A 72,089-nucleotide genomic window follows, 5' to 3' on the forward strand; every position below is an offset into this window, starting at 1 on the left:
GAAACTATCACAAATAGAGTGCTGGCTGAAGAGCCCCAAAGACATGTTTTCAAATCTTGCTTTTGGCATTATTCCCTGTGATCTAAACGAGTGCTATTGAGTTCAGATAGAAATAGGAGATACTAAACCATATATAAGATACCTGCCAGACACATATATTCACTTAGAAAAACCACATATTAGCATTATTTATATTCTATTTTATTTTTACTTATTTTGTTAATGTTTCTCAATCACATTTTAATCTGATTCAGACCTCACTTGGAAGTGTTGGGGGTTACAGGAAGTATTTTACCCTTCTGCTCTAGGAAACAATGTAAATTGCAAAGGAGGGCCTAATTTGTGGTGGTAAAGAGCTCTCTACATGGATAAACGCAGGGGACTATTCTTGATCTCAGTGTATTTTATATAAATACACAAACATTTGTATACACAAATATGACTGATTTTTCCCCCTTTGTTTTGTCTTTCTTTGTATCTTCATGCTTAGACAAGATCCTGGCACATAGTAGGAATTAATTAATGCTTGACATGACTTGTTAGTCAATTCCATTTCACTTTTTCAGGGTCTTATTCAGAATTTATTATGTGTTTAGCACTTTCCTGGATACTATATAAATTATTAAAGAAGTAATAATAATTACAAGATCACAGATTTAAAATTACAAAAGATCTTAGAGGTAATTTAATTTAACCTCCTCATTTAAGAAATGAGGAATCAGATAAAGGTTTAGTAGTTTGCCCATGATCATGAAGATAATAAATAGCTGAGCCAGTATTCAAACCTGGGTCTGCTTTCCAAATTCATCATTCTTTCTATCATTTCATTCGGTATAGATGATTTGGATAATTTACAGATCTTTTTACATAAAGAATCTTATTTGGTCCTTGCAAAAGTCTAGTAAAATATATACTCCACGCATTCTTTTATAATCTTGATTTTACAGATGAAGAAAAGGTAGAATCCAATAACAGTTAAATGAAACACTAACACTAGACTAAAATTTATCACATTGCTTCCAAATCATGAAAAGTGGAGGGGGCATTCATGATAGTGGATAAAGCAAATAGTATGCACTTAATAAATGTTCATTCCTTTTCCTTCCATCTTCCAATTGAACAATAAAAATAAATAAATAAAATCCTTACATAATCTGGTCTTCAAAAAACCAAACAAACAAGAACTCACATCTATATATTTTGCTTTAAGGTTTTCCAAGTACTTTCCCTTAGTTAAAAGCTCAAGAGATTTGTTGCTGGACACATTTGCATGTAAAAAGCAGGGATGTTTGCCAGAAGGGTAGAGGATAATGACCTTGCCTCTTAGCTTTGTTTTTTTCTTGTTCTCATTTGCATACCAATCATAAGAGGCTCTTGGGAGATAAGTGGGCTTCTCAGTTCAGCTTCAAAACAGTTCCTTAGTTGTTTTTTAAAAGCATAGTCCCAGAAATGGTGTTGGGGGACTTAGAAGCTGTATAAAAAGCTAAATAGGAGTTATAAAACCTTCCAATCTTCAGTCAAATAGTGGCTTGGGACAAGAATGAGGATCCTGCCAAAAAAGAAGGAAAGCAGTTCAAAAGATAAAACAAATCCCTATTGGCTTTATCTATCTGAGTGACCATTTTAGGTTCCAAAAAATCTTACTCTTTGGAGGCTACAACTTAAGTAGCTTTTTATAGAGAGAAAGCTGCTTTTCATTAGTCCAATAATTGGGCATGTGAAAGCTCTGCCTTTCTTTGGGGGGGAAAAAAAAACAAAGCAAAAAACTGAAGCTTAACCTCTGGGATCCAAGCTAAAAGAAAGATGGTAAAGTTCTCTCTTCCTATTGTGGGAAAGAGAGAGAACTTTGAGAACTTCAAGTGGAGCCTAACCCTCTCAGAGAGGGATAAAGAGTAGAAGAAAATAGAAATGTGATACCTAGGGAGGTATGGATTTAGAAAAGAGCATCAAAATGACATCCACAAGAGATTCTAGGAGTCCTGAACTGTCCAGAGGTATGAGTCGTTTTTCTAGTAGTGCACTCTGGCTTTGTGTATTCTCTACATGTATATTCCATGCATGATGATTATGTATTTTCATTTTACCCGTAGATGGTGTTTGTTTATAAAAGTATACATTCCAGGTTTATTGAGGGAAGAGGGGGAAGAAGAGAGAAGACCAGCTATTCTTTTACTATTTTTCTTACTTTGTTGTTCCTTGAAATGCCTTTGATTTGAATTAACCATGTCCTCTGGGTATCTAGTAGAATAAACACATGGTGGGGTAGGTTTATTAACTATGGTTTCACATGGATCACCGATGCACAAACTACCTTGAATTTGAAGTATCTTTTGTGTGTGTGTGTGTGTGTGTGTGTGGTGGATTGGGTTCCTGTTGCCATATTCAAAATAACTATGTCAGGTAGTTAGATCAAATATTATTACCCCTTTTTTAGAAGAGTTATTTGCTTTTGATCACATTGTTAGTAAGCATGTAAGATAGGATTCAAACCCATTGCTTTTCAAGGGCAGATCAGTATGTATTATGTGAAGCTATCTTCTCAGAATAATCATGAATGAATATTTATGATGATATAAAAGGAATTTTGATAGATGGTATGGGACATTCAAAGTATTATAAGGGAAAGGGCCTGTCTTCTAAAGTTTATGACCCACCTAGGGAGATAAATGCATAAAAGTTTAGTAAATGGTAAATATTGGAATATTCTAAGTCCTATGGGAACATTGTAGGATACTACTGGCTTAAATGGAATATATTGGAATGAGCAGATTGCCTCTTGCACAGATGAACCTAGGTTGAAAAGGCATTGTGAGGGACAGCTCAGTTGTGAAAACTGACAGTAATAATAGAAGGAAGGATCATCTGAACTTAAAGTGATATAGCTCTCCAGGTCTGATAGGTTAGGGATAGACCATGATACCGTTTGATGGGACAGCTGATGGAAGGAATGAGCTTATCTAGTGAACAATAAATAATGACTGAAATTTGTCACTTTATATATAGGAGCAGGCATGAGAATGTATTAAATAGGATATGATAGATGATTAATTGGACCCCCATTTTATTTCCAATCAGTTGTATTTGGTTTGATATAATTCCATAGGGTTAGTGATTATAAGTTTTGTATATTAGACCTGGGAACTATGAACAGTGGATCTTAAGTTCACTTTCTTAGTTGTAAGAAGCTAACTAGAGGACCTCCACCCTCTGCCAGCTCAGTGTAGTGGAGGTGACTCAATGATGTAGAAAGTTCCCTTGCTTTTTTTGTGGTCCCTTTGTCCCCCATCATTCCTCTACTGCCCAGATGGTCATGAGCACTGGATTGATAAGTGGGCATATTTGCTGGCCTGTGGCATGCATGGCCCATTGGCCGTTTGACATCTGTTTATCAGCCTAGCTCATAGGTCTGTTCACTGGCTTGATAGGACCAACTGAAAGGTCAAGATAGGTCTGTCAAGGTGTGCTCATCAGTTTATCATCCAGTGAGATTTTATGTATTGTGTAGACTTTCCTGGGAGATCAAGGTCAAGATCTCTCTAACAATGGCATTGCCTCTTCTGTATTATTTGGGTATCAAGCACTAAAACTAAAGCCATAGAGGAAGGGATTATTCTCAGAGTTTGAGGAAGATCAGAGGTCCATTTCATTAGAAGGGTCCATGGCTCCTTTAATAAATATTTTTGACTCAAGAGCTCTGCCTCAGTGTTTTTTATTATATGTTGGGCAATTTTGTACCTCACAGGGCTGTTCTGTGAGAAATAGATATTGGTTTCCTATGTTATATATTCATACTTGATTGTAATTTAATGCAAATAATAATATGATGAGGCAACATAGCTGACAATTGATAGAGAACTGTCTGAGATTCAAAAAAAGACTCAGACACATATTGGTTGTGTAACTTGGGCAGCTCATTTATTCTCTTAGTGACACTGGAAGTACTCTAAACCCATAAAATGCAAAAAAAGTATATCTCCATAGTTAGAATTTCCTCATTGGGAATTCTATGCATCAATGAACTCATAGTCCCAATTAAAAAAAAAAGATTATGAAAAAGCATAGGAAAAGGAAGAGAGCTTTGTTCAGGAGTCACTCCCTCTTCACAGGTTGAAGCATTGAGTATAGTGTAATGAAAGATTTTTTTCTCCATTTTTAGATATAGCATTTTAATTTGAATCCTCTGCTATTTATTATCCCTGTGATCTTGGATTATTTTTTTTTTTTGGCATCTATTGGTCTTTATAGCTGATTAGGGTGTTAAATAAGTATAAAGTGATAGTGAGGGCATTTAAGGCAGGGGAGAATGGTTAAAGGCTCAGAGACATTAACATGAATGACAGATTTCTCCATCAATTAATATATAAGCAAGGCTGAACTAACAGGTTTGTGTGGAGCAGTAGCCTCCATTAAAGGTCTTACAGACGGTCTTGACAGACTTAAAATATTGACTTTTATTCTTAAGTTAACAGGAAGTAATTTAAGGTTTTAAGAATGGTAGAGACATATCAAAGATATGATACAATGGAAAAGATGATGGATTTGGAGCCAGAAGATCAGGGTTCTAGTAAAGGTCTAGTCATAGTCATATATGTGTCCCTGAACAGACCATTAGCTTTATTCACATATAGATAGTTCATTTCTTGTTCTATTACCTGCCTCTGTCTATGTTAAAATCAATTCCCAGTATTATTTAAAATTGTTTTTTTTTATTGATTCCCCCCAAAAAAAACCCATAGTAGCTTCTTGAAAAGCTGAATGCCATAATAAATATGATAACTGAGTAATATCCTAACTATGGTTTATAGGATGGTTTGGTAGGTAGAAAGTTGGAGACAAAAAAAAAAGTTTTTAACATATTGAAACATAGTGTTATAGAAAAACTATTGAGGTGATCTTAGAATAGAAGTCTTAGGTTTGTTTATGAGTTCTGAATTTTTAAAATGTAAAATGGAATAATAATAATACCTACTCTACCTGTCAGTGTTAAATATGCTATTGAAAAGCAGCTTGGCATAGTGTAGTAATTAATTTTTTTTCTCAATTTTTCCAACATTTTTATTTAAAGATTTGAATTCCAAATTCCATATTTCCCTCCCTCCTGCCCTCTTCTCCTCCTCCCAGAGGCAATAAAGAATCAAACATAGGTTATACATGTGCAATTATGTAAAACATTTCCCTATTAGTCATTTTTACCAGAAGACATGAATAAAAGAAAAAAAGAAAGTGAAAAACAGCAAGCTTCAGTGTGTATCCAAAAATATCAGTTCTTTCTCTAGATGCAGATGGTATGCTTCATCATTTGTCCTTTGGGATTGTCTTGAATCATTGTATTGCTGAGAATAGCTAAGTCATTTACAATTCTTCATCAAACAATATTGCTGTTACAACATTCTCCTGGTTCTGTTCACTTTAATATGCATCAGTTCACTTAAGTCTTTCCAGATTTTTCTGGAATCATCTTCCTTGTCATTTCTCATAAGATATTACTACAGTTCAGTTAGCCATTCCCATTTGAGGAGCATCCCTTTGATTTCCAATTCTTAGCCACCACAAAAAGAGTTGCTATAAATAGTTTTGTACAAATGAGTTTTTTTTTAATTTTTTGGGGGATTTCTTTGGGATATAGATGTAGCAGTGGTATTACTAGATCAGCTTTATAAGCCCTTTGGACATAGTTCCAAATTGCTCTGCAGAATGATAGAATCAGCTCACAACTTCACCAACAATGCATTAATGTTCCAGTTTTCCCACATCCTCTCCCAACATCAAACATTTTTCTTTGTTGTTATATTGGTCTGATAGGTGAGGTAGTGACTCTTTAAAACTTTTTCTTCTCAGGACCATCAAAGAATTTTTGTTTATGTGGGATATAGGTATATCCCACTTATTAGAATTGAAAACTGATAACATTTTAATATATTTATTAATTCATTGAAATAATATACCAATTACATGCTAGGCAAATATCATTTTTAATTTTTAAAAAATCCCTATTTTCCAAAAAGAAGAGTGACATCGTTCCCTTTCTTGAATGTTCTGGTTTCTTCAGAAATAGATTCATTCTTATATCTGCTTTTGTATTCAATCTGTTGTGATATGTTTGTTGCTTTGGTTGAAGTATATGAAAAAATTTTGGTTTTACATAGATATATAAGTGGAAAGGGGGAAAGTATTTTAATAATGACAGTATTATTATGACCTCAAGGACCACTTGAAAGAGTCTTGAAGATCCCAAAGGTCTTTGGACCACATTTTGACAAGTTCTGCAGTAATGGATAGAGAGATAGCTTCAGAGACAAGAAGATTTGAATTCAAGTACTACCACTGAGATGCACAGGTTGTTACTCTGGGCAAATCCCTCAAATCCTTAGTACTTCAGGCAAGTTGTAATATACATTTCAAAGAAGGTACTGTTTTTTCTTGGGGCAGAAAGTTCCTCACTGGAGCTCAGTATATTGATAGAATGATATCTGTTTTTATAAACTACTACTGTATGAATTCAGGGAATGGTATAGTTTGAGTCCATATCAAGTCTACCACAGTGAAAATGGAGAAGAGTAAATTTGAGAAACAAGAACAAGGACTAGACCAAGGTTATTAAACGGATGTGGCCATGAAAGATAGTATCAAAGTATTTGAGCTTGGGCAATTAGGAGAATGAAGCTACCTCTCTGGTTTGGAGAAGAGGTTGGGGCTAGAAAATGACAGGTATAACAGTTACAAAGTAAAGATATCTTTGTAGGTAACTTTGAAGGTATCATTATGGAGAGAAAGAAAATTAGAGCTAGAGGTATTAATTTGAGTACTATATGCTAGTATGATATCAAAGAGTTTTATTATTTTATAAATGAGGAAATTAAGGCTCAGAAAGGCTAATTATTTGCTCAGATTAATGCATCTAGTTTGATAAAATTGGGTAGAATCTGTTGCATCCTATAAGCCTTGGAAAATATATTTAGGCAGGAAACATGCTAATAATGGATGCATTAGAGAAATTCAGACAAATGAAGTTTACTACTTGTATCACCTTGGCAAGTGATTTGACCTCCCTAGACCTCAGTTTCCATATCTGTAAAATGATAGGGTTGGAATAGCTGGCTTTTGGGGAACCTTTTAGCTATAAGTCTATGATTTGATTATCTGATGATTTGGATTCAATTAGGAGGTTGGTAAAGAATTTGTAGTTAAGTGTACCAGTGAGATGATAAAAAATGAAAGCTGGATTATACAGGAGGCTCTAGGAGGTAAGAGACTGTTTATTATACTAAGTAGCCAGTGTAATACAGTTTGACACTCAAAAGATAACTTCAAAGATGAGAAAATGATAAAAAACTGGAAATAAAACCAGTGTTCCAGATTCAACCCATGGAATCCATAGTTCTTCTGCCTTGTATTTATTTACTCACCTCCATGTTGCTCCATGACTGGGTTGCCCTTCAGATGAACGTAATCTATTTTTGCAGATGCTGTTTCAAAATTGATTAGATCTGTGACCCGCCTCCTGAAATCATCCAACCTATTGAAGCAACAGAATGGGATGTGGATTATAGGGTTTCAGATAACACCCAGTCCCTTGTGAAAGGTATGTTATTTCGTTGCTTTGTTCTGCTTTTGGAAACGTGTAGCTATGTTTTCTTTTTTCCTCACTGTATAGGTCACAGCAATTTTTTTTTCCGCTGGGAATTACACACTTCCAGAGCCGAATCACAGTTTCAAATGAATACTGAATACAACTAATCAGTAACTGGATGGTACACAGAGGGTAATTAGTGGGTTATATTTGGGTCAGCACTAAGGTCATTTTCAGAGATGCCACAAGAAAAACCTGACCTTTGGATTACCAATGTGGAATAATTGAAAGATAAACATTTAGGGCATTATCCATTCTGTGTCTTAAGACACACTATGCATTATAATGAACTAAAGGCATTTGTGGTGAAATGAAAATATCTATTTGATGTGGTTGTGTATCTGTGTAAATGAGATGGTTTACACAACAAAATAAAGCATGGCATTAGTAATAATGATAATAATACCTTGGACTTGTAGTGCTTTTAACTTTGCAAAGCACTTGCATACCCATTATCTCAGGGAAGCATCACAACAATACTAAAGTAGGTAGCACGGGCTTGTTATCCTTTTGGAGGTGAGTAAACTGAGGGGAAGAAGTCATGCCTGCAGACTCTCTGCTTATTTTCGCCCTGTTCTATTAATATATGCTTGGAACTTTTATTTCTCTACAATGGTTATTACTTAGCTCATGATAAAAAGGATTTATTCCTGAGCTTATGTGAGGACTGGGGTTCTTAATTAACAACCAAAAGAGATCTGCATCAATAATCAGGTCCCACTCTTTATGATTTAATTTGGGGTTTTCTTGGCAAAGATACTGGAGCAAATTGCCATTTTCTTCTCCAGCTCATTTTACAGATGAGGAAACTGAGGCAAACAGGGTTAAATGACTTGCCCAGGGTCAAACAGCCAGTCTGAAACTGAACTTAGGTGAAAGGACTCTTACTGACTCCAGCCCTACTACCTTTTCTACTTTACCACCAGGTTATATGTAAGAAAGGCATTTTAGAGAGTGAGGGTTGTTAAATATAGGAAGAGATTGATATGAACTGTTCCTTTGGGGAAAGGGGGAAGACTTTGCTGCAAGTGGGAAAGATGAACTAATTTTACTTTCAAAATTCTTTTAAGTCCCTATGTCCTATAATGAAGAGAGAAAATAAAAATTTATCAAGCTCATTATGTGCCAGGTACAGTGATAAGTGCTAGAAACAGTAAAAAAAAAAAAAAAAAAAAGAGAAAGAAAAAGAAAAAGAAAAAACAGTACTTCACCTCAATCTTAAATTCTAGTGAGAGGAAGGACTTTAAAAAAAAGAGCTAAAAAGTGTGTTTGTTTATGTATGTGTGGGTGGGGAGTTCAATTATTTTGAATAAAATTTTAGAATATTATTGATAATTTTTATTTCTAGTTGTTCAGGCCTATGATTTCATCTGTCTAGGCAACTCTCTAATGTTGGAAATTTCCTCCATCAAAGAAATGCTTAGGTCATTGAGAAGTTATATGACTTGCCCATATCACAGATTTATTTATTTCAAGAATGATTCAAGAATCAAGAATGATTCTCTCTCTCTCTCTCTCTCTCTCTCTCTCTCTCTCTCTCTCTCTCTCTCTCTCTCTCTCTCTCTGTCTCTCTGTCTCTCTCTCTCTCTGTCTCTCTCTCTCTCTCTCTCTCTCTGTCTCTCTCTCTCTCTCTGTCTCTCTCTCAGCATTATTTATTGAATATCAATTACAACAGCTCTGTAGTAAGTAAAGCAGCTACTCTTCCCATTTTACAGATGAGGAACCTGAGACTCCAGAAAAAGTTGTGACTTACCCAATGTCATATGACTCATTAAATGGCAAAGACAGGACTTAGGACTATGTCTCAAATTTTAAGACTAGTGCTCTTTCCATTAGCCAAACCTGAAGAACTACTCCATTCAATTAAAATATTCAGGAGCAGCTAGTACATGCAGTGGATAGAATACCTGAGTTCAAATCTGACTTCAGACACTTAACACTTCCTGGCTGTGTGACCCTGGGCAAGTCAGGTAACCCCAATTGCCTCAGTAAAAAAAAAAAAAAAAAAAAAAAAAAAAAAAAAAAAGGGAAAAGAAAATATCCAAACCACAAAGACATATGACACTTTGTCCTGTTAACTGGAAGATTCTGACGAGGGAATTGGTAGAACACTAACACTAACAAAACTGATAGTTTACAAATAAGACAAAGCTGAGGACTGCAAACATTTATGAGTTAGAGTCATCAATGATTTTGAGTTTCATGCACCTTGCATTATTTGATGGAAACTGACATCTTTCAGATATGATCATCTTTTTTATTAAAGCTTTCTATTTTCAAAACATATGCATGGATAATTTTTAAATATTGATCCTTGTAAAAAAAAGAAAAAAACCTTGCGTTCCAATAACCCCTTTTCCCCTCATCCCCTTCCCTAGATGGCGAGTAATCCAATATATGTTAAACATGGTAAAATATATGTTAAATCCAATATATGCAACATATTTACCCATTATCATGCTGCACAAGAAAAATCAGTTCAAAAAGGAAAAAATGAGAAAAAATGCAAATAAATAACAACAACAAAGAGTGAAAATGCTACGTTGTAATACACACTCAGTTCCTGCAGTTTTCTCTCTGGGTGCAGATGGTTCTCTTCATCACGAGATCATTGGAACTGGCCTTGGTCATGTCATTGTTAGAGTCATGTCCATCAGAATTGATCATCGTATAATCTTGTTGCTGCCATGTATAATGACCTCCTGGTCCTGCTCATTGCACTCAGCATTAGTTCATGTAAGTCTCTTCAAGACTCTCTGAAATCATCCTGCTGGTCATTTCTTACAGAACAATAATATTCCATAACATTCACATACCTTAACTTATTCATCCATTCTCCAACTGATGGGCATCCACTCAGTTTCCAGTTTCTTGCCACTACAAAAAGGGCTGCCACAAACATTTTTACACATGTGGATCCCTTTCCCTCCTTTAAGATCTCTTTGGGATATAAGCCCAGTAGAAACACTGCTGGGTCAAAGGATGTACACATTTTGATGGCTCTTTGGGCTAATTCCAAATTGCTCTCCAGAATAGTTGGATCAGTTTACAACTCTACCAACAATGTATCAGTGTCTGTTTTCCCACATCTCCTCCCACATTCATCATTATCATTTCCTGTCATTTTAGCCAATCTGAGAGGGGTGTAGTGGTATTTCAGAATTGTCTTAATTTGCATTTCTCTGATCAATAGTTATTTAGAGCATCAGGTATGATCATCTTTAAAAGCAAGCTGTCCCATTATTAAGACAGGCTCTTAACTGAATAATGAAAGTGAAAATTATTTCACATAATGATGGTGTGAAACTGTAGAAAAATTATCTGAATAAAATTGAGTTGACATTATACATTAGCTTAAAACATAAATGTATCTCAGCATAAAACACATATGCTTTTATGAGAAACTATAAAAGTATAACATAAATAAAATAAAGAAAATTGCTTGATATTATAATTATAATTATTTGTAATTATTAATACAGTTCCAATAAGATTTTTCCTAACCCCAAGAATTAATTTTACTTCAATTCAATATAACACAAATTCAACTCAAGAAACATTTAAGTACTTACTATTTATTGGCAAAAAGGTCAAGCTCTGGGTACCCAAGCAAATTTTTATTTAATTAAAAAAATTTTTGAACTAAAATATTAAAAACAACAATAGACTAAGCATGTCCAAGTACCCAGCAGAACACAAGAGGATTGTACATAAAACTGTGAATCTCCATTTTTATATGCCTTGCTTTTAAAATAATAAATACTACACGTTACTTTCAAAACTACCTTGTTTATCTCTTCTTTTTGCAATTTCTACTGTTCTTTTTTGTGTATTTTTATGTTCCAGTTCTTTTTTTCCTTTGGCATCAATATTTCTAACCCTTCTTCTCTTTATCACACCCTTCAATTTAAAAAAGGGGAAAAAAACCTCTTGGAACAAATAGGCATAATCAAGCAAAGTTAATTCATACAGTAATCATATTTAGAAATGGATTTCTCTTTTTGTACCTATTATGTACTAGAGCTTTACAAATATTATCTCATTTTATCCTACTTCTGAGAAGTAGGTATATAGACTACTCTGGGTAAGAAAGAATTCTATCAAAGTCCTGATTTTGGCACATATTACCTGTGTAACCCTAGGCAAGGGCTTTACCTCTCAGTGCCACAGGCAATTCTGAGAATTTTAAGTTGCAAAGTAGCAGACTTAAGGACAATGACTGCAGGGACTATCTTTTGCTTCATTTTGTATGAAATTAGCACAGGGACTGGCACATAGTAGCAAATTAATAAATGATTGTTGACTGCCTGATTGATAGCATTAGTGGAAGCTCATTTACCAATGAAATCTCAGATTGAGACTTTAACAAAAGACTAACAACACACAGATAACATGCATATATGTAGATGTAGAATGTATATAGGTATTATGATTGTACCTCTAATATGGCTGAAAGTATCCTATAGTCTACCATCTAGGCTCCCACAGTGTTTAAAACTCCTAGGATGATTTGATAAGTCATGCCTTTGGAGAGTTGATAATTATGAGAAATACTTAACAGAGAGGGTGCCCCTTGATTATCATCACACTGAGTTAATTAAAAAAACAGTAAAATGATATAAGTAATAAGAATGCAAAGTAAACAATTGCACTGATACCAATAAATATAAACCTATAAATCCTTATGCCATGTATAGAAACTAAAAGATGTCAGAAGCTCCTGTTATAAATATATATTATATTTGAATTGCATAAAAATTCCATATTTTGTCCTTAATAAGAAGAACTTAGGCTCCTGTATCAAACTTATTCCTCTCTTTTCCAGCTCACCTGACTAAAAGGCCTTTATGCATTTTTTAATTTTTATTTTTTCCCCACTGAAGGCGCATATATTCTCTCCAATTCCACCTTTTATTTTTACTGCTTTAGAGGCTTCTTATACTGACCTAAACTATGTCAATTGTCTCTGGATCTGCTAACCTGACCATTGCTTTCATTTTGGTAAATCTTATATCCCTATAGAAATATGAGCTAGTGTGGCCTAAAAAATCAGTTTTCTTTTGGTAGGTGAGTAGAGAGTCCCTCAGAACCCAGGACTGTGAAATGTCTCACTCTGGGGGGGCAATTATTCATATCTGGATCACATTATAATCAGAAAATCATTATGCACTGAATCAACCATCACTCTATAGGAATGATTAATGATACATGGCCTTTCCCCCACTTCCCTTACAGGACAGCATATGTGTTAACTTAGAGAATCTCAGTTTAGCACTTTGAACTTGGCCATGTGGTTGAATCCAGCTTTCCTTTTCAGTTTGAATATCTATTTATTTCAATTAATTTTCACATCATTCACATAATCCACCAATTAGCGCTGGTGAAAAGCATCCTTAATTCCAAAATTGAGATCCCATTGGAATCTAGTGTTATCACAAAGAAGGTTTTTATTAGACAGCCATTAGAATGTGAGCACTTTGTGGTCAGGAATGTTTTTTTGTTTTTTGCCAACCCTTTAGCACATAATAAGCACTTAATAAATGATAATTGACTGACCTTGTTGCTGACTTTTTTCTTCAGACATTCCTGAACATTTTAAATCTGGGGCACCTCAAGCACAAACAAGAGTAGCAAACCAAGAGCTGATCCATGTGCATACATTTAAAGACAAGAACAAACCTGTAATGTTATCCCTTGTCAATCATTTTCTTATTATTTATTACATCTCTATAGTACTTATCCTTTGAAAGGCTCAATGTACCTTAAACACATGTTACAATATACTTTAAATAGGTGTTACCAAATTTGGCATTGCATGTTAGACATGCTGCTAAAACTGTGAATTTCAACTACAAATTATTGAACTAGTGAAAGAAAATTCCCAGAATCATTTTCAAATGATCCCTTTTCCCCTGTAGTAGGTCTGCTAAACCCTCCCCTCCCCAAATCAATTGTATGGTTAAGCTTGGAAACAGCAAGTTACCTCTAAGTATGGACACTTAACAACCAGCCTTCAAAATGTTTTGCTCTTTTCTCATTTGCAAAGATTCCAATATTTCTTTTGACTCCTGAAAGATACCAGAGCTACAAGTGTTGACAGAAATAGAATTGACAGACCCAACAGGTCTGTAATGTTGATTTGGTTTGGCTTATAGGGGACTCCTAAGTCTGTCTCCATTGAAAATCTGTGTATTTTTTTCTTTTCTTTACAACAGTTACAACTGAAACTAGAACTGAGATGAAGGGAGCTGTCAACAGGATTTGTCAGTCCCTTTGACAACAGAGGTGGGGGGTGAAGGGAGATGAGGATGATGGAAGAGCAGGAGCTGAAACCAGCTATCTTGCCCTCTAGATTGCTGTGCTCTCTTTGAGAACATATTCCAACCAGAATGAATTCCCCATGAGAAAGATCTCTGACAATCAGTATCTTCCCATTTCAAATCACCTCTTTACTTTCCCTAAGTCATTGCTATTACATACCTTGTTCAAAACAAAACAAAAACAAAACAACCCAACAAAAACAAAACAGTCTCAGTACCCTAAAGAAAAACCTGAATTCCTACAGCCCCTCATTTTAGGAACCTCAAATTTAGGGTTTGAGCTGTTTTCTATCCTTTCTTTTTTCCCTTTAAATACTGAGATGGATTGTTTTCAATTTTAGATGGACTGCATTCCACATGAGCTTTGAAATGATATCCGTCAACCTGTTTAGAGGCAGCAGCACTATTCAGGGTATTAGTAGCAGTCTTGCCGTGGTAATACTGTCACAAGATCATAGGGGTATTCTAAGGCTCTGCCTGTGAGCATGTTGGGTATTTTCAATTTGGAAATCAAATCCTAGTGATACCACAAAGCCACGCACTGGTCTCGCCCCTTCTTGCAATCCATTAGGATTGGCTGCACTACCTCAGTTTTGTGTTACTCAGCAATAAGTCCTACCGTGTTTCTTCACATAAGAACCCCTTGAATTTGTTTATAATGATCTGAATGATATTATTTGGTGAACAAAGGCACTCAGTGGTGATATTTATAAACTAGTCATATCATCCATGCTTAAATCCCGTGTTATATTTCAAGGAAATTGTGTATGAACTTAACTCCAACCTAACTTTTCCTTGGGGCCCATGGCTTTATACTGTATTAGAATTATAGATGAAAGACACAAAAGGCAGGCTTTCCTTTCCAAAGGCAGCATTTCACTTAAGAGGTTTAGACTGAGCTCCAGCTTAAGTTTGGAGGCACCTGTAGGGTTGATGCTGGGGCTAAGCATAGCACTGTTTGTACCTTGCAATTAGAATTCTTTCTACTTGAAGGAGCCAGAGAGGGTGATTAGCTTCAAGGAGGTCGAGGACTGTGATCTTGAGTTAGCAGTGTTATTGACCTGAGAATAAAGAAGTATTACATGCATGTATACAAAGGAAGAAGGTCCTATTCTTTGGATAGGGGCAATGGAGGTGATGTGACAGGATCAAAGCACAGTGAATGTCCATGGGTTGCTGTGTGGATGGTTGAGAGAAACTGTGCACATACGGGGGAAAGCTAGAACATTATTAGATGTAATAAAATCATAAAGTGATAGGATGTAAAATTAGGAAAGACTGAATGCTTGAAGAATGTGATTCCATGATGATGAAAGTTGAGAACACTGAATAGATTACATAATAAATATGATGGCTGTGTTTCAGAGCTAGTTAACAAAGAATTTTAAAAGATAAGGTCATTTTCTATAGTGATCTCATTTTCTTTTCCCATCACAGTCTTAACCCTATGGTTTATCAGTTCAGCAATTATTAATCTCTACTTTTTGCTTCCTTATCACCATTTGTTTCTTATCAATGTCCACCCTAAGGTTACTCTTACTGTAAGTGCTGCTAAATACTGCTAGAGAAATCATGAAATTGAAACTGAGTTCATTACCATTTTTTGTTCTCTAATCTCAGCTGTGCCTTGATATTTTTTTCTTCCTCTCTCAATGACTGCCTTATGCTCTCCACAGTGGGTATTAATAAACTTTTTCCTTTTATTTGCCTACATCAGCTCTTATTCACTCCCTGTGAGGAGAAGACATTGCCTCCTACCTTGCCAGGAATCTAAAGTCCATCCAACTTCAGCCCAGGTCTCCCAAATCCTTAAAAACTTTCCACTTCACCCTGGTTAAAGTTACCATCCCATATCTTTCTTCTCCTTTACAGCCCAATCCTAGAAAGGGTCCTCTATGTTCACTGCTTCTGTTTCCTTATATTCTACTCACTTGTAAGGCTTTTTATAATCTTGCTTATGGTCCCACCATCAGATTGAAATTTCCAAGGTTGTTATTGATGTCTTACCTGCCAATGCAAAGGTTTTATTTTTAGTCGTCAGTTTCTGACCATGTCAACCACCTCATCTTTCTGAATAACTTTCTATTTCTTTGTCTTACATAGTAGTGTTCTTTCTTGGTTCTCCTTCCTATCTGGCCCCTTGCTTTTCAGGCTCTATTATTGGTTAAACCTCCCCATCCCACTCACTAATTGTGGAAATTCCCAAAATTTTGTCCTGAGTCTTTTTCTCTTCTGGTATCTTTTCTTGGTAATCTGATCAACTCCTCTTTGTTCGCTGATCATTTATATAGAGAAGAAAGCAAATCTATATTTCATCATCTTCATATTCTATTCTTTAAAAAGCTCTAATTGTTAGGAGTTTTTCCTGATCAATTTCTATCCTTTCTTTATGGCCTAGTTCAAAAAGCTTTTTTTCCACAGAGCTTTTCCTAAATCCCCATCAGAAATTATCTCTCCCCTCTCCTAATTTACTATAACACTTTGTTTTTAATCTCTCAAATGCATTTAATTATGTATCCTTACATATTGGAGACATCTGCATTTGCGGCTTATTTTCCTACCAGATTGTGAGCTTTATAAAAGTAGGTACTCTGTGTTACATAAAATTTGCATATTCTTCATTATTTTTCATAATGCTTTGCACACAAAAGGTTTTCAATAAATGCTTCTCTTTTTATGTTGTTGTTGTTATTATTCCAAAAATTATCATTCTCTGCTCAGAAGGCTTATTTTTTGTCTGAACTTGTGACTTCTTTATGTAGGAAACGCTTAAGATGTGAAAATTCTCTTCAGTGCAACTTAAAGATCTGATCTAGGGCAATACTTAATGTAATATATCCCATGTTTGTCAAGGGGTACAATTTTTTTTCCCCTCTGAGGCTGGGGTTAAGTGACTTGCCCAGGGTCACACAGCTAGGAAGTGTTAAGTGTCTGACATTAGATTTGAACTCTGGTCCTCCTGAATTCTGGGCTGATGCTCTATCCACTGCACCACCTAGCTGCCCCCAAGGGGTATGATTTAAACCCAAGTCTTCTTTATTCCAAAGCAAGCCCTCCATCTACTAAACCTTGTTGCTTTTTTTTTTTTTTTTTTGTCCTATATACTTATTTAGATGAAATGTCTGGAATGATATCCTGAAACATTACTGCAGCAGTATTTACTATTGAGCAGAATTTAGTATATGTTAATTTTATCTTGAATCTCATTCAGGGAGTTTGAGTTATTGAAGAATAGAAAAAAAATTATTTAGGTGGCAGCTCCATGACACAGGAATAGAATATGGTATTTATTAAAGCTTTTAAAAACCTATGTCCTTTAAAAACTACTATGTCCTAGGTACTGTATTAAGTTCTAGTGATAATAAAGTAAAGTAAAATATATAGTCCTTGACCTCAAGGAGCTTATATTCTAATTTCAAAGAACTAGGTACATATAAGATGTCTGTGTATATATCTATTTCTTATAAATAAATATATATTCATATACCTATATATTAGATAGAAGATATGAAAAGGCATCAGTACTTGGGGGGACCAAGAAAGATCCCCTGCAGATGATGAAATTTAAGCTAAGTCTTGAAGGAAGCCAGAGACAAACAGAATTTTGTATTTGATCCTGAAGGCAATAAGGAGGCACTAAAACTCGCTGAGTAAGGGTGTAAAGGATATAAAGGGTATAAAACATATGTTTTTAGAAAAGTCAGCTAAGTGGAGGATAGACTGGAATGAGGCAATTAGTCCCTGTAGGAGGCTATTGTAAGTAGTCCAGGCATGAGGGTTTAAACTAAAGATGGTGGTAATTTCAGAGGAGACAGAATTCATACATAAAAGATATTATGAAGGTGAAAGACAAGCTCTGACAACAAATTGGATCTGTGAATGAGAGTGAGGAATTGAGTCTGACACCAAGATTGTGGACCTAGGTGACTATGAGGATGATGGTACCCTTGAGAACAAGAGAATTTCAGAAGAGGAAAGAATTTGAATTAGGATAATGAGTTCTGTACTGGATATGTTGAGTTTAAGTTGGCTAGGGGACACCCAGCTTAAAGCAAGCTGAGCTAACAGAACTTAGACAAACAGTAATAAAGCAAATAAGATAGTCATTTAAAATATTAATCAAAAAATGACTTACCTCTTGGTGGGCATGGCAGAGCAAAGGGACAATTGGCTAATTTAAAATTAAACACATATCTTGAGTCCTGCTATGAAGGTTTCTAATGATTGTTACCTTTTTTTATATTGTCAGCTGGTGTGATAGTCTAATAACAAATTACAATCACAACTTACTCTGTAAAATAACAACTTTATCTTTTAAACCCACAGAGTGTCACCTAATTAATTTTTTAATCATTAAAGTGATCCATGAATTTTCTCTCCACTTACCTTTCATCATTAAAATGGTTGGTGACTGTTAATTGACCATACACTGTCTTATCTTAATAATTTCCATCCATTTCTGGATGTTAATAGGCTCTTGGAGACTTACCACCATCTAGCACAAACTGTGCTAGGAGACCAAATTCACCTGAGGAAATGGTTCAAAAACACTGACAAGTAAACTAAATGAAAGCCCTCCTTTCCTCGCAATCGGATAGGGGCCCCTGGCTCCCAGCCTTGGTCCTGGATCAGAGTTACCACTGAGTGCAATTGTTTATGCCACATTACAGTGGGATCCAGACAATGCTACACAATCAAAGCCTTCATATTCAAACAGACATCACACTCTGTAATTATATTTGCCTGACAGATTATTATAATTGTACATGGCAGGTAGTGTAAAGCAGTTCCTTTTTAAAGCCCAAATAATGTGGCAGTTTTTGCATACTCTAAATCAACCTTGCAGAACGTGAATTATGAAAGCTAAATACACGTTGAGTGTTTTTGTTTACTCTTTCAGTTAGCATCTTCTATGGTGCTAGACAGCAAAAGAGCATTGCCTTATTTTGCTTGGTACTTAATGGTGTTTTGCTTAACACTTTGCTGTACAAAGTTCCTTTTTTGTTTGATGGCTTCTATCCATGTGAGATGCTTTGTTCATCTCCAGCAAAGAACAGTTACCATCATGGACTTTCTCAGGATCATGGCTAAAGGGTACTTCTGATAAGGCTGCTAGACTTGGAGAGGATTGTGGTTCATAATGTCCATTTCATTGCTAAAGCTACTAGATCCAACTTTGGTAATCTCTCTAGGGTAGTGGTCAGCAAAATTTGGACTATGGTCTGTCTCCAAGGGCACTATGGTTTGATCTGAAGGCAGTGTTACCAGTTGATCAGAGAGTGGGGAAGGTGAGTCAAAATCTTACCTTCCACAAAATTCTAATCCTTATTCCCCAAACCTCTTTTCACTGTGCAGTGTGCACTCTCCTACCTAAGCTTGGAATCAACATTTTAAGGGTATTTATAATCAAACTATTACTTGGATACCCACAATAGTATCTGCCATGAGAAAAATCTATCTTTCTCTATGTCTTACCACATCTTCTCCCCCAGATCACCCTAGGATGGTGTGCTTTCTGTGTTATGTGTACAATAAGCCATGAGTAAAAACCACATGACCCTCTTTTTCATTTTGGGCAGAAATGAACTAACATAAATGGTTGCTATGTTCTTTATCAAAAATCTCATTACATTTCGTTTTCTCCCAAACTCACTTCTTTTCTACTCTTTGTTATTTCCAGTTCTCCATCTTTCTAGCCATAAAGATTGTCAACATATGTATCATCATTGACTTCTTATTCTCACTCTTCCCACATTCATCCAGTTGCCAAGTCTTGCCACTTCAATCTCCACAGCATCTCTGATATTTATCTTCCCTCTGTTCAGTTATAAGCCTCATCCATTTCCTCATAACTTCTCACCTAGAAAACTGCAATAGCTCCTAATTGGTTACTCTTTCTCAAGTACCTCTTGAGAAAGGTAGGTGATGCAATGAGTAAAGCACTGGGCTCAAAATCAGGAGAACTTAATTCAAATCCAGCCTCAGACAGCCTTAGCCAGGACAAATCACTTAAGCTCTGTTTGCTTCAGTTTCCTCATTTGAAAAAAACGAGGATAATAATGACTTACCTCCCATGGTTATTCAGAGGATCAGATGAGATAATAATTGTAAAGCTTAGCACATGGTGAGCTCTATATAAATTGTTTGTTATTATTATTAATTGGGTTTAAAAAGACATATTTACTGAAGCATAGATACTTACACAAATTCCCCTTCCTTGCTCTCCCATTTCTTAACTGGTAGCTTCCATGTTGATCTCTGGGAAGAATTGACTTAAATTTACCCTTCCCATCACTGAGTTAATTTCTGGATGGAATATAAGCCAACTTTCTGCTTTACTTCTAGGACATGACTTGCCAGCTACTGGGTTGATCCACTATTGGTTTGGTCAAATAGGTTATACTTCAGAGCTCATTCCCTTCTAAAGCTTTGGCTATTGGATCATTGGTGACTCCTTAGAAGCTTGATCTTTCCTGTCTGGTCTTTCTGTCCTGATTCTCACTGAGATGTGAACTAGAAAGAAACTCAGAGACAGAAAGATAGAGATACCATAAGATGGACTGAATTGATGAGAGCAGGGACCATGGCTTCTCTCCTTACCAATAACTTACAGCATTTTTTTCCCAGAAAGAAAAAGATTTAGCCCATTTATGCTTTTTTGCATATACTCTGTTTAATAACATTCAGCAGCAAATTAAAAAAATTTTTTTCTTCACTATAGAGTAAGAGGTTAGGAGGAGTCACAGAGTACCTGTGATTGTGCTTACCAAACTTTTCACCTGGGTTGACAGAACCCAAGCAGCAGAACCACTTGCACATGTTCCATGGACTGGACCCTTGTTGGACAGTTTCTGTGTTGAATTACTTTAAAATTGTAGAATATCAGAAATTGCATCTGTATGAATACCCCTTTCCCCAGAACATATCATACCATTTCCATGTTTTAATAGATTGTTTTCATATGCAGCTGTGGTTTAAAAAGTTCATTATGATAAGCTTCTCCAAACTTAGTGCAATGCATGCTACATCATGGCATGGAACCGACTCTGAATTCTTGAAAGCTGGACCAGTGCAGCATAAGTTCTGACAGATCCTAGAAAACCCTTCAAATAAAATGACCAATTGATAGACTTGTGGCATCTTTCTGCTGAAGACTAACTTAGTTAAGTTTGGAAAGCCTTATCATTATGACCAGATTCATCTAAATTTTATATAAGACTTGTGGATATCACAATGTTTATTAACTGACAGCATGTAATTTGTTAAGCCAGCTTCACAGACAGCCCTGTACCAAAATTGGTCTATGTTGCTACTGAAACATGACCAATTAAAGTTGCTGTAGTAACATGTTTAGTGGGCTGTGCTGGATAAATTGAGAATGTTTGGGTATAATGTGTTTCTGTGATTATTCTTTGTGGGCTATTTGGCTTAAGATAGATTTAACGCTTTAAAATCCATTTACCCAAATAAGGATTTCTGTGGCTCTCAATATCTCTGTAAGCAAGTTGAGTTTTCTATTATCAGAGTATGTGCTTAGTTCTCCTGCATGATAATCAACATATATTCAGTATTCTCTAAGTATGGTTTGAGTATTAGTGAACTCCTTGGCAACGACTATGTGTAACATACTAATATTTGTAATTGGTGCCCTTTTCTTTGAGAATCATTTCAAATTTGAATTTTTTCCATTTGCCTCTTGATTGGTCTGCATCCTCAAGTCTCTCCCTTCTCTAAGTCATTCTTAGTATATCTGCCAAAGTGATTTTTCTGGAGCATAGGACTGACTATGTCACTCTCATTCTCAATAAACTTCAGTGGTTCCTGGTTATCTCTAGAGTCAAATGAAAAATCTTCTGTTTGACATTCAAGGTCATTTAGGATGTTATTTGAACATACTTTTCAAGCCTTATTAGACATTACTCCCTTTCATGCTTTCTAAGACCTTTTCAAACTGATCATCTTGCTGTTTCTTATATATAACACTTCATCTCCAATATCTATCTTGAACAAACTTATCTCTCATTTCTGGGGCATGCATTCCATCCTTACTCTATGTCTCAGAAGTCATTTCTTTTAAAACTCAGCTTACCATCTCTTTCTACATAAAGATTTTCATGATAACACCTATAATACTAGACTTTTGCCCAGTTATTTCCTAAAAGCCAGTCATAGTTTAGGAAGGAATTAGGACTTAGGTACACAAAATTAATATCCAACCTTGGTATTATTCTTAAGAAAGAGAGAGAACCAGGGAAACTATTGGGTAGAGCAGTGGTCCTGGAGTTAGAAGGACTGAGTTCAAATCTAACCTCATATACTTGCTAGCTGTGTGACACTGGGCAAGTCACTGAACTTCAATTATCTGCCCCCCCAAAGAAAGAACATTTTTCTCCTTCCCTTCCTCATGAATAGAAGATAAGAAATATATTGTTCCTTTGGTGTAAGAAAAATCAGAGGCAGGAATATTCACTTCTGAGCAAAGCTGGCCATGGCATGGTATTCAGGGAAGCAATGAGAGTAATGAGTTTGAACCTTGGCAAAATATGGTAGGATACAAAAATCACGGCTTTGAACTTGGAAGATTCAAGTTCAAATCCTATGTCTAATGTTTTCTACTTGTATAATCTTGGTGGAAAATTTTAGCTTCCCTGGGCCTCAGTTTATTCTCTTTAATAAGAATAAATTTCACCTGATGGCCTATGAGGTCCCTACCTGTTCTAGGCAAATTGATGGGATTTCTAATGCGATAGCATTTTTCCAGGCACATATATTATCATTTACTAATTCCTCTACAATTATGTCAGGAGACAAACATTTCTATTGAACTGGGAGGAAAAACAATAGAATTTGTCATTTTGGGTTTCAAAAGGTGTTCAGTAGAGAGAAAACTTCAGGATATAAAAGTTGAATTACATGAAGGATGTTAATGTCCCTAATAATTTTGCAAACTCTTTCCTAGCCACTAAAATCATTAAGATCTTGAGCAATGTAATCAATATCTAACATTATATATATAGTGCGTTAAGGTTTTCAAGGTGCTTTTACATATATCATCTCATTCGATTCCCCCAACAACTCTATTATTATTTCCATTTTCTATGTAAAAAACCTGAAGCAGTATGTCTGTTATCTTGCATGTCTCTTCTCTATGTTAATCTTGAAGTCATTTATAAAGTATGTTTCTGACAGGCAGGATGGTACTCCTCCATGTCTCCTGATATTTGTCCAAAATTAATACTGTATATTGTACTCTTCCTATACAACCAGCTCAACTTCTTTTCCAGTTATTAACACTTTTGATAATATTTCTGATGATATTAATAAATAACAGGTTGAATTGAATCTATGTTGCTTCCCCCAATTCTCATATTCAAATCATCCCTGGTGATGTTCTGTAACCTATCTATAACGAACTTAAACTAACAAAATTTACTCCTAATTATTGCCAGGATTATGGGCTCCTATGTGACCTTAATAAATTCATGGAAAACAACTTATTGGAAGAGAGCATTTAAAGGTACATTTTGCTACACTTAGTCAAAGGCTTTTTTTTTTTGGTAGGGGCAATGAATATTTGTTATTTGCTATTGATAATCATTAGTAGGTCAATATATGCTTTTCCATGTGGAAATGGATAATAGGAAGATCAACTTAAAGCTGAGATCTTTGACTTAGTTTCTGGAGATACTTTGCTTAATCAAGCTGGGCTTCCCTTGGTAGAGCTCTGAATGTCCTACATTACATCAGTGAAAAATGTAATGGTTGGCAGTGCTTCTGGGGTAAATGACAGAGGTGGGGGGAAAACCCAACAAACAAACAAACAAACAAAAAAACTTTACTCAGTTCTGGCCTGGATACAGCAGAGAACCAAACTTCAGGAATTGCTCTTATCTTAGAGTAGGAGATAAGAGAAAGACACTCCTCCTATGGACATTATACACAATTGTGAGAGAGTTAGCCCTATATATGGGAGGAAAATGATTGTAAATATTGTTTTTACTATGCCATTTTAATAAATGTCTTTGCTGAGATCTAAAAAAAGAGAAAGACATTTTATCCCTCAAAGAATTTCTGGCTTTAGTAGGGGCTAAGAACAGAAATGAAATAGTGTAAGTTGACTGGGTTACATACATTTATTTAATAGAATTAAATGCTTCCACATTAAATGCCAAAGGAAACTTTCTTTTGGTATCATCCCCATTGAGCTTCATTAAGCAGTGATAGGATGAAGGAAGGAACTTTTCTTAAATATAGATGGGGACTGAGTCATGAATTAGATTGATGAAAATAAGTTGTCAGAAAGCATTTATTAAGTACCTACTATGTACCAGGCACTATTCTAAAAGAAGGGGCTTGAAAAGAAAGGTAGAAAAACAGTCCCTATTCTCAAGACCCCACAATCTAATGAAAAAAAACCCACTATATCTTACATAGATAAAAACATTTATACACAAACTATCCACAAAGGGGTAAAACTTAGAGATGAATGGCAATCAATAATCAAATTAAAAGTTATAGGGAACTTAGTGATTACTCCAGAGCACCTTTTGGTACTGAGCAAAATGAATTGATGGCTTTGAACTCCTTATCAACATATGCCTTGGTACCCACATATTAAATAGGACTGGAAATTAATCACAATATCTTCACATGTAGAATTCTGAGAAAAATGGTTATTTCCTAATTATATTAATAACTAATAACTACTTTCCCCAAAGATCCCTTTTTATGCTTGAATATTCAAAGCCTGGTCTCTTAAGAACATTTCTGACCTTGCCTAAAGAATTCATCTTACCCAAGTAATTTTATTTAGGTAATATTCTTACTGTATTCCCACCATGGTCTAACTCACCATAGGACTGGGTATAAATGTATAGATTGCCAAAGGTAGAATGTTGATAGAGTGCTAAACATGAATGGAATCACCTTCTGTAGCCCCTCATCAGAATAAATAAGTTCACCTTTTATTATGATATTCATCCTCTTATTAATTTTTAACCAGTCAGGGTTGGTTAGAAATCAACTTGTCAGTGACAAAGATACTTAAATATTTAAGTGACTTCCAAGAAGTGTCTTTGGTTTCTGAATCACTGACCCCAATTTATTGATCATCTGTTAGCTTAATAAATTATTAATTACTCAGAAATTCTGTCTTTTGGACTTTTTATTCATTTAAATTCTATTGTATGTATGTCTGTAAAAATTCATCTTAAATAATGGTTACATGTTACTTAAAGTCCAATATTCAAAAGCAAAAGAATGTTTTAATAGATAATAGTATGTTTGTATATTTCTTACTTTGGAAAAGAAGGGGAAGTTGTTTTGATAAGTTCTTTCCTTTTGCTATCTAATAAGTTCAAGGTGAGAGGAGGAAAGAGAAGTAGATGAAATATGGATATTATTTTAACAATACCCTATGCTGGAAGTCATTGAGCTCTTTTCCACATATTCTTCATAGACTTTCTTCATAGTACAGGGACAATATCATTGATTTAGAGAATCAATAATATTGCATTAATTAAGAATCATGGTAATAGTAATATAGCATGACAAATGCTGTCTTATTTTTTTCCCTAGAAAATTCTTTCAGGACTCCATCCATGTATTATATATATATATATATTTTTTTTTCTTTTTAAATAATTAATTTATTTATTTACAAAGCATATGCATGGGTAATTTTTCCAACATTGACCCTTGCAAAACCTTTTGTTCCAAATTTTCCCCTCCTTCCCCCCATTCCTTCCCCTAGTTGGCCTTCCCCCCATTCCTTCCCCTAGTTGGCAGGTAGTCCAATACATGAATATGTTGAAATACATATTAGAACCAATATATATCTTTATACAGTTATCTTGCTGCACAAGAAAAATCAGATCAAGAAGGAAGAAAAAGAAAAACTGAGAAAGAAAACAAATTGTAAGCAAATAACAACAGAGTGAGAATGCTATGTTGTGTTCTACACTCTGTTCCTATGGTTCTCTCTGTGGGTGTAGATGGCTCTATTCATCACAGAACAATTGGAACTGGTTTGAATCCTCTCATTGTTGAATAGAGCCACATCCATCAGAATTGATCGAAGTATAGTCTTCTTGTTGCTGTGTACAATGATCTCCTGGTTCTGCTCATTTCACTTTTCATCAGTTCATGTATGTCTCTCCAGGCCTCTCTGAAATCATCCTGCTGGTCATTTCTTACAGAATATTAATATTCCATAACATTCATATGCCATAATTTACCCAACTATTCTCCAATTGATGGGCATCTATTCAGTTTCCAGTTTCATGCCACTACAAAAAGAGCAACCACAAACATTTTCAACCATGTGGTTCCCTTTCCCTCCGTTAAGATCTATTTGAGATATAACCCCAGTAGAAAGACTCCTGGATCAAAGGGTATGCAGAGTTTGATAACTTTTTGAGCATTGTTCCAAATTGCTCTCCAGAATGGTTGGATCCATTCACAGTTCCACCAAAATGTATCAGTGTCCCAGTTTTCCCACATCCCCTCCAACATTCGTCACTATCTTTTCCTGTCATCCTAGCCAATCTAAGAGGTGTGTAATGGTATCTCAGAGTTGTCTTAATTTTAATTTTTCTGATCAATAGTGATTTGGAGCACCTTTTCATGTGGCTACAAATAGTTTCAATTTATTTATCTAAAAATTGTCTGTTCATATCCTTTGACTATCAATTGGAGAATGGCTTGAACTGTTTTAAATTTGAGTAACTTCTCTATGTATTTTAGAAATGAGGCCTTTATCAGATCCTTTAAACAGTAGAATAAACCAAATGGAAAAAGAAATATAAAAGATAACTGAAGAAAATCACATATTAAAAACTACAACAGTGCAAATGGAAGCTAATGACTTTGTAAGATAGCAAGAATTACTCAAACAAACTAAAAAGAATGAAAAACTGAAAGAAAATGTGAAATTGGCAAGACAGCCAACTTGGAAAATAGATCCAGAAGAGACAACTTAAAAATTATTGGCTTACTGAAGGCCATGACCAAAAAAAGAGTCTGGATAGCATTTTATAAGAGGTCATTAAGTAAAACTTCCCCAATATTCTAGAAACAGAGGGAAAACCGCTCATTGAAAGACTCCATCAATCATGTCTGGAAAGAGATCCCACAAGGAAAATTTCAAGGAACATTGTTGCAAAACTCCAAAATTGTAATCTCAAGGAAAAAATACTGCAAGCTGCCAGGCAAAACAATTCAAATATCAAGGAATGACAGTCAGGATTACTTAGAATTTGGCAGCTTCTATAATAAAGGATCAGAGGGTCTGGAAAGCCATATTCAGGAAGGCAAAGGATCTAGAGTTACAACCAAGAATTAACTACCCAGTGGGATTTAGCATCATCTTTTAGAGGAGGAGATGGAGCTTCAATGAAGCAAGAGATTTTCAATCATTTCTATTGAAAAAACTAGAACTAAACAGAAAATTTAATCTAGAAACATAGGATTCAAGAGAACCATAGAAAGGTAAATGGGAAAAATACATATAAACATACATATACATACACACACACATATATAGTTAAACTGTTTACATCCTTAGATGGGAAAAATATCTATAACTATTGAGAACTGTATCTGACAATGGGACAGACAAAGGTAGACATCACATGGACTGAAGGTGTAGTTATGAATGGACTCTAGAGTGATGATATCAAAGAAAAAGACATTAAGAGGTGAAAAAAGGTCTGTACTGGAAAAAGAGGAAAGTAAAGGTATAATGGGATAGTTTGTTCACACCAAGATGTTTAAAAGACCTGTTACAATGGAGGGAAAAAAAGGAAGAGGATGAGTATTGTCTGAAGCTTGATATCATCAGTTTGTGCTCTAAGAGGGAATAATTTTGTTATTCAGTTGGGAATGGAAATTTATTTAATTCTATAAAGAAGTAGGAGGAGAAAGAGGAAAAGAAAAGGGAGGCACAGGATAGAAGAGAGGGCAGAAATACCAGGGGAAAAGGTAAGAGAAGGAGGGAAGGAGTGATAGAAGATGTTACTGGGTGGGATGGATAAAAAATACTATTAAGGACAGGGTAGAAAGAGAAAACAAAAGTATATACAGGGGAGAAAATAGGGTGGAGAGAAATACAGATCTGGTAATCATAACTGTTAATGTAAATAGGATAAACTCTCCCATAAAACAGAGCAAATAGCAGAGAGTATTACAAAACAGAATCCTACAATATGTTATTAACAGTAAACACATTTGATACAGAGAGATACAAAGGTAAAAGGTAAAAAGATAAAAGGCTGGAACAGAATTTATTATGCTTCAGCTGAAGCAAAAAAAAAAAAAAAAGGCAGGGGTAGCAATTCTGATCTCAGATAAAGCAAAAGTTAAAATAGGTCTTTTAAAAGAGATAAGGAGGTAAAGTACATCTTGATAAAAGGTACAGTAAATAATGAAGTAGTAATGATATTAAGTGTGTATGCATTAAGTGGTAGAGCAGGCAAATTCCTAAAGAAGGTTTTAAGACAGTTACTGGAAAAAATAGATAGCAAAACTGTTCTAGTGGGAACCTCAATCTTACCTTCTCAGAATCAGGCAAATTAACCACAAAATAAACAAGAAAGAAACTAGGGAAGTTAATAGAATCCTAAAAAACCTATATATAATAGACATCTGGAGAAAATTGCATGGGAACACAAAGAAATACACTTTTTTCTAGGCAGTACATGTCACCTACACAAAACTTAACCTCATAAATCAAATACAAAAATGCGGAAATAGTAAATGCTTCCTTTTCAGACTACGATGTAATAAAAAGTATATTCAATAAAGGTCCAGGAAAAGATGTACTAAAAAGCAATTGGAAATTAAATAATCTAATTCTAAAGAATGAGTAGGTCAAATAACAAATCACAGAAACAATCCATAATTTCATCCAAGAAAATAACAATAATGAGATAACATACCAAAACCTGTGGAATGCAGTCAGTCAAAGCAGTTCTTAGGTGAAATTTTATATCTCTAACTAGCTACATAAATAAAATAGAGAAAGAGGAGATCAATTAATTAGGCATGCAACTAAAAAAGCTAGAAAAAGAACAAATTAAAACCCCCCAATTAAATACTAAATTAGAAATTTTGAAACACAAAGCAGAGATTAATAAAATAGAGACTTAGAAAACTATTGAATTAATAAACAAAACTAAGAGTTGTTTTTAATGAAAAAACCAAGAAAATAGATAAACCTTTGGTTAATTTGATCATAAAAAGGAAAGAAAAAAACCAAATCACCACCATCAAAAATGAAAGGAGTGAGCTCACTACCAATGAAAAAGAAATTAAAGCAATAATTAGGAGCTATTTTGCCCTACTCTATAGTAGCAAGTCTGAAAATCTAATTGAAATGGATGAATATTTACAAAAATATAACTTTCCCAGGTTAACAGAAGAGGAAATAAAATACTTAAATAGTCCCATTCTAGAAAAATAAATTGAACAAGTCATTAATGAACTCCCTAAGAAAAAATCTCCAGGACCAGATGGATTCACAAGTGAATTCTACCAAACATTTAATTCCAATACTACACAAACTATTCCTATTAAAACACTAGAGAGTAGGAATAAAAGGGACTTTCTTAAAAAAAAAAAAAGCAGTATCTATCTAAAATTTACAGCAAATATTGTTTATAATGGAAAGAAGCTGGATGTATTTCCAATAAGATCAGGGGTGAAACAAGAATGCCCATTATCACTGTTATTATTCAATATTGTACTAGAAATGTTGGCTTTAGCAATAAGAAAAGAAAAAGAAGTTAAAGGAATTAGAATAGGTAATGAGGAAATAAAACTATCATTCGTTGCAGATGATAGAGAATCATAGAAAATCATCCAAAAACCTACTAGAAACAATTCACAACTTTATCAAAGTTGCAAGATACAAAATAAAACCACACAAATCATCAGCATTTCTATATATTACTGACAAAGCTTATCAGCAAGAGATAGAAATAGAAATTCCATTTAAAATTGCTGTAAACAAAATAAAATACTTGAGGGCCTACCTAGCAAGACAAACCCAAGAACAACATGAACACAATTACAAAACACTTCTCACACAAATAAAATCAGATCTAAGCAATTGGAGAAATATAATTTGCTAATGGCTAGACTGAGCTAATATGATAAAATGACAATTTTTTTATTATTATATATTTTTTATAATATTATTCCTTGTATTCATTTTTCCAAATTATCGCCCCCTCCCTCTACTCCCTCCCCCGATGACAGGCAATCCCATATATTTTACATGTGTTACAATATAACCTAGATACAATACATGTGTGTAAATACCATTTTCTTGTTGCACAATAAGCATTAGATTCCGAAGGTACATGTAACCTGGGCAGACAGATATTAGTGCTAACAATTTACATTCACTTCCCAGTGTTTCTTCTCTGGGTGTAGCTACCTCTGTCCATCATTGATCAACTGGAAGTGAATTGGATCTTCTTTATGTTGAAGATTTCCACTTCCATCAGAATACATCCTCATACAGTATTGTTGTTGAAGTGTACAGTGATCTGGTTCTGCTCATTTCACTCAGCATCAGTTGATGTAAGTCTCTCCAAGCCTCTCTGTATTCCTCCTGCTGGTCAAAAAATGACAATTTTACTACATTGGTCTACTTGTTCAGGGCCATACAAACTGCCAAAATATTATTTTATAGAACCAGAAAAAATAATAACAAAATTCATTTGGAAGAACAAAAAATAAAGAATAGTAAGGGAATTAATGAAAAAAAAAATACAAAGGAAGGTGGCTTGGAAGAACCAAACTCAAAAACCTATATTACAAAGTAGCAGTAATCAAAACCATTTGGTACTGGCTAAGAAATAGAGTGGAATAGATTAGATACACACTACACAATAATTAAGGCCTATAGCAATCTGATATCTGATAAACCCCCAAACTGCAGCTTCTGGAATAAGAACTCCTTATTTGACAAAAATTGCTAGAGAAACTGGAAAACAATATGTCAGAGAGTTGTCTGTCATACACCTATATCTTATACACCCCATGCCAAAATAAGTTCAAAATAGATACATGATTTGGACAAAGGATAATTTACCTATCAGATCTTTGGAGAAAGGAGGAATTTATGATCAAGGAAGAAGCAGAAAACATTATGAAAGACAATTTGGAGAACTTTGATTACATTAAATTAAAAAGTTTTTGCACAAACAAAAGCAACAGAAAGAAGATTAAAAGGGAAGTACAAAGCTGGGAAAAATATCTTTAAAGCCAGTATTTCTAAAGACCTCATTTCTAAAATATATAAACAACTGTGTCAAATTTATAAGAATACAAATCATTCCCCAAATGATAAATGGTCAAAGGATATGAACAATTTTCAGATGATGAAATTAAAGCCATCTATAGTTATATGAAAAAATGCTCTAAATCACTAATGATTAGAGAGATGCAAATTAAAACAACTCTGAGATACCATCTCATACCTCTCAGAGTGGTTAAGATGAGAGGAAAAGGTAATGATAAATGTTGGAAGGGATGGGGTTAAACTGGAACACTAATGCGTTGTTGGTGGAGCTGTGAAATGATCCAACCATTCTGAAGAGCAATCTGGAACTATACCCAAAGGGCTATAAAACCATGTATACGCTTTGACCCAGCAGTGCCATTGTGTATCCCAAGGAAATCATAAAGGAAGGAAAAGGACCTACATGAGCAAAAAATGTTTGTAGCAGCTCTTTTTGTGGTAGCAAAAATTGGAAAATGAATGGATGCCCATCAATTAAGGAATGGCTAAAGATGTGGTATATGAAGATAATGGAATATTATTGTTCTATAAAAATGATGAACAAGCTGATTAAGAAAGTCCTGAAAAGATTTACATGAACTGAAGGCAGGCAAAAGAAGCAGAACCAGGAATACATTGTACACAGTAATAGCAAGAATGTGCTATGATCAACTATGAAAGGCTTGATTCTTCTTAGTGATCTGAAGCAATCCCAATAGACTTTGGACAGAAAATGCCATCTGCATCCAATAAAATAATCTAAGAAAACTGAATGTAAATCAATACATGCTATGTTTACTTCCTTTTTTTCTGTTTTTTTTTTTTAATCTCTCCCATGGTTTTTCCCTTTGCTCTGATTTTTCTCTCCCAACATGATTCATAGTATATGCAATATGCATTAAAAATAAATAAACTTCATACAATTAAAAAAAGAAATTTCATGACCACAGTCAGATAATAGCCCATGTTTATATAATATATGAGGAACTTCTTTACCACCCTCTGAAGCAGGTAATGTAATTATTGTTTTTCTTGTTTTATAAGTGAGAAAACCAAGCCTCAGGAAGATTTATTGTCCTCTATCACAAAGTTAGTAAGAATCAGAGATTGAATTCAAATCTAGGTCTTTTGACTTCAAGTTCAAAGCTCTTTGTGGTCCCTTAAACATAAAAATCCAACTTTGCAGAAGAACAAAGATTCCAAACTGAATTTATCATTTATCAAATGTATCATTTGAGTATTTGAACAGTTTGCAAGTTCTAGTTGAAAAAAAATGTAGATCGCCAAATATCCAAAGTAAAATATGATATCATATGTACATATGTAGTTTCCATGAAATAATGGTACCCAAATGAGAAAAGGCTGAGTGGGAGATAGAGTGAACTATAAGCAGGAAGATGATAGGGTAGTATTTAAAATCTAGCCAATAGAATTAAAGACATGAAAATGTAGGAGATCTCAGAGATTCTTTTGTCCAGCTCTTTTATTTTACACATGAAGAAACTGAGCCTCAGAGAAGGGAAGGAATTTGTTCAAAATCACAAAGTGGTATTTGAACTGAAGTCCTTTTATTCTAATTCCTTCAGCTGTCTTATCAACTGTTGCATGATGTCTTTTTTGAATGGTGGGAAGAAAGAAGGTTGGGGAAGGTATCCAAATTAATAAGTGAACAGAAGAATGGACAGCGCTTAACATGAAGAAACAGGGGAGAGAACGGAAATGCGAAAGAAATAGTAGTTTCTAAAAAAATTCTGTGGCTGATGTAGAGGCAATGGACTGATTGTAGAAGGTATAAAAAATCACAGAACCTCAGAGGTAGAAAGAGAACTTTAAGGTCATTTACACTGACAGGAATCTGTACATCAGTAGGAATCTCTTCTATGCCATCTCCATAAATCATCATTTAGATTGTACTTATAGACTTCTAGTAAGAGACATTTTACTAAAAGAACAAGTTTACTTTGCTCATGGAAGAATTGTATATTACCACTTTCCATTTGCCTACCTGATAAAGCAAAATAGAGTTGATCATTATACATCAAAGTTAAGAAGAAATTATTGGTATAGTCACAGAGTATAGAATTGCATAAATTCAAGTGACATTATGCATATTTTTGTCATAAATGAAAACTTTGCTAGGATGTTTTTATGATTTAGCTACCAGACAGCTAATTGGTTCAGTGGATAGAAGGATGTGACCTGAACTCAGGAAAACTCAAGTCCAAATCTGGTTTCAGACACTGACCAGTTGAATGTGGCAAATCCCTTAATCCTGTTTGCCTCAGTTTCCTCATTTGTAAAATGAGCTAGAGAAAGATATGGCAAAGCACTCCAGTGTCTTTACCACACCATAGAAGGTATTGATCAATTAACCAATCTATCAACGCTCATTTAAGTGTGATTGTTTAGGCAGATGGATAACACAATGTCAGGAAGATTCAACTCCTTGAGTTCAAATCCAGCTTTAGACACTAAATGTAATTTGAACTCAAGGAGTTGAATCTTCCTGACATTGTGTTATCCATCTGCCTAAACAATCACACTTAAATGAGAGTTGATAGATTGGTTAATTGATCAGTACCTTCTGTGGCTTTTCACCTGGGATATATTTCAATTTCATTGCCATTGTTATGACTCTGAGTGGAAAGGACTAATTGGGAGAATGTTTTAGTGGTCCAGTCTTGAAATGACCAGGATCTGATGAAAAGTCAGTATAGCAAGTTTAACATGAAAGGAAAAGTGGTTTTATTTGTTTGCTTAATACTGTGTAAGTACCACTGTCAACACATACACTGTTTTAACATTTTGTGCTTATTAAAATATTAGATCTGTGGAGAACATTAAAATCTTTATATAATTATACTTGAACCTAATGTACAAATGAAAATAGATGGTGGTAATCACATCATACAATGCTGTAGACAATTTTTTAGCCTGCAGGTACAAAACATATTCCTGATTGCTTGAGCTTTGTGCCAGTTCCTTTTTATCTGTCTGCTTGCTGTTTTTCATTCAAATTATAACATCTTTTCCTCCAAGATAAATTAACAGGTTTTTTTTTCTTCACAGATTTAAGCTTAGATCCTTTGAAAAGCTTAATATAAAGTAGAGTCATTAGGCTTTGGTAAGAGGCCAAATTTAGCCAAAACAGATACAAAAATACTTCATGAAAAAATAAAAAATTCAAATATGAGAAGCAAGCACAGAGCTGCCTGATTACTGCATTTATGAAAGCACCCCAGATTTGTATAAATTTCTTTCTGCTCACAGGAATCTAAGCTTTATTTCTTGCATTTTTTTCTTTTCTTCTAATAGCTTGGGTGAATATCTGGTTTTTCATTTCCCATTCCTAGTCCTCTATCCTTTTTAATGAGAAAATAATTTCCTTTTTCTTCACATCTATTTAAAAGATTTACTCTAAAGGCAAAAAACTGTCATTTACCCCTGAGCAATCATTGATTTAACCTAACCAGAGGTTGACTCTTAGCTGTGAAGAAAACATATGTGTCACCTAGTTTGGGGTGAGGCACACTGATGGATGACAAGGAGGGGAAGGAGCACTGAAGATCAGTAGGCTTTCTCTCATATGCAATGGATTTATGCATACTATCTCTTTGGCTGAAATATAGGAATAGTAAATAGAGAATTGGGAATCTCAGAGACCATCTAGTGTTATTCCTTCCCTTTAATAGAGATTAAGTTACTTGCCAAAAATCAGAAAAAATTTTGTGAGAGGGCAAAAGTCAGTGCCATTTCCATATTACTACATTGTAGATACCATTCTTGCCATGTATTCATTTCCTTATTGATTTAGTATGACATTTTAATTGTGGATACAGGATTTGTTACTTCTTTCAAGTCATGTGAGATTAATTTTCATTGAATCAATATAATTGATTAGTAGACATTTATTGAACCTCTACTATGGACTACATACTGTTTTGTTATGCTTAGTGAGGGATAAAAAATTACAAGACATAGTTCCTGCCTTTCAAAAGCTTAACACTATATTAGTAGGCAAAAAGAATCTACAGATGAAAAAGCTGTTAATCACAAGAAATAAGTGATAAGTGCCAACTGATAGGAAGGAAGAAAAACCAGCATTTATTAAATGCCTACTGTGTACTTTACAAATGTTATCTCCTCTCATCCTCACAATATTGATTATTATTATCATTTTACTCTTAAGGAAACTGAGACAGAAGAGGTTAAGTGACATGTTCAAGTCACAAAAGGTAATAATATTACCTTTATTTATTACAAAGGCAGGTTTTAGTTCAGATTTGAAGGAAACTAGAAAAGCCAGGAATAGGTGGAGATGGAATAAGAACACTTTAGCCAGTGAGTGTCATGTGCAAGGGACATCAAGTAGACCAGTATCATTGGATTAAATATTATGTGAGAAGGAGCAAGATATAAGACAACTAGAAAAGTTAGAGGGGGTCATATAATGAAAAGTTTTATAAAGCCAAATTGAGAATTATATATTTGACCCTGAAGTTCATAAGATACCAATGGAGTTCATTGACTAGAAGGGTGATATAATTAGCCAGTGTTTTAAGAAAATCAATTTGATTATTGAAAATGGACTGTGTATGAGAGAGACTTGAGGAAGGGAGACTAATTACAAGATTGTTTCAGATTAAGAAAGAATAATTAGATGTGTAGCAGAAATACCAGACTAAAGTGGGATCATGAAAACTTAGAAGACAGAATCAAGAAGAATACCACTTAGAGATTGTTAGTCACTAATATTGATTGAAAATAATGATAATAACTTAATATTTATGTACTACATTATAATTTTAAAAGTACTCATAAATTTGTATGATTTTATTTGATCTTGACAATAATATTTTGGCATTTGCAGGGAAAGTATAAGTACTTTTATTTTACAGATGAAGAAACTAACATTTAGAAAGATTAAGGGATTAACCCAAAGTAACATAGCTAATAAGTGGCAAAGCCAAGACTTGAACCTAGTCTTCCTATTCTTATTTCAGAATGCTTTTGTGCTCCTCCATATTACTATTTGCTACAAGTACAATGCATTGTTTGTAGATTTTATTACTCTGGGATCTCTAAGAGATCATTCCCTGGAAGTTCAGGGAATTTCTTAGATTGACCTTCCAAGCAGTAGGAGGAAACAGAAATTGGGAAGATGAAGGAACATTGGTAGGAACTTTGTCCTTGGTTGTCCTATCCATTGGATAGAAAATTGTGTGACTTTGGTATAACATCTGAATATGGACTATGCCTCAGCATTATATCCCTCTGTTTGGTGACTCCCATCTTGTGCGATTTCACTTTAATCTGTAACAGTTAAACTAATCGGATTTAGAATTGATTGCCTTTATTATCTTCTGTAAGAAGTTTGCATTAAATTTTAACACCATCTCCCCTTTGAACAGAAAGAAAGTATTTATAGTGTGATTATATAGGATTAGATTTTTTTTTTCATTAAAAAGGATTTTAAAGACTTCAGCAAAGAAAATGTAGGATCCTGTTTAATGAGTAATGAAAGTAAGCAAAGTTTAATAGGACACTTTTTTTCCTCTTCCATCCCCATCCCCAAAACCCACAAAGTGCTTCTTTCAACCAGTGCTTTGCTGTGAACAAACTACTTGTGATTCACAAAGGGGAAGCAAAAGAACCTGACATTAATCCATTCTTTACCACTTGTGCTGGGCAACATAATACAAAATAAAGCCTGTTATGAAACAGAGGAACGATTATGCAGAAATGTAAGAGCAGATCTGAATGCCTCAGAGACTAGCCATTGGAGACCCTGTGCTATATTTTCCAAGGTGAAAGTGATTTTATAGTCTCCACATTTCAGTACATAGTGAAGTATTTTATGACCTGTGATAATCTTAAGAAGTTCAACTGCTACATTCCTGAATAAAGTTAAGGGTCCTAGGGCTTCAACTCCAAAGTAGTCAATAATGACCTGGCTTAGCTAACATTGGCAAAGAGAAGTTCTGTGGTTGGAGAAAGAAGAGTTCTCTAAGACATGGGCACTTTGATTTTGAATCTTATTGTACTTGGCAAACAGGGAGTTATTTTATACCTGCCCAGAGTTATATCCAAATGCAGAAACCACTAAATGAGAGAAGCTCAGGTCCTGGGAAGCTGAACATTGAGCCAAAAATATTTAACAAAGTAATTTTATCACCATCTTAAGGGAAAAATAAAGCCCTTCAATGCTTTTTTAAAAAGTATATTTATGGGACATATGTCTATCAAATAAAGACTCAGGGTCCAAATTAGAGATCTGTATGTGGCTTTATTTCTATTTACCTACCAAGAACTAAAAACAAGTTTTCCAAGTCATCTTGGAAATTGGACTAGGTAGAATTAGATTAAGCAGGCTCCAACAACAGCAGTTTAATCTGTGTTGATGTGAACTTGGGCAGTAACATAGTGGCTATTGAGAATGTTGTGTGTACATTTTCATTTATAGCTAATTAAAAGTATTTTTATAACTGGGTATTGGGAAATGTGACATAAATGTCAGTGTGAGGCTATGCACAGCTTCATCTCAATTAATAAGAAAGAGACACACTGGCATCAAAGCAATATTTAATGTACTTTGATGCAAAGTTTGAGGAAAATGTAGTGTCTATTAGAAGTGGTGTGTGTACACTCTCATTTATGGCTAATTAAAAGTATTTTCATATCTGGGCATTAGGAAAAGTGACAAGGATGTCAGCAAAACACATAGCACTAGCAGTTGTATCTCAATTAATAAAAAAGAAACCACCAAGGTTATGTTGCTGGTTTGTTTTTGAGTTGGAGAGAGCTGGGAGGAGTTCATTAAGGTCTGGCCCTCTGCCTGGGTCCACAAATTCTGAGAAGGTCCACATGGTTACATTGGAAAATAGGACTGGTTCATGCTACATTTCTTCATTTCACTAATAAAATTTTACCTTCTAAGAATTCTTCCTTTATTCTAGAACTAGAACTTACCTGCCTCCCAGTCCTTTGCTTGCCTTATCTTCATGATTCACTCATTTTGCTTAAGCCCAAACCTCTACTCATCTCATTTCATACTTTGACCCAGGTTACCCTTCTTTAGAATCAGTTTTCCTTATAAGTTTTTTTTTAATTAGTCCTGTCCAATGTAATTCTAGTTGAATTCAAATCATCCCTCATTTGCTTAGTGCTTTTTACATGCCAGATATAGTAGATATTAGGAATACAATAACAAAAAACAGAAAAAAGAAAGAAAAAGAAATAATCCCTGCCCCCAAGAGAATTTATATTTTATTGGTGCAGCTAAACAAGAAACTAATAATTTTTATTCTATTATTGAATAGAACATTTGACCTAGAGTCAAGAAGAACCTAAGTTCAAATTTGACCTAAGATATTTGATGAGGAATTACCAGCCCAATGTGAATATGAAAAAGATTTTAGCCACTTGACAAATGCCATTGATATCTATGGGCATTCACAGCAATTGCAGCAAGTTTTATAGCAAACTCTTTCAATACCAGAGTTCTAAATACTTCTGATTCAACTACTAACAATTAAATAGAGAATTGTGAGTGTACAGAGTTTGGCTGAAGATTATGAAGAATGAAAAAGATTTCAACATAATACATTTTTAATAAAAAAATTAAATAAGGTTTAGCCCAGAAAATTAGTAGCAATGAGGGAAGTAGACAGGGCAAACTTTTAGTTATAGACTATGTATTACATTGAAATCCAACAAGTTGATTCTAATTTTGTATAGGTAGGTTTGCTAGGATTTTATTTATTTATCTTGTGAAAAATATATTTTGATAGGAAAATTTCTATATTTATAAGCATATAATAAATTATCTAAATATTACTAACTTTATTACAAAATATTCAATTGTAATACATAGGTAATATGACAAGTTAATATGTTGGTTGTTCAGTTATTTACATATTAAAATACTTAGTATGGATTTTTAAAAAATAAAGTTTAAGGCAATAAAAAGAATTCTGAATTCTGTGTAATAACATGATGTGTGTATGTGTGTGTGTGTGTATGTGTGCGCACAATCCTGGGCAAGTTATTTAATTTCTGTCTCAGTTTCTTCATCTGTAAAATGAGAAAAAAAAGAAGCTACTTCCCATGTTTGAAGTGAGGATAAAAAAAGATTTTTTAAATACTTTGCAAACCTTAAAGCACTATATAAATGTTAGTGAATAGTACTAGGGGTAGCTAGTTGGTGAAGGGATATAGGCCTGAATTCAGGAAGCCTCATCTTCCTAAGTTCAAATCTGGCTTCAGACATTAGCTGTATGATCCGGGACAAATCACTTAACCTTGTTTACCTAAGTTTCCTCATCTATAAAATGCTTTGGAGAAGAAAATGGACAACTTCTTTAGTACCTTTGATAAGAAAATCTCAAATAAGGTTACAAAAAGTAAGATGTGACTGAAAAGGACTAAATAACAATGAGAAAAACATTTACATATAAGTTAATGTACCCCCTCCTCTATTGGCTTCTTTCCAAAGTCTTATCTTTCTTCAGGAAATTCTCTCTGAAAAGAATCTGGAACCCTAAGTTTCCTCTCTAAAAGCTGGAAACTAGAAGATCAGGATCTCTCTTCTCTCATGCTCTTGCCAACTTTCCCTTCATGCAGGTGCAGAACATTGAATAATCAATTTTCATCAATGAGCAGAGTCTTATGGAAATAAGCCTAGAAGTAGAGCATTACTTTCATGTTAAATATGTTTAAAATAAATAAATCCTAAGTAATTGTGGGAAGAAAGCCCTAATAACTGGAAGAATCTACAAATGTCTCTCTAGAAAATGGCACTTTAGCTGTGCTTTAAAGGGAACCATGAATTCCAAGAGATGAGAATGGGGAGATAAAGTATTCCAGACATGGGAGATAGTTCAGGCATTGAGGTAGCTATCAAATGTTTCCAGGAATCACCAAAGAGTACAGATTGGCCAGAGTGTATCCATTTTGAAATCTGCTATTTTTAAATGAAATGACCCCATAACAGGAATTCCAAACTTATCCTAACTTTGAGCCTAAATGCCAGAAGTACCCGTCTTTTATGTAAAGAATTAAAAATTTAAGGAGCATTCCATAGTATCCTAGTACAATGTTTGATAGAATAAGGATTTTATGAAAATAGTTCAGTGAACAATACTTTATTTAGTCAGTTACCAAAAACTTATTAAATGCTTACTATGTGCCAGGAACTATGCTAAGCTTTAAAGTTCATGTTGATCAAGTCTAGAAAATGCTGAAACCTATGAAATTATTTAAATATAGAATGAATAGAAATATTTAATATAGCATCAAATATAGTCATATAAATATAGATAGCTAGTTCTGCAGAAAAATCCCAGTGTAGTTTGAAAAAACAAACTAAATATTTGTCAGATTTTTTTCCATCCTTTTCCCCTAATCTCTTCACAATCCAGTTATTTTCTTATCCAGGTAGAGGGAATGTGTTATCATGTTTTCTTTCTCTTAGCATACATTTGTAAACATGTCACTTGAAGCTTTTAGTAAAAGAGTTGGTGTGTCAGATCAGACTGATAGTATCACTTTAATAAGGTTAAAGAGTAAGAACTTTAATCTGGCTTGGAAGAAATTTTCCTGTGGAGATAGTCATAGAATAATAGATTTAGAACTAGGAGGAAACTTAGACATCTGAAGTCCAATCCCCTTTATTAAATAGATGAGGAATTGGAAACCAGAGAGATTAAGTGACTTGTCTGTTACACAGGGAGTCAGTGCCAAAGCTAGGATTTTTTCTAAATCTAGTCCCACATCTAAGACTTTGATGAGGTCACCTTAATGGGATAAGAAAATTCTTGTCCCAAATACATTTTTTCCCCACAACACTACATTTAAGCTGATTGAGTTATGTCTGTATAGATCTGAATTGTTCCTTTTTAAAAGTTAAATCCACCACCGCTGTGATATATATATGTGTGTGTGTGTGGGTGTGTGTATGTATATGTATATGTATAGGTATGTGTCTATGTATATGTATATATACATATACATACACACACACACACACACATATATATGAATGACGGTCTCTGAACTGAAGGAACTCAATCTAATGGGGAATTCAATGATGCAAACAACTATGTATAAAGAAATTCTACATAGGATAAATTGGAAATATAATAGAGAGAAGGCACTAGAATTAAGAGGGATTAAAGAATAGAATGTGAGTTTTGAGTGGGACTTGAAGGAAGCTAGGGAACTAGGAGGTGGAGATAAGGAAGGAGAATATTCGAAGCCTGAGAGAAAGCCCCCCTTCCCCCCAAAAATGTCCCAGACTGAGAGAGGGTTTGTCTTATTCTAGGAACAGCAAGGAAGTCACTTCCACTGTGGAATGGGTGGGAGAAAGAGAGTCATGTAAGGTATAGAGAAATGGGAGTAAGTTATGAAGGGCTTTGAATGTCAAACAAATAAATCATTTTGCATTTGGTCCTGGAGGTGAGAGGGTACAAATGAAATCAATAATTACCAATATAGTTATGCCTCTTAAGTTCATTGTCTTTTAAGCCATTGATATTTTAGAACTCCAATAAGAATTAAATTATTTTGAAACCATTAATGCTAGACATTACTTTTATTTCAGTCCTTAGGACTTAAAAATGTGGCATTTACAACCGGAACCTGGAAATAAGACTACCTGGTTGCTTTCTTCAATTCAAAAAAATTTTAAATGGATTAATGTTCTGGTAGTAGCAAAGAATCTTTTTTGAAAAATTAAATTTCTTGCAAATTAAGAAAACTCTGAGGTACCACCTCACACCTCTCAGATTGGCTGAGATGACAGGAAAAGATAATGATAAATGTTAAAGGTGATGTGGGAAAACTGGGATGCTAATGCATTGTTGGTGGAGTTATGAACTGATCCAACTATTCTGGAATGCAATTTGGAACTATACTCAAAGGGCTACCAAACCGTGCAAATCCTTTTGTTCTAGCAGTGTCTCTATTGGGTCTGTATTCCAAAGAGATCTTAAAGGAGGGAAAGGGACTCACATGTGCAAAAATGTGGCAACCATTTTTGTAGTGGCAAGAAACTAGAAATTGAGTGGATGCCCATGAATTGGATAATGGCTTAATAAATCATGGTATATAAATGTTATGCAATACTATTGTTCTCATAGAAATAATCAGCTGGGTGATTTCAGAGAGGTTTGGAGAGGCTTAGATGAAATGGACAATAAGTAAAATGAGTAGAACCAGGAGATCATTATACATGGCAACAACAAGACTATACCACGATCAATTCTGATGGATGTGACTCTCATCAGCAATGAGAGGATTCAAACAAGTTCCAATGATCTTGAGATGAAAAGAGCCACCCAGAGAAAGGACTGTGGGAACTGAGTGTGGATCACAATATAGCATTTTCACTCTTTTTTTTGTTTGATTGTACTTTATTTCTTTCTCATTTTTTCTTTTGATTGGATTTTTCTTGTGCAACAAGATAATTGAATAAATATGTATGCATATATTGGATTTAACATATATTTAAACATGTTTAACATATATTAGATTACTTGTCATCTAGGGGAGGAGTGGTGGAAGGGGGGAATTGGAGCACAAGGTTTTGCAAGGGTTAATGCTGAAAAATTATCCATGCATATATTTTGAAAATAAAAAGCTTTAATAAAACAAAAGGAGAATTAAATTTCTTTTTTTTTTTTCAGTCTAGGAGTTCTCCCCCGCCCTTTCCTGTTCATTCTACATTTTTCATTAAGAGGGGAAAACGAAAAAAAAAACTTTTGTGAGAAATATATATGGTTAAGCAAAACAAATTGTCATACTGGCTGTGTCCAAAAATATATATCTCATTCTGCATCAGTGATCTGGAAACATGCTTGGTCATTGTGTTGAATTCTGAATCAAAGATTCCAATAACAGAGGAAAGGCAAGGCAAAACAGAGTAATGACTAGTATGTTAGGCTCAGGCTAAGCCCATGCATTTAAATAAGTAAATGCACAGAAGTGTTAATCATTCACTAGGAGTATATGATCAGATATCATCCATTAATCAACAGACATAAAAAGGAATCATAGAAATAATATATACAAATCATAGAAGTACTCATTTTATTAAAGATAGCAACAGTGAGACAACATACTAAAACTTGTGGGCTATAGCCAAAACAGTACTTAGAGGATGTTATAGTTCTAAACACTTACATCAAAATAAGAATAAGAAGAAAGAAAGAAGTAAGAAGGGAAGAAGAAGAAGAAGAAGAAGAAGAAAAAGAAGAAGAAGAAGAAGAAGAAGAAGAAGAAGAAGAAGAAGAAGAAGAAGAAGAAGAAGAAGAAGAAGAAGAAGAAGAAGAAGAAGAGGAGGAGGAGGAGGAGAGCAAATTGATGAATTGATATATAATATTTTGATATTAAATATAACTGCAAAATAACCAAAATAAGAACAAATTAAAAATCCCCAATTTAACACCAAAATAGCAAATCAAAGATGAGATTAATAAAATGGAAATGAAACATTTGAACTAAAGAATAAAAGTAGTATCTGTATTTATGAAAAAAAAAAACCAACCAAATATTTAAACTACTGGTTAATTTGATTTTAAAAAAGAAGAAAATCAAATTACCAGAAAAGGATAAATGCATCACCAAATGAATATCAAAGTAAAGCAATAATTAAGATATTGCCTATCTTAATATAAATTACAGCATATAATGCAATATACTATAATACACAATATAATTATATAAATTTATATAATTAAATAACACAAATGATAATTTTTTTCATTATATGCCAATTAAACTGACAATCTAAGTGAAATGAATAAATATTTACAAAAATATAAATTTCCCAGATTAACTGAAGAGGAAATAGGACACTGAAACATTTGTACCTTAAAAAAAGAAATTGAACAAACCATAAATTTCCAGGACCAGATATATTTACAAGTGAATTCAATCAAATATAAAGAACAATTAATCCTTATACTATATGAATTATTTGAAAAAATAAGTAAAGAAGCAGTCCCAGCAAACTCCTTCAAAGACACTATTACAAAGGAGAGCAAAACCAGAAGGAAAACCATAGACCAACTTTTGAGGTGAATTTTATTGCAAAATCTTTAAATAAAACACTAGTAATGAGATTATAACAATGTATCACAAAAAACATATGTTGTATGTGTGTGTGGGGAATTTATAACAGGAATGCAGGACTGGTTCAATATTAGGAAAACTATAAGCATGATTAACCATATCAATAAAAAAGAAAAATAACATGTGATTATCTCAATAGACACAGAAAGTGCTTTTGTCAAAATATAATACCTATTCCTGTTTAAAACACTAAAAAGCATAGGAATCTGTGGGTCATTTATTTAAAACCAAGAGCAAGATATATCTGTAAAGGGAATAAAAATAGAAGCTTTCCCAATATGATTAAAGATGAATCAAGGATATTCTTTATCATCACCATTATTCAATAATGTCTTAGAAATGCTACCTACAGCAATAAGACGACAAAAGATACTGACAAAATAAAAATAGGCAATGAGGAATTAAAGCTGTCACTTATCACATGATATGATGGCAAATTTAGAGAACCCTAGAGAATCAACTCAAAAAACTAGTTGAAACAATTAACAACTTTAGCAAATTTGCAGGATATAAAATAAACCCACAAATTATCACCAATTCTAAATATGACCAACAAAACACTGCAAGAAGAACTAGAGAGAGAAATTCCATTTAAAATAAATGCATTTTATAAAATATGTAGGAGTCTACATACTAAGACAAACTCAGGAACTCTATGCACATAATTGCAAAACAAATTTCATGCAAATAAAGAGAGCTCTAAATAGTTAGGAAAATATTAATTGTTCTTGAGTAGGCTGAATAATTATTATACAAATTATAATTTTACCCATTAATTCACTTATTCAGTGCCATATTAGTAACATTACCAAAAAATTATCGAGATAAAAAATTTACAAAATGTATCTGGAAGAACAAAAGATCAAAACTGCATTTTTATGTTAAATATGTGCAATTATATATATATATGGATATATACATATATATATATATTTCTACACTTATTATGTAGCATAAGAAAAATCAAATCAAAAAGGAAAAAATTGAGAAAGGAAAAAGCAAGCAAATAACAATAAAAAAGGTGCAAATATTATGTTGTGATCCACATTCAGTCTCCACAGTCTTCTGTATGGTTGGAAATGGCTTTCTCCATTACAACTCCATTGGAATTAGTTTGAATTACTTCATTGTTGAAAAGAACCAAGTCCATCAGAGTTGATTATCACATAATCTTGTTGTTGCTGTGTACAATATTCTCTTGGTTCTACTCATTTCATTTAACATCAGTTCATGTAAGTCTCTCTAGGCCTTTCTGAAATCATCCTGTTGATTGTTTCTTACAGAACAATAATATTTCATTAATAATACCATTCCATTCAATTACCATAATTTATTCAGCTATTTCCCAGCTGATAGGCATCCACTTATTTTCTAATTCCTTGCCACTAAAAAAGGGGATGCAAAAACATTTTTGCACATATGAGTCCTTTCTCTTTTTTATGATCTCTTTGGGATACAAATCCAGTAAAGACATTCTGGATCAAAGGATAGGTATGCACAATTTATAGCCCTTTGGAATAGTTCTAAATTGCTCTCCAGAATGGTTAAATCAGTTCATAACTCCACCAACAATGTATTAATGTCATAATTTTCCTGCATCTCCTCCAATATTTATCATTATCTTTTTCTCTCATCTTATCAAAGGTCAAGAATATTAAAGAAATCAATTAAAAATGTGAAGAAAAACAGCAATATCAGATTTCAAACTATATTGAAAAGCAATAATCATCAAAACAATTTGGTACCAGCTAAGAAATGTTATGATGGAATATATTAGGTACACAATACATAGAAGTAAATGGCCATAACCAAGAATTCACTATTTGACAAAAATTGCTGGGAAAACTGGAAACTAGTTATAGAACAACATCTCATGCTAAATAACAACATAAGGTTAAGATGGGTACATGATTTAAACATGAAGGATAATACCACAAACAAATAAGTGAAGCAAAGAAGATTTTACCCATCAGACCTATGGATAAGAGAAGAGTTTATGATCCTCAAGAGGTAGAGAAGATCATGAAAACTGAAAGGATAATTTTGGTTACATGAAATTAAAACATTTGGCACCAATTGAGTAAAAATTAAAAGGGAAATGGGAAACTGGGGAAACATTTTACAGCAAGTTTTTTCTGATAAAGGCTTCATTTCTCAAATATATAGGAAACTGAGTCAAATTTATAAAAAATAAAAGCCATTCCCCAGTTGTTCAGTGATTAAAGGATATGGACAGGCAATCTATAGAACAAGAAATTAAAGCTATCAATGATTGCACAAAAATACTCTAAATCATTCATAATTAAAGGAATACAAAGTACTCTGTGGTACCATCTCACATCTATTCAATTGGCTAATTGACAGGAAAAGAAAAGAACAAATATCAGAGATGTGGAAAAATTGAAACATTGATGCACTGGTGATAGTGTGAAATAGTCCAACCATTCTGTGTGAACAAGTTGTGGTATATGATTGTGAAAGAATATTATTATACTTAAGAAATGGTAAGAAAGATCGTTTCAGAAAAACCTGAGAGGACTTACATGAATTGATACAAAGTAACAGCAATTTTGTAACAATGATCAACTATGAAATGCTTGGATACTATGATCAATACAATGATCTAACACAGTTTCAAAGAACTCATGATGAAAAATGCTATCCACTTCCAGAGGGAGAACTGATAAATTCTGAAAGCAAATTAAAGTGTATATATATATATATATATATATATATATATATATATATATATAGATAGATATATATACACACACATATATATATATATATATATATATATATATATATATATATATATATTCATTTTATTTGGCTGTTTTTGTTTTTGTTTTTGCTATATAACTAATATGGAAATGTTTTTCATGATTTCATATATATAATTAACATCATGTTGCTTGTTTTCTCAAATGTCTGGGGTGGGGCTAGAGGGAAGAAGAGAATTGGGAAGCCAAACTTCTTTTTAATGAACATTAAACAGAAATAAAATAATAAATTGAAAAATCAATAAGAAGTTAAAGATTTACTGTGTGTTGGACAATCTGCTGATGCTGATTATGAGACTATTTTTCATCATATAATATCAATGCTTCAATCACATTCATCTGGAGACAGGTTTCCAAGGTTTTCCACATTGGATTAAAATCAATCAGGGTATATCTGAGTGTGCTCTGTATAATTCACCAATAAGGACAAAACAGTGTGTCCTCTAAGGGTCAGAATAAATATACTCAGAAACTCAAATGAATCTGTGATTCCATCATTTCAGAAGTTTGCTCTAAGGATGAAAGTCATAACCTGTCTATCTTGTGTGATGTCTGTTTTAAAAGAATCCACCCAACATGTTTGAGGCCTTAATCACTTTGTTCTGACATTGAGAAGTTATCAGTGGATTACTCTGGCTATCTACTTGTCCTCCCTTGCTCTTATTGCATGAACAGCCCATCTTCTCTTTCTGTCATATAATTCCTTTATGAAACCCTCTATGTCTGGTTTTTTTTTTTTTTCAAAATTAGTTATTGGTTATATGTTGAGTCAGGCTAAAAACGGTTTTAAAAACCAAAGAGAAACTTTTATGTTATCCTGGAGGAAATTGGAAGGGGAGTGATATTACCATATCTGGGCTTGAAGAAAATCATTTTGCAAGCTGTATGGTGCATTGATATCAAACTAAAAGGGAAACATCCCTATTAACCATTTTTTGATTTAGAAGATCACAAATTAACATTATCTATGTTGTATTTTATTAATTTTGTTAAACATTTCCCGATTACAATATATCTGGTTCTCTGAGGGCTGACATCTCAGGACAGATTGGGATTTAGAGGTACTTGAGACAGGGATATCAATTAGTAGGTAATGTTATGGTCTAGGCTTGAGGTGTTAAGGACCTATGAACTATGGTGCTGAATATGTAAGTAGAGAAATAGGAGTCAGATTTGAGAGATGCTGTAGAGTTAGAAATGCAAGATTTGGTAGTTTGTTGCATATGTGGAAGGAGGGAGAGTCAGGATTTTAGAATAGTAATTGTGTGAAACTAGGAGACTAGAAGAATAATATTGTCTTCAGTAGAAATAGGGAAGTTTGGAAGGTAGATGGAATTGGGAAGACAATGAATTCTGTTTTGGACATGTTGAAATTGAGATGTTTCTAGGACATCCAGTTTGGAATGGCCAATACATTATTGATAATACAAGACTCATAAACCTGAATATATAGACCTATGATTCTTCTGCATCAAGATGATAATTAGACCCCCAAAAGTTGATAGAGTCACTCATAGAGACCACTAAAAGCTGAAAAGAGAATGTTCAACAAAGAATCTTGAAGAACATGCACAGTTAGAGAGTGTGATATAGACAATGAATCAAGAGAGGAGACTGAGAAGATAGGTCAGATAAGTAGGACAAAAATCAAAGAAAATACTGTCCATATCCTAGAGGAGAAGGTATTCAACAATGTCATATACAAGGTCAAGAAGGATGAAGATTGAGAAAATATTTTACCAATGGTAGCTAATTGGTCTGAATCTAGCCTCAGATATTTACTGGCAATATAACCCTAGGCAAGCCACTTAATCTATTTGCCTCAATTTCCTCATTTATAAAATGGGGATCATAATAATAGTAATTACCTTTTAGTATTGTTATGAGGACTAAATGAGATAATATTTGTAAAGTGCCTAGCATAGTCCTTGGCCCATAGGTGCTATAGAGTTATTCCCTTTTCTCCCTCCACCAACTCCCACAATTGACAATTAAGAGATTAATGGTTTCTTTGAAGAAAAATTGATGGTATTGATTGTATAAGAATTGATGGTATAAGAAGTTGTGGAAAGAACCATTGGATAGAAAAAGGTTGAAGATTCTAATGGTGGGGATGACTGGGAGGACAATTTGTTGGAGAAAATAGGGATGGATGGGATAAAAGGTTTATACACACACATACATATAAGGTTTGGGCTTGGCAAGGAGAAGGATCATGTCATTGCTGGAGAGAGTGGAAGATGATGTCAAGGGATTTTGAGATCAGGAGAAGGGAAGAAGAAAGAACTTACAAGTGACTTCACTTTTCTTAGTAAAGTAAAAGGCAATATTCTCAGGGAATCAGGAAATAAAGCAAAGATTGTCTTATTGCAAAAAGAGGTCCAGTTGAGCCTAGATAACATAATTTATAGTGCATTCATTCAGTATGGTTTAGAGTTTAGAGTAGGTAGAGTATGTAGAGTTCTACAATGCATGATCTACATACAATGAACACTCTTTCAACTCTCTGACCAATGAGCCTATGTCTCAATAACCCTGGCCCTCTCCATAAAACTAGGCCTTGTCCCCTTCCACTTCTTTGTGCCCAAAGTAACACAAGGAATCCCCCTCCTATCCGGAATAATCCTTCCAACATGACAAAAAATTGTCCCAACATCTATCCTCTACCAAGTCATCCCCTGCCTAAACATAAATATCCTCATTACCTTTGCAATTCTATCGACTATCCTAGGAGGATGAAGAGGACTCAACCAAATCCGCCTACGAAAAATTCTAGTCTACTTATCCATTGCCCACATAGGCTGAATAGCAATTATTGTACACATTAACCCCACCATGACAATCCTTAACCTTATCATCTACATCATAGTGACCCTAACTACATTTCTAACCTTCAACCTTTCAAACACCACCAAAGTTAAATCCCTTTGCTGCCTATGAAACAAACCAAGGCAACGACCATCATCCTCCTCCTCACACTTCTTTCCTTAGGGGGCTTTCTATTCCTCACCGGTTTTATGCCTAAATGACTCATCCTACAAGAACTTATTACCAATGGTAATATCACAATAGCCACCATAATAACTCTCTCAGCCCTACTAAACCTATTCTTTTACAAATGAATTATTTATGCATCTAGCCTCACCATATTCCCTTCCACCAACAACTCAAAAATGCAGTGGTATAACAACCCAATAAAACCCACCACATTAATCCCATCAGCCACAATCATCTCCTCCTTCCTACTTCCCTTAACCCCCCTATTCATTACACTTATATAACTAAGAACTATAAGACTTTATCTTGCATCACTCAAATGCAAATAGAGCACTTTAATTAAGCTAAGCTCTCACCCAAGCTCCAGCAGCACTTAAGCTACTTCTTGGAATTTGCAATTCAATGTAATTTATACTTCAAAGCCAACTCAAAGGCTTAGGTTCAACTAGACCAAAGGCCTTCAAAGCCTAATGCAGGTGTCAAACCACCTAGCCTTTGAATACATGCAGAGACTCCCTGCCTCATAAGAAAGAAAAGGCAGGGAGTCCCGGGGTCTCAATAGATTGCCCTTTGCCTCTAAACTGGAGGGTATCTATCCCACTAACTCTTAGTTAACAGCTAAGCACCTTAACATTTGGCTTCAATTTGTTGGTAAAAAGAGATATGTAGTCTCTGTCTTTGAATGGTATGATGTAAGACTACCTCTGGCTTAATTTAAAAAGTTTATGAATAGAAGAAGCATAGGAGTATCCCATGTCTGGGGTTTGGCAAGGGATGATTGAAGGTAAGGCAAGGTGGTAAAGAATTTGAGAATAGAGCAAACTGTGATAATGAATTGGTAAAGTATAGGGTAGGGTTCTTTATCAAGAATTATAGACTTTTCCTCCTTTCCATGAGGGATAGATTGATTTCAACGGGTCCACAAGCTTAGATAGAAAAATTATATTTTTGTTTTCATTTAGCTTTCATTTCCTTTGTGAATCTATAAATTTTATTTTATGTATTTAAAGATTTTACTCTAAGAGGTAGACTAGCAAAGGAGTCTATGATGTAAACAGATTAGGAGTTACTGCTATAAGGTCAAAATTAGAAAGGAAAGAAATTGAAGTCAGAGTAAGGATAATGGCCTGACATAGTGCTAAGGGATGATAGGATGATGATGCAATTAATGTGAAGAATAAGTTAAGGAAGAGGAAGTCATAAACAGAGTTAGAAAGATAGAAGATTATGGTCAGATAGAGGAATATCAGAGTTTTTGATCAAGAAAGTAGAGTATAAACTATGGTGAGATTCCAGTTGTGATTATCTCTGGATATGGAGTGAAAAGGTAGGTTACAGAATTTGAGGAGACTGAGGAATGGGAAAGTTTGTATAATTGAAGGAGCATCAACATAATTGTTGAAGTCCTATAGGATAAAGGCACAGATAGAGGTGGAGAAGAAAACAGTGCCATGTCTTACCTCTTTCTATACCACACTAGTGACTGCCCCCCAGAAACCATTTTTATTAGTTATAGTATAAAATTATTTGGAGAAACAAGGTATCTGCTATTGTTGTAGTATCCTCATCATTCTTAGCTTCATCATCCTCAGCTTCATCATCATTATCCTCATCATCCTCATTATCAGTGTATTAAGAGCCAGTGTGTTGAATATACTGGCTGATCATCTTTTTGAGAAACAACAGTTCTAACAATTATTAAAGTAAAAAGAATGAAAGGATCAAAGCAAAAAGAAGATATTGTTGTCCCTCTTCTTGATAGGATATGTCCAGAGATTGCCTATTATCTTTCAGATTTGTGAGTTTCAGAGGCATGTAGACAAAAAAGAAAGAACTAAGCAAGCTAATAGATATCAAGTGCTATTAGAGTCATTTGTGTTTTCCATAATTGGAGTAAGGAAGGGTTGGGTTTAATAACCAATCATAAGATGTACTAATTCTATGATCATAGGCACTTGAAGTGGACCTGGATACAGTGAGAAAGCTTGGCCTTTAAAAAAAAAAAAAAATATATATATATATATATATATATGTATGTATGTATGTGTGTGTGTGTGTGTGTGTGTGTGTGTGTGTGTATAACTTTTTATTGACAAAATGGGTATTGGCAATGGTATATTGGCATGGGTAATTTTTCAGCATTGACCCTTGCAAAATCTTCTGTTCCAACTTTTCCCCTTCTTCACCCCATCCTGTCCCCTAGATGGCAGGCAGTCCCATACATGTTAAATATGTTAAAGTATATGTTAAATACAATATATGTATACATATTTATACAGTTATCTTGCTGCACAAGAAAAATCAGATTTAGAAAGAAGGTAAAAATAACCTGGTAAGAAAAATTAAAATGCAAGCAAACAATAACAGAAAGAGTGGCAATGCTATGTTGTGGTCCATACTCATTTCCCAGTGTTCTTTCCCTTGGTGTAGCTGGTTCTTTCATTACTGATCGATTGGATCCTATTTGGATCCTCTCATTGTTGAAGATAAGCTTGGCCTTTTTAAAACTTTTTTAAACTGGTCTTTTTTAAACTAAGGTCTTTAACAGTTTCAGTTTAAAAAAGACAACATCCATTCAGTGATTAAAGCTAGGTAAGAATTGAAGATGGCCTCTTTTATTTTGTCAAAAAAAAAAAAAAATCCAATGACTATTAAGTGTAAGCCAAATATGTTGCCTGAACTTAAAGCTCTTTGCAAAAATCTTTCTTCTTTATCTTCTCAGATGAATAATCAGAATCTAGTAATTGCTATGACTGATGACTCTGATATAGAAGATAAAAAAAGACAAAAAAGAAAGAAGGGCAAAGGGTGAAGGAAGGGAGGGGTTGGAAGTTCAAGGAAAAAAAGCTATGTTATGTTTCTTCTTCCACTAGCTCTAGCCACTGAGGTTTAATGTGATCTATCAATTCTTCTGTCTGTTGACATACCAGCCAATGATACTTCTCTCTGATTTGCTTAGGTTTTCAAATTTAATGTGAGGGCATTGATGCTGTGTACACACAGACCAGAGGGATAGCTGGAGGCTTTAGGTTTGCTCTGGGCTTTCAAAACTCACTGCCACTCATAAATAAAGTATTCACTATCTCACAGTTTCTGAGAGCCAGGAAGGCACATCGCGTGCAAATCCAGCTCAATGGCTAAGCTTCTTTAGGGTTGAAGCTAATGATAACTGACATGTTGCAGTAAAAGTACTTTATAAAATCAATATTATATTCACAGCCTTTGACATCCTGGGACATCAAGGATAAAGGGGAAATAAGCTGTGGAGTAAACAGTCCTCCAGCTATGCCCATTGCTGAAGGAGATAGGAAAGATGTAGGAGGTCAGGTGCAAGAAAGCACGGGTGCTAGTCATGTTTCATACTAAGGTCTTGACATCAATGAAAACATTATAAAAATGGCATGCAAAGGCTTATTATACACAAGGAGGAATGGAAAGCAGTAGAAAGAGACCCATCAACTTACAGGCCCATTAGATCTATTCATATTGCATGCTGAAGTTCTTCTATGCAAGAAAAAGTATAAATTTGTTCTCCCAGGAAAATATAAGGTGATACTTGTAGGTAAAATAATGAGTTATGAAAATAGAGGAACTCCTCTCCCCCATGAAGATCTATTTTAGCCAAAAATGATTCTGCTGCAATTATATCCAGCAGTTCTTCACTTGTGGTCTCTGGGACCTGAATAATACTGAACTGATGTTGGAAAACAGCATAAGGCACGAATGGCATTGCCATTTTAGAGTATCTATTCTTGAATTTCTGATTTTCTGAGGGACCAGTTTTCAGCCTACTATGTCATGCCCAGGGATGAGAAGTTGTCTCCCCTGGTGAGATAGCTTGCCAACAGTTGAGAAAACACCTAATCATCTTATTTACTGGCCTTTTGCTAAAGAGTTCAGCTCATCCTGGGTCACTGCTATAGATAGCAGCCAGCAGGGTTTTGGAGACCTTAGCACTGAGGAAATTTTTCCCCTCTGTGAACTGCATAGTATCTCTGTAGCAGGTCTGAATATTGTAGTTCTCATGAAAGAAATTAGTGAGTGCCCTGGAAGTGATAGGACTGCTTCCTTTATCTAACAATACTACCTATTTATTATATTCCATCTTTTGGAGGAGCAGCCTGGGCTCAGGTTCTAATTTGCCATTGCCTAATACTATTGAGTACCTCCAGCTCAATAGGCTCAATGTTTGCTGAATTGAAATAAAATTGAATTGTATTACCAAACTGAACTTGCCTCTTCAAAGAAGCTGTTTGAGTCTTTATTTATATCTCTTAACTGTGGTGTCCTCTGGATTTTGTAAACAGTTAGGGCCCTGAGGCAGATTAATCACTCAGGACTCTGTTCCTCCCAGCTATATCCCAGGCTCTCATTGAGGAGCATATGTGAATCATGGCATGTCACTTGAATGACTCTGCCCCAACCTCAAGGCCACACCTTTTCCTTTTCAAACCTGGTGAATATTGTTTTACTCATTCACCTTTAGGTAAAGTCAAAATGGGCAGTAATTTAATCAGATTACATAAAAGCAAAGTAAAATTTAAAGCAAGACACATGCATCTCAAAGCACATTTTACTCATTGCCAGTTCTTCCTTCCAAGGCAAAAAATCAAAAATATCCTCTTTCATTTGGGAATCTGACCCCTCCCTCTTCAGACTTCTAGTCACATCATGAAACAAGAGGAAGTTCAGTACTCTCCAATGCCCAGTAAAGTTGAAGTAGGATGTCTAGCAGTAAATTTGTAGCATGTCTATATTATGGAAGATTTTGGTGATTCTTATGATCAAAGTTGCCTGGACAAAAATATTCTGGCTCCAGGATTCTAACAACTATGCTCCAGAATTGGAATTCTGTTGCATACTGTTCTGGTTCACCTACTCATCTATCTTTGAATTCCCTTCTCCTTATCTCTTGCTCTCCCATCTTCAGTGGAAAGAGCTGTTTAAAGGTGCCTTTAGCTAATATCAGTCAGGGCTTGTTTGCAAGAAGCACTGGTATTACTGTGTCATTCCTTATTTCTTCTCTCCTTCCCTATTTCCCCTCTCAACTTCACTGTTGTTATCCTTTTTTTGGTCCCTGCCCTTTAAAAATCACACAGTGCTGCATCTGATCTAAGCCCCTTCCTTCAGTACTCTGAACCATGTCAGCATGTCATATTGTTGGCAAAGGGCTTAGATATACTTCTTGCATTTCTCTAAAAACCTCTGAAGGATCTAGCAATGACCCAGTATTTCCCCACATTTGCATGTACACACACACACACACACACACACACACACGATCTGGCAATTCCTTGAATCATAGCAGGGAAATGATAAGTGCAATGGAAAAGGAAAAACTAATAATATAGATTAAGATTAAAAGTAAATTAAGTCTGACTGATGCATATAACCCCCTGTCTTGGAATCATTGATGTTTTTATTAGATCTTCATCTTGATCAGTATCAAAAAAGATGGTTAGACTGTTGCCTATAAAATTAGGTAAAACCATATTAAGATAGAACTTTTCACCATTATTTGTATCATTTTTATCAATTTTATGAATATAAACAAATTTTACATACTTTTTTTCTTTTTCTATACCCTACAGTGACACTATACTCTATCAAATATGAGAGTAGTCCCTTATTCCAAGGAATAGAACATTTATGTGTTTGGTGTTACATGTATGAAGTGTATGAATGTGCTTTAACATGTAACTTCATAGTTGATAAAACTTGTCTATGTGTATCTGGTATAGCGGAAAGAATAAAGGACCCCTGGCAAGTAGTCATTAATATTTCTCTTAAACATTTCTAGAAATAGCTAAAGAAAATGATGTATTTGTACGAGTGTTTCCTGATGAGTTAATTCTTTAAAAGGACAGGTACAAAAAGTGGAAGGAGGAGCATCTAACCATGGAAAACTCTAAAAGTGTAACATAGTCTTCTAAGAATGGTAATATCAAGACTAAAGTCTTAAATGAGCAGAAGTCTGTGGAATGATAAGGACAACTAAAGAGATTTTACAATCTATGTTTGGTACAAGGATAGAAATTGTGCACTTAGGATAAAATGCTTAATGTTAACTGATGACAGAAAGAAAGCAAATGTATCTATTTCTATTATTTTTCCACTTTATCTCTCAAGAAGAATGACCTTCTGACTGAGAAAGAATGAGCAAAAATTATCAAGGGGAAATTGGAGACCAAGATAAATGTGATGTTAATAACTAAACTTATTATTCTGAACACATTCAGGACACATTTCTCTGAAGAATTATGCCCCAGAGTATTATTAACTATTTTTTCCATCCTCTCCTTTCTATCCAGGTGCTTAATGTTTTTCTACAGCCTTGGACCCTCCTAAAAAGTAAGCTTTTGAATTAATTCCTCCCAAATGTGTTGGTGAACTAATGCATTACTTCTCTTAAGTATCTTTGCATTTTTAAAAAAAGTATTCATAAAGGATAGTTATTAATCAAAAAGAAGGAATTTCTCCAACCATGGAATAGAGATCTTATTATATTTAGATGGGGTATATATTTTTATACGAGGTGGTGGTAGTTATGAGACCTTTTCAACTTTATCTTATAGGAGACTGACTCCAATGTCTGTCATGCGTATATTCTGTAGAAGAGACTAGGTCATAGATGATAAAGACTGAAAAAGAATGATAGAGAATTTTTTAGAACAGAATTTATATTTGGATCTTGCCCATAAAATGACATCATGACAGATGGTCACTTGTATAACATGAACAGAAATCACTGGATTTGGCCATGTCCTGGGATGTTGGACTGGACTATACAAGGGAGGCTAGCCCTAACAGATTATTTTTCCAATTCCTCACAACTTTCTGAGGAAAAAAACATAACCTTTGCTGATTTCTTTTCCCAATAACAACAACCTAAAGAACAAAAATACTGGCTTACAAGTGAGCCAGATGGTCCCCATCTCTTTTCACTGAATTGCTATCTTCTGAAGAGTTCTTTTTGCAGATTACAAAGAGAATGTAATCACTTTAGTGATTCCCAGAGGGCTCTATAATGAACTCTACTTACATTGTGTTGACATTAACAGAAACTACAACTCTGATCTTCAAATTCCCTTGTAGGAGGCAGGTTTGGGGGAAAGTCTATCACAGCCAAGAATTAACTGAAAAATAGATATTTTTAAGTCACCTTCTGGTGACTAAGAACCCATTTGACTAGTTCTACTTGCAAACACAAAGTGCTCAATTAGCAACAAAATAAATGTAGTTAAAAGTCAAGAAAAATTATGGGCACTTTTGAGTTTTGCCCTGTTCAATTTCATGTCAAATTAAAGGGCTAAGTAAACCAAACATTTATATGACTGAGTCATACTGTGAAAAAAATGTGATCACAGCTTCAGCCCACAAAACCATTAAGTTCAGTGCAAGCAATTTCCTCTCAGCATTTCCTTCTATCGTTCCAGGTTTCCTTCTTAACGAAAAAGTATCAAATTAGGAAGCTTAAATGACTGAGGTATTAACACTCTTGGAAAGAAATGATTGCTTCTCCTAATGAGAAAAAAACCCCTACCATACCACCCCAATAACATAAATAGTTACAAAATAGCAGGACCTGAATTTTCAGAGTTTTACTCTTCTCTCATAAAAAACTTGAGTCCTAGTCCAAATTTACTTTAAATTAATTCCTTTTAAGCTATTTTAAGTTCAGTATAGGCAATAGCATTCAAAAATTAAATGGTTCTACTAAGCTTTTGAAGACTGGGTGGAAGCTAGTGGGGAAAAGGGAGGGTTTTTAGTGCAAAAAGCAGGGCATTAGAAATGAGATAACCTGGGTTCAAATACTAGTTTTCTTCTTCTTTATTAACCATATGTTCTTTGGTTGCCTTAGTTCTTAGTTAGTTATCAGGCTACCTATTTGCTACAAAACACCAGTTTTTGAATATGAGAATTTTTGGAGACCACAGAAAAATATAAGTTCTCTGTATGCTTATATAGACTGATCAAATGCTCAATTATCCATGAATATCTTCCGTAATATGATCTTACATAATTATTGTATAGCAAAAGCCCTCCTATAATTCAAAGCAGTCTACCCAATTTATGTCATAATCCTCTTGGCTTTTATTTCTACAGTGCTACTTTCTAAACAGTTTGCCTATATATATATGTTTTGGTTTTTTTTTTCATGATCTAGAGGAAAGAGTGTTGGCCTTGGAATAAGGGATATAGACACAATGTCTGGATCAAACTTCCCTATGTGACTTTGAGGAAGTGAGGACTTCTCTAGGCCTCCATTTCTTCTCCTATAAAATAAAGAAATTGGACCCAATGATGTCTAATGTTTATTCCATTCTCGTGATCTTAAGATTGCATTCAACTTGATTTTTCTGTATAAGTATGTGTTATAGAAGTAACTTGTGTTTAGTTTAATTAGTATATCTAAGTATAAATTGAAATTTGGTTGAATTTAGCATCTCTCAATTCCAATTCAATTATTTTGATCTTGGTAATTTCATTTTGATGTTGGATCAATATACCAGTTGAATCTATGATAGCACTCATGTGTATATTCCTCTTATTATATACATCACAACCCCAACCAAGATATGAGAGTATAGACAAATTGTAATCTGGATTTTAGAGCCTCACTCTAGATATATAAGATTTTCAAGTAATAATTTCAAGTATTTTCAAGCATTTTATTTTATTTTAATTAATCATCTTAAATGATTTTTACCTTAACAATCTATTTTAAATTCAAGGACACAAATAAGTGAAAATTTGAATATGCTTATTTAATTCATGTATTTTCTTTCTCCCCAGTACTTTCATGGAGTTCAGAAAGGAAATATATTCTAGTTCATGAGAAGGAAATGTTACTTGGAATATTAGGGCTTCCATCTGCTAATTCCTCCTCTTGAACTGCCTTTTTTTTTTTAATTAATTTTTAAAATTAAATATATGTGTTCCACTCTTTTATTAAAACAGAATTACATCTGACTTAGCTGGTATCTTGGTTGGGGTGGGGGAGTAAGAAAAGGGTGGTAGTAGTGTTGTGAATTTATGTAGTTTTAATAATTCATAAATATTCCAAAATTCAAAAATAAAATCAAATAGAAAAGAAAACCTAAATTCCAAGTGTTCTAAATTTTTATATGTTATCAAAAGAAAGAAAGCAAAGTTGACAACCATATCTATTATTCTCAAGTTAAAAGCAATGTAGTATAATAGCCTAAGCAAAAGTCTAATAAGGATTCTGTGGTGTTATTTTGGCTCTAGAATTTTGTGGTTGTTTTGGCCTTCATTTAAAATGTTCAATAATACTTTATTTTTCCAAATACATCTAAAAATAGTTTTCAACATTCATTTTTTAAGACTTTGTGTTCCAAATTTTTGTCTTTCCCTACCTTACCTCCTTTTCCCCAAGATAGCAAGTAATATGATACAGATTAAATATATACAATTATTTTTAGCATATTTTCATATTTGTCATGTTGTGCAAGGAAAATCAGATCAAAAGGAGAAAAAAAAAAAACACGAGAAAGAAAACCAACAAACTAACAAAAAAAGGTGAAAATACTATATTTTGATCCATATTCAATCTCCATAGTTCTCTCTCTGGATGCAAATGGCATTACCCTTTCCAAATCTAATGGAATTGCTTTGAATTGCTACATTGTTGAGAAAAATCAAGTGATCACAGTTGATCATCACACAATCTTTTTACTTTGTTACTTTCTCTTGGTTCTTTTACTTTACTCAGTATCAGTTTATGTCTTTACAAGCTTTTCTGAAATCAGCCTGCTCATCATTTCTTATAGAAAAATAATATTCCATTATATTCATATACTATAACTTATTCAGTCATTCCCCAATTGATGGGCATCCACTCAATTTTTAATTCTTTGCTACTACAAAAAGGGCTGCTACAAACATTTTTGCACATATGGGTCCCTTTGACTGTTTTATATCTTTGGAATATAGACCAGTAGAGACACTGTTGGTCAAAGGCTATGCACAGTTTAATAGCCTTTTGGACATAGTTCCAAATTGATTTCTAGAATGATAGGATCATTTCACAACTCCACCAGCAATACATTAGTATCCCAGTTTTCCCACAATTCCTTCAACTTTTATCATTATCTTTTCCTGTCATGTTACAGACTCTAGAGTTCTATCACTTTGTGACCTTAAGCAAATTACTTAACTTCTCTGTGTATCAGTTTCTTATCTAAAAAAGGGAAGATCAATGTTAGAATACCTCAAAGGAATGTTGGAAGTAGTAAATGGTGGACAGATTGTAATGTATCTTGTTAGAAAGAGATACTTCACATAAATATCTATGATTCCCAGTTATTTGATAGCTGATTTGACTATTAGATTTGACATAATTTAGAAGCTAAATCTTTTTTTTAATTAAAGCTTTTTATTTTCAAAATATATGCATGGATAATTTTCAACATTCATCTTTGCAAAACTTTTATGTTCCAAATTTTTTCCCTCCCTTTCTCCTACCTCCTCCTCTAGATGTCAAGTAATCTAATATATGTTAAACATGTCCAATAGTTCTAAACATGTTTCCATAAATATCATGCTGCACAAGGAAAATCAGATCAAAAAGGAAAAAATGAGAAAGAAAACAAAATGCAAGAAAACAACAACAAAAAGAGTGAAAATACTATGTTGTGATCTACACTCAGTTTCCACAATCCTCTTTCTGGGTGCTGTCTTCATCAGAAGACCATTGGAATTGGCTTAAGTCATCTTATTGTTGAAGAGAGCCATATAAGAGCTAAATCTTAGCAAAATTTCTATGCAACTTCTTTTTGAGGGGAACTTTTTTAATTTTTAAATTTTGGACTTAAACATTAAAAAACCCAAGAATTTCCATGTACACATCAGAATACAAAAAAGGATTATATATGAAACCATAAACCTCTGTCATATAGTTTCCTTTAAAAAAAAAAGATGAAAAAATCAGCACCATCAATATATTGGTCAATATATTGAAAAGCACAAAAACATATGCAGTGTGCAATATCTGTGAACCTCTTACCTCCATGAAAAGCTTGATTGGTAACATCCACTTATCTCTTCATCCATATTTGTTCTTTATAATCTTGCAACATTCACTTAATTTTTTGGTGCATATATGTTCTTTCCATTTACATTGTGTATTGTGTATAATTTTTTATTGGTTCTGCTTACTTCATTCTAAATCAATTCCTGTAGATCTTTTCATGATTCTCTGAATTCATTGTATTATTTCTTATTTCTTATATTAATTTATTCTAGCATTGTAATATTCTATTACATTCATGTACCACAATTTATTTAGTCATTTCCTAATTGATGGGTATTGACTTTGTTTCCAATTCTTTTCCATCCCCAAAAGTGCTGCTATAAATACTCTGGCACATTTGAGGAAAAGGTATATAATAAATTTATCATATTACTTTCAAAATTGTATTACTTCTCTTCCTTCTGTTCTCTTCTATTCATTTTCAAATGGGTTTCAATGGATCGCATTTTTTTTTTTATATCACTAATGATAATCACCTCATCTATTCTCCCCTCCCTTCTTCTCCAACTAAAATCTGAGAGAAGGAAAAGTCCTCACCTTGTAATAAATAAGTATAGCCAAGCAAAACAAAAACTATATGGTGGTTATGTGCAAAAATTATATCTTTTTCTGTATTTTAAGTCTATCAGTTACCTCTCTGGATAGCATGGGAGGAGCTATGCTTCATTATAGGTCATTGCATTGATCAGAGTTCTTAAGCTATTAAAAGATATTTTTCTTTATAATATTGTCCTTGTATAAATTGTTCTACTGATTCTGTTCACTTTACTCTGCATCAATTCATACTACCTGGAATCCTCTGAAATTATTTTTTTTTCACTCCTTATTATGCAACAATATTTCAGTACATTCATATACCATGATTTGTTTAGTCAATCCACAAATGATGAGTACTTTCTTAGATTCTAATTCTTTTTTTTTTTTCTTTTTCCTTTTAAACCTACCTCACTCAAGGAATTTATTTTGCTTATAACTATTTCTTCCTTCTTAACACCCTCTGCTTTCCTCATTTGTTGCCCTCTAATATTTGCTTTATTTCTTCACCAAGCCCCTGTATTTTTGTATGTTCAACTCTTTTTTAATCTGTTTCATGCAAGTTAAGCTCATGATGACTGCTCTCTACCCCCCTTCTCCTTATTTGTATATTTTTAAAATATACTCCAATGATGAGAAATAGCATGTTCTTTCTTTCTTTTTATCTATATTAGCATATAATTTTTATTCTTACTTTTTATCCTCTTAAATACTGAATAATATCACGAATTAATCTCAAGAGCATCTATTTCTCTTATTTAACTGCCTCAATATGAAATTTTAAAATTTAAAATTTTATTTTTAGTTCCAAATTCTTTCCTTTCTACCACCTAAGGCCTTAGCCATTGAGAAAACAGAAAAAAAAATGGAACCTGTCACAAATAAGTATAGATAAATAAAACAAATTCCCGCATTAACCATGTCTAAAAAATATGCTTCAATCTGTACTACCTCAATTTTTTTTCCTGAGGCAATTGGGGTTAAATGACTTGCCCAGAGTCACACAGTGTTTGTGGTCAGATTTGAACTCAGGCTCTCCTGATTTCAAGGCTGGTGCTCTATCTACTGCACCACCTAGCTATACCTCTTAATATCTTTTGAAGAAATTAAAGTATTTATAAAAATATTTATTTAAAACAAATACAAAATAGAAAAAGAAAAAATATTATCACATGCACAGTAGAATATGAAAGGATTCAAAGTATGACACAATAAATTTCCATTTCAAGTAAGCCTATTAATAAATACTACACATTGTGTTCAGAGCTGTCTATTTTTTTCTGTTTCCTTTATGTTTTCATTTGTTTTCTGCTGTGCATTTTTTACTTTATTCTTTTTTCTCCTTTCCTCCCCCATATTTCTTCTAAGAATCTATAATTAAGTGCAGATATAGTTTATATATATATGCACACATATATGTATATACATGTAAACACACACACACACATATATATCCATCCATATACACATAGATGTATACAGAGATATCTATAATCATACACATATATACACAATTACATTCATACATCTGTGTAAATCTGTACTATTCTTGTTGGTGAATAACATTATCTTTCATAAGTCCAAGTACTTCTATATTTTTCTAAATTTACCAACTCTTCATTTCCTCTACCACAGCAATATTACAATCTTATGCTATCTAGTTATTTTAAATAGTCTAAAACAATATTGATTAATATGGCTGTCATATAACATAGTTTCCCTATTTTTCTCTTTTGATAAAACCTATTTTAGCTTTAACTTTGTTTGAGATCAATGATTACTACCTTTGCTTTTATTCCTAGTAAATTTTACTCCAGATCATTGTTACTATGTTTTGGCATCTTTTATTTTCTACCCCTGCTGACTCCTCTGCTTTACTTCACTAACTTGCCTTGCTATTACTTTACCTATTCATTCCCCAAGGATCCCTCCTCTCTCCTCTTACCCTTTCTTTCTTTCCCATTTCTGTCAATCTACACATTTTATCCATTTCAGTTAATCTATATGCTCTCCTATACCCCTCTTATCCTCTTATTTCTTTATACATTGAGAAAACTTTTATACTCTTCTAGATTTATATCTGTTTCTCTCTTTAAGCTATGCCTGATATGAGTAGGGTGCCAAAACTCACATCTAATTCTTCTGTGCCATTTCTTGGTCTCACATATTATTTTATAACATGATTACACTTTATTATCTTTTCCAACATGGTTTTACTTTTTAGAATCACATCATACTCAGTTCTATTCTAAACTTCCTTTTGAACTAGTCAATTACTAATGATATCTTAGGTATATGGTTTATATTTCCATATATAAAACATAAACAGTTTGTCCTTACCAAGTTCCTTAGTCTTTGATGTTTACCTTATATTTCACTTGGATCTTATCTGTCAAATTTTCTATTAAGTTCAGGTCTTTTTGCATCTAAATCCTTAAAGTCTGGCAGTTCATTGAAACTTCTTTTTTTCATTCAGGATTATACTTAACTTTACTGTATATGATATTTTCAGCTGTAATCCTAGTTCTTTTACTGTTCTATATAGAGAGTTCCAAACTCTGTGATCTTTTAATGTAGCTGCTGCTAGGTCTTGGGGGAATGGCTCCTTTCCAAAAATAAATTTGTCTCACTTCTCTATATTTTTAAGAAATGAGGCTTTTCTCAGAGATATTTGGGCAAAACTTTTCCCCTAGTTTCCTATTTTCCTTTTAATTTGGTTACATTACTTTTATTTGTGTGAAAGCTTTTTAATTTCATATAATCAAAATTATCTATTAAATTTCCTATAATCACTTATATATCTTATTTGGACATAAACTCTTCCCTTATCCATATATTTGAAAGTTGCATTTTTTACATGCTCTCCTAGTTTACTACTTATGATAGTCTTTATGTCTAAATCTTTCATCCACTTTGACCTTATTGTGATATACAGCATGAGATATTACAGGTCTCTGCCTATTTTCTACCAAATTGCTCTCTAGTTTTTTAGCCATTTTGATCAAATGTTGATACCCCAAAGGCTTAGACCTTTAGACTTATCAAACATTAGACTTTCATGATCATTTACTACTATGTTTTATGTATCTATTTTTCCCCACTGATCTGCCACTCTATTTTTAGCCAGTATTTTCCAAGCCATGTTCTAATAAAGATTTATTGTTAAAAATGTTAATTTTTAAGATCTATGTTTTGCAAATTTTTTATTCATTTTAAACTTAAATATAAAATCAGGACAGTACCTTTTTATGATTAATGCTTTGCAATAAAGTTTGAAATCTGGGGGCAGCTAGGTGGCGCAGTGGATAGAGCACCAGCCTTGAATTCAGGAGAACCCAAGTTCAAATATGGGTTTGAACTTGGGTTCAAATATGGTCTCAGACACTTAAGACTTCCTAGCTGTGTGATCCTGGGTAAGTCACTTAACCCCAGCCTCAGGGGGAAAAAAAAAAGTTTGAAATCTGGAACTGCTAGTCCACCTCACTAATAATCTTTTTTTCATTGCTTTCCTTGTTATTTTATTTTATTTTATTTTTAGTTCGGCCAGATGAATTGTTACCTTTTTTTTTTTTTTTTCTAGCTCTATAATATAATCTATTTGGGTATTGATTGGATAAATAAATTGACTTAGGTATAAGTGTCATTTTTACTATAATGACTCGACCTCCCCCCAAACAATTACTATTTTTCTAATTTAAAAAACCCTGTCTTTATTTGTTTGTGATGTGTTTTGTAATTGTGTTCATAGTGTTCCTAATGTTGAGGTTGGGACTCCAAAAGTTTGGGGTCTCAGACTGGTGTCATGAGGTGTCTCAGAATTTGCAGGCTTGAACCCACCTCCTTAGCTAAGTGGCATAGTTTTATTGCAATAGTAACACCATTACAAAGCAAGCTGAATTATAAGGGAATTCAGCCAAGAAACAGAAGGGAAGAGATGCATTTATCCAGCTTTCAATATATATGCTAATTCTATGGCTCACAGGTAGGAAGGAGTGGTCTCTAGAATTTGGTTCTCTTGACCAGATTATTACTGACAAGATTACTGACAAGATTATAAATCAGCAATGATTTGAAGAGTAGTCTATTTACTATTGCCTCAGGAGTTTGATCTGTGGGAGTTTCCTGAGGCCAGAAGCTATCTGATTTAAGGAGTGGTCAGAATCAGACAGATTGGGTATAAGAGTTTCCTGAGGCAAAAAATGTAGAATCACTGACATTGCTAGAACAGAAGCCCCCCCTAAAATCAGGGGATCACAAAATCATATTCTATAACTGGGTCTGACTTGGCATACAGATTCCCAATATTTAAAATTATCTTTATTTATTTAAAATGGAATTTCTCTATCTCTTTCTGATATAGTTTGTTGGAAATATATGGAAATGCCAATGGTTTCTAATGATTTAAGGAAGGTTATTTTATATTCCGCAAATTTACTGACATTGTTAATTATTTCAACGAAATTTTTAGTTGATTCTTTAGGGTTCTCTAGGTATACTATTTTATCCTCTGCAAAGAAGGAGTTGTTATCTCACTGCCTATTTTTAGTCCTTCAAATTCTTTTTCTTGTCTTGTTGCTATAGCATTTCTAGGACAATATTGAATAACAGTGATGATAATGGGCATCCTTGCTTTACTCCTCCTCTTACTGAGAAGGCTTCACATTTATCCCCATTATAGATAATTCATGCTCATTATTTTAGATAGTTACTACTTGCTATTTTTAGAAAGGTTCTACTGATTTTTATGCTTTCTAGTTTTTGATAGGTAAAGGTGTTGTATTTTGTCAAAACCTTTTTGTGTCTATTGATATAATCACATGATTTTTGTAGTTATTCTTATTTATATGGTTAATAATATCAAACCAGCCCTTTATTGTTAGTATAAATTCTGCCTTCTCATTGTAATATATTGTTGTGATTTCCATGCTAATATTTATTTAAATTTATTTCATTGATATTCATTAAGGAACTTGTTCAATGGTTTTCTTCCTCTGGTTTTGCTCTCTTTGGTTTAAATATTAAGGCTATTTAAACATACTTTATATAATATTGAGATTAACTGTTAATTAAATATTTGTTAGAATTCACTTGTGAATCCATCAGGTCCTGGAGAGTTTTCTTAGGCAACTCATTGATGGCTTGTTTGATTTCTTTTTCTAAGACAGGATTATTTAAGTATTTTATCTTCTCTTTTGCTAATCTGGGCAGTTCATATTTTTATAAATATTCTTCCTTAGATTGTCAGTTTTATTGGAATATGATTAAGCAAAATTACTCCTAATAATTGCTTAAATTTTATCTTCATTGGTGATGCATCAACCTTTTTCATTTTATACTATTTTTTCTTTTCAAATCAAATCAAATTAATCAATGGTTAAAGTATATTTTATTGTTTTCTTTTTCATAAAACTAACTCCTAGTTTTGTTCATTACTTCAATGGTAATTTTTCAACTTTCAGTTTTATGAAACTCTCTATTAATTTTTTAGCATTTCTATTTTCATTTAAATTTGCTCTTTTTCTACTTTTCTTTTTTGGTTGTCTGATCAATTAATTGATTTGCTCTTTCTTTTGTTGATTAATATTTATTGTGTGTGTTAAGGTGGGGTATATTGACTTAAGTATTATTTCTACTGCAGTCTATAGATTTTGGAATGTTGTCTCATTGTTATTCTGTTCAATGACATGGTTGTTCCTCTGATTTGTTCTTTGTTCTTTTTTCACTTAATAGTATTTTATTTTTTTCAATTACATATAAAAATAGTTTTAAACATTCTTTTTGGTAAAATTTTTAGTTCCAGTTTTTTCTCCCTTCCTACCTTCTCTTCCCCCTCCCCAAGAAAGTAAGCAATCTGTTATAGGTTATATATGTATGATCATGTTAAACATATTTCCACATTGTCACATTATAAAAGAAGAATCAGGAAAAAATGGAAAAATCATGAGAAAGAGAAAAAAAATGAAAACAGTATGTTTTAGTCTATATTCAGTGGATGGCATTTTGCATCATAAATTTTTTGAAATTTTCTTGGATCACTCTATTGTTAAGAGCTAAATCTATCATAGATAATCATCAAATAATCTTAGTGTTACTGTGTATAATGTTCTCCTGGTTTCACTCCACTCACTTCCCTGCTACAGTGGGCTCATTGCTACAAGCTCATTGGCTGAAGTGGTTCTTCCCAGAAGCCCTTGCATTATCCCACGCCCATTCTCTGGGAGGATAAAAAGCAACAGTGGGCCTGGAAAGTGAGTCTACATGGAGAAGGATAAGAGCTGGAGGAGATTCAAGGAGAAGACTCTGCATTGCATCAGGCTTGACGGGGCTCTCTGCAGGAAGGGAAGTCACTTCTCTGGACAAGAGTTAACAGCAACTGCCTGGAGACAACGGTTCGTTACAGGAAGAAGAATCTGTCGGAGAGATTTGAGTAGAAGACACAGCAGATCTCTTCCCAGAGAGTGAGCATGGGATAATGCAAGGGCTTCTGGGAAGAACCACTTCAGCCAATGAGCTTGCTCCTTCTATCAAGTCAACCTGAGTTCTCACCTTGTAATTGTCCAGAAAACCTGAATTCTCACCTTGTCACTGTCCAGACAACCTGAGTTCTCACTTAGTAATCCTAACAAGCATCAGTTTATGTAAGTCTTTCCAGGTTTTTCTGAAATCTGCCTATTCATCATTTCTTATCAAACAATGGTATTTCCATTACATTCATATACCACAATTGTTCAGCCATTCTCCAATTGATGGGCATCCCTCAATTTCTAATTCTTTGCCATCACAAAAAGAATTGCTATAAATATTTTTATAAGGTAGATATTTTTCTCTTTTTATGAACTCTTTAGAATATAGATGTAGTAGTGACATTCCTGAATCAAAGGGTATGCACAGCTTGATTGCCCTTTGAACATAGTTCCAAATTGCTTTCTAGAATGGTTGGATCAGTTCACAATTTCACCAACAATATATTAGTGTCCCTGTTTTCCCACATTTTCTTCAGCCTTTATTATTTTCTTTTTCTGTCATCTTGGTTAATCTGATAAGTGAGAGGTGGTACCTTAGAGTCTGATTTTTCTTTGATGCACACATTCTTTAGGATGATATTATTTAATTTCCAATTAGCTTTTAGACTTTGCTTCAGTGGTTCTTTATTAAGTGTAATTTTATTACATGATGGTATGAAAAAAGTGCATTTAACATTTCTGCTTTCTTACATTTGGTTGTGAGGTTTTTATACTCTGATACATAGTCAATTTTTCTGAAGATGCTATATATAATTGAAAAAAAGGTATTTCTAATCCAATTCTGTTTTTCCTCAGAGTTCTGTCTCATTTAACTTTTCTAAAACCCTATTCAAGTCCTTGACTTCTTACTTATTTTATGATTAGATTCACCTAGATCTGAGAAAGACCCAACTAGTGTAGTTTTACTATTTCTTTCTGTAATTCATTTAACTTTTCTTTTAAGAATTTAGGTGTTATGCTATTTGGTGCATATGTTTTGCATTGATATACATGGATGCCTTTAATTTTTGTTTTGTTTTTTAGCAGTAAGGTCTAGATTCTCTGCTTATCCCATTTAATTAGGTCTCTTTTTTGCTTTTGCCTTGACTGAGATCATGACTGTTATCCTGCCCTTTTGTTTTCAGCTAAGACATAAAAGATTCTGCTCCACCCCCTTATTTTAACTTTGTATATCTCTATGTTTCAAGTGTGTTTCTTATAAACAAAACATTCCTGGGTTCTAGTTTCAAATCCAGCTTGCTATCTGGTTCTATTTTATAGGTGAGTTCATCCCATTCATATTCACAGTTATGGTTGCTAACTATGTATTTCTTCTGTTTATTTTTCTTTTTACTTGTCCTTTTTCTAAAAGTTATTTTGCTTCTGACCATGATTTCTTTTACCGGACCTTTTTTAACCCCACCCCACTTTTCTTTTTTTCTTTTTCTTTTCTTTTCTTTTTTTTTTTTGCTGAGGCAATTGGGGTTAAGTAACTTGTCCAGGGTCACATAGCTAGGAAGTATTAAGTGTCTGAGGGTGGGTTTGAACTCATATCCTCCTGGTGGCAGGGCTGGCATTCTATCCATTGCACCATCTAGTGCCACCCCCGCTCCCCTTTTTCTTGAGTCTTATAATTTCAAGTCTAGTTTTCTATACAACTCTTGTCTTTTCATTAGGAATGCTTGAAAGCCTTTTTATTTCATTAAATATTCATTCTTACTCTTGAAGAATTATACTCATTTTTGCTGTATATTTATTTTTTGTTATAATCCCAGCTCACTTGCCTTCTGAATTTCATCTTTTATGTTCCTATAATGTGGTAGGACATAAGTAAAATGTTGGAAATGTTTTCCTTAACAATTTCTTGAAATGTGATATCTAGATTCTTTCTTTTATCAGGGCTTTCAGATAATCCAACAATCATTAGTGATCTGTTCTTGATCTATTTTGCAGATCTGTTATTTTTTCCAATGAGATACTTCACATTGTCTTTTTTTTTCATTCTTTTTGATTTTGCTTTATTTTTTCTTGGTGTCATGGAGTCATTAACTTGTACTTGCCCAATTCTAATTTTTAAGGAATTACTTTCTCCAGTGAACTTTTCTGCTTGTTTCCCCATTTGCTCAATTTTGTGTTTTAAAGTTTTATTTCATCAGTGAATTTTTGTGCTTCTTTTTACATTTGGAAAATTCTGTTTTTTTTAACGTATTACTTTCTTCTGTATCTTTTGTGCCTCTTTTTACCAATATGTTAATTGCCTCTTCATAATTTTCTTCTTTTGCTTTCTCTTATTTACATATTTTCTCTACCACTTATTTGATTTTAAAAATCATTTTTGAGCTTTCTAAAAAATTTTTATTGTTTTGTGACCAATTCCTCTTTTTTACCTCCACCCCCCTCCTTTTTTGATCTATTGTCTGTAGCTATTTTGATTTTATTATGCCCTTCTAAATTTGTGCTTTGATCTTCCCTGTTACAATAGTACTTTGCATGGTCAGGCTCTTTTTTATTATTTGCTCATTTTCCACCTTATTTCTTGATTTGGAATTTTACATTAACATTGGACTCTGTTCAGGAGTAGGGAGGGACATTGGAGGGGCATTGTGAAGCTTTAAGCTTTTTTGCATTGCCATTTTCTGATCTTATTCTGAAGGTTTGGAAGTTTTTAGTATTTTCAAAGTGGTGTGATTTGGAGATATATGTGACAACTGCTCTCCTGGTCTACGTTCTGGTCCTTACCTAGGATTTCAATGGATACTATTTCTTAAGGACTATACTCCCTTGGGATTGAAAACAGTAATGTTCCTGAGAGTCTGAAACTGTGGGGCTGGAAGTGATACTATTCTTTAGGGCTTCTACTCCTTTTTAATTGAAAATGCTCTTCCCCTTACCTTGATCTATGTTCCAGAAGTGAGTATAAGGCAAGAGTTGTCAAATTGTATCTAGTCTTATTTCCAGTACTTGCACAAGTATCTCCTCGTAATTTCTTTCTGACCAATTCCCAATTGTTTTTGGTATCTCTGACTTGAGAACTTCTGAAGCTGCTGCTACTTCTGTAATCACCATCTAAAAGAATCATTGATGTTTCACCCATGTAGGCTAGTCTCTTCTCCCATATCACATATATGTCTTTTCCACCTCCTATGTTGTCTTAGCCTGAACGAATGTCTCACTCTGAACTTTTCAACTCCAGACTTCATTATTTTAAAGCTGTTTAAGGGGAATATTGGGAGAGCTCAGTTGAATAATTCTCTACACTGTCATCTTAGTTCTATCCTTGGAAATTCTTCAAAATGCCCTGTTTTAAGTAATATGATCATATTCATGAAGTTATACAAACTTTCTAGGAAAATAATTCAATGGTATGTATGTATATATACAGACTGTGTAATTATATTTTCTCTCTATATATCTGTTATTCTAGTTAAATTGTACCTAGCCTTTTGTTTCATAAGTAGTCCTCACTTAGCAACCTTATTCTTGCTCATTGTCTCACAAGACATTTATCTCTTGACTCTACACATTTTCATTGGTCCCCACTCTATACTGAAATGTTTTATCTCCTTATTTCCATCTCCATTTATTTCTCTTTTGTTGTTGTTGTTTTCCAATTGTGTCTGATTCTCAGGAGCATATATTTAAGACCTTCAGTAAGCATAATATGCAATAGAAATAAACTGCAACCTTTCCCAGTAAGATCAGGAGTGAAACAAGGTTGCCCACTATCACCATTACTATTCAATATAGTACTAGAAACGCTAGCCTCGGCAATAAGAGCCGAGAAAGAGATTCAAGGAATTAGAGTAGGAAATGAGGAAATTAAACTATCACTTTTTGCAGATGACATG

The 72,089-nt window shown here is 33.8% G+C and overlaps 1 long non-coding RNA gene across 1 annotated transcript; it reads left to right on the top strand.

Annotated features, from left to right (window-relative positions):
- The first annotated feature begins 1,414 nt into the window (after positions 1-1,414).
- Positions 1,415-56,711, top strand: LOC141553464 (uncharacterized). Its single transcript, XR_012485461.1, has 3 exons — positions 1,415-1,994; positions 7,464-7,582; positions 56,460-56,711. It is a non-coding gene; the product is annotated as an uncharacterized LOC141553464 (long non-coding RNA).
- The last annotated feature ends 15,378 nt before the right edge of the window (positions 56,712-72,089 follow it).

Source organism: Sminthopsis crassicaudata, chromosome 2 (genome assembly GCF_048593235.1).
Source record: "Sminthopsis crassicaudata isolate SCR6 chromosome 2, ASM4859323v1, whole genome shotgun sequence".
Classification (NCBI taxonomy): Eukaryota; Metazoa; Chordata; class Mammalia; order Dasyuromorphia; family Dasyuridae; genus Sminthopsis; species Sminthopsis crassicaudata.